Source organism: Clarias gariepinus, chromosome 6, assembly GCF_024256425.1.
Source record: "Clarias gariepinus isolate MV-2021 ecotype Netherlands chromosome 6, CGAR_prim_01v2, whole genome shotgun sequence".
NCBI lineage: Eukaryota > Metazoa > Chordata > Actinopteri > Siluriformes > Clariidae > Clarias > Clarias gariepinus.
Genome location: NC_071105.1, coordinates 30,946,865 through 31,018,953, shown reverse-complemented (window position 1 = coordinate 31,018,953; position 72,089 = coordinate 30,946,865). Strand labels below are relative to the sequence as shown.

The 72,089-nt window shown below is 38.0% G+C and overlaps 3 protein-coding genes across 5 annotated transcripts; all 3 read left to right on the top strand.

The window, feature by feature from the left end:
* Positions 1–17,411: 17,411 nt before the first annotated feature.
* Positions 17,412–20,856, top strand: pou3f3b (POU class 3 homeobox 3b). 3 transcript variants are annotated; one of them, XM_053497775.1, is made up of 3 exons: positions 17,412–19,492; positions 19,812–19,909; positions 20,356–20,856. In XM_053497775.1, exons 1-3 carry the CDS (start codon positions 18,185–18,187, stop codon positions 20,423–20,425), a joined length of 1,476 nt encoding a protein of 491 aa, XP_053353750.1. In that variant the 5' UTR covers positions 17,412–18,184; the 3' UTR covers positions 20,426–20,856. The 3 variants fall into 3 exon arrangements, with proteins under 3 accessions (XP_053353750.1, XP_053353749.1, XP_053353748.1); XM_053497774.1 differs by having other exon boundaries at positions 17,412–19,483; positions 19,812–20,856; XM_053497773.1 differs by having other exon boundaries at positions 19,812–20,856.
* A 16,419-nt stretch (positions 20,857–37,275) lies between these two features.
* Positions 37,276–60,418, top strand: mrps9 (mitochondrial ribosomal protein S9). Its single transcript, XM_053497742.1, has 11 exons — positions 37,276–37,394; positions 39,174–39,356; positions 46,096–46,158; positions 46,289–46,319; positions 46,412–46,491; positions 51,139–51,224; positions 53,893–53,968; positions 55,484–55,652; positions 56,942–57,050; positions 59,207–59,376; positions 60,130–60,418. Exons 1-11 carry the CDS (start codon positions 37,296–37,298, stop codon positions 60,219–60,221), a joined length of 1,158 nt encoding a protein of 385 aa, XP_053353717.1. The 5' UTR covers positions 37,276–37,295; the 3' UTR covers positions 60,222–60,418.
* Positions 60,419–66,253: 5,835 nt separating this feature from the next.
* LOC128526906 (high-affinity lysophosphatidic acid receptor-like) lies at positions 66,254–70,461 on the top strand. The gene is made up of 3 exons (XM_053499119.1): positions 66,254–66,621; positions 67,134–67,256; positions 68,116–70,461. The coding sequence occupies exon 3, from the start codon at positions 68,197–68,199 to the stop codon at positions 69,310–69,312; it is 1,116 nt and encodes a 371-aa protein (XP_053355094.1). The 5' UTR covers positions 66,254–66,621; positions 67,134–67,256; positions 68,116–68,196; the 3' UTR covers positions 69,313–70,461.
* The last annotated feature ends 1,628 nt before the right edge of the window (positions 70,462–72,089 follow it).

Sequence of the window (72,089 nt, the reverse complement as noted above, 5' to 3'; positions counted from 1 at the left end):
GCTTATCGTTATACTGAGATACCCTGACATTACTGAGGTGAGCTTATCAAGTGTTAGGCTTCATGTTACAGCACTGTACAGAAATTAACAAGCTAAACATTCAATAACTGTATCTATAATTTTTCTCCATTTTGTCCTGACTTTTGCCCAGCAACAGTGTCCTGCTCCACTCCAGCACACACGGCCAGGCGAGCAGTTCACTAACGAAAGTTTGGGAAAAAACCCTGAAGTGTTTAACAGTTAAGAAGTAGCTGCGCCTCAGTACTTGGTAAGTAAAAAACTGTCAGAGTCACCAATGCTCATCTATGATTGTTATATCGGTTGACGTATGAAACCGAATTGAGTAAATACCTGCTTAATTTACAACATCACTCCCAACATGTAGTTACTCCTGAGAATGACTAAGAAAAAACCCTTGAAAATATCAAAGCCTTTTAAATATGAAACAGCACAAAGCTTTAACCCAACATTAAAAAAAATCTTTTAATATTCTTTATTGCCTTATTCATATCTTTTATTTTTTATCATAACTAGATATTGTTTGAAATTCATTTATCTTCTATCTACCAAATATATTTTTATCTACATATATTATAATATATAATATTTATCCCAAACTGTTATCTTGTCTTTACATGATTCTCTTGTTCTTCTCAGAGCTCTGCTGTGGAGGATTGGGTAAGAGGGGTGACAGCTGGCCTTTTGGAGCTACTGCAGGAGGATGATGTTGGAGGTGACTGTAGTCCTGGGTGACAGCAGCTTTGAGAGTGATGTTTGGTCAGGTCTCTGCTCTAAGCATCGAATTGCAAAAGGACTGGACACCTATGAAACCATCCAAACCATTATTATTGGACTTGGAAAGACATTCTCTCCTCAGATTCACATGTTGAGAAACAAACTCTTGTTGCCATGGACTCATTTTTGTGTCTGACACATTGGTAAAAAAAAAAATAACAATAATAAAATCTGTAAAAGTCAAATCTTTGCTATTTTTTAAAAATGGTTATGATAATGTAATATAAAAGAATCAGTAAGAGACTGATAAGCATCTGGTGTTATCCAGATATTTTTTTGACTTTTAAACAAAAAAGAACCTGTATTCTCCTGTTTTATGCAGATCACTGTTTTAACTTGCTGTGTGTTTTAATTGCTGGGATAACGCTATGTCAATTTGTTTTTTTTTTAGTGATGAGCTATAATGGGAGACAACTTACCTTTTTGGGTGGATAAAAAGTTGGTCAACCATAAACAAACATAATTAATTGAGCCCATAATCAATACTAGTTGTGCTATCTTAAATATTTGAATTACAAGTTGAGTCAACTTAAGATTTTGAACTGGGTACACGTTGCTGAGGAATTAACAGAGTTGAGGAATGGAAATGTTAAAACTTGCATTTGCTTTATTTGTAATGTCAAACACTAATATTCCATGTTTCCTATCATTACCAAAAGTGGCAAGATCTTCTGACTAGGTAATAAAGGGAGAGTTAGATCCTTTATACTTAATCTGGAAATGGACCCAGGCCAAAGCTTTGGTGTTATAAAACCATCTTCCTTCATTACATAATGTCTTTTTGCCCCTCCTTCCTGTCCTTCTTCCCAGAAGCAGATTGGAGATGTGGCGTTCCTCAGCAGTAAATAACTTGTTGACTGTCCTGACCTCTCTTTGTGCTGTTCTGGGTGAGTGCACCTACGGTGAACATGTGCTAGGGAGAGGAAAGGAGCAGCAGGAGAAAGGGGGGGAGTGGGGTGTAGGGGTGAGATGGCGAAGAGAGGAGGAAGGGAGGTGTGGTGGGCCCTGTCTCTTCTTCACCTCCCCTCCCTGCTTCTCTCTGTCCACCGCAATGGCCCCCTTCCCCTCTGCTCCGTCTTGCAGCTCCAGATTGGCCGTGACAGGCGTGCCGTTTCAAGTGTGCCTTTGAGCCAAATTGAAGCGAGCAACAGCACCTGTGCCAGTGGGGGAGGGCATTCAGGGTGGAACAGGCGGACGGCCGGAGAGAGAAACCCACAACTTGCAGCCTTCAAAGACACTTCCTGCTCACACAATCTGCCTCTGCTCATGCTTCTCCTGGCTGCACAGGCCACAACTTTCTTCAGAGTTTCTTCTAGTGTTTCAGTCACGAGAATCCAGAGACCATTACACAGCTTCAATTCCACATACATGGCATACTACAGACATGTGTTACTAATCTAAAGTCTTTTGTAAATCAATTCCTCCGTAAAGGCTTAAAAGAAATGCAAAGAAAAGATCCAGCTTTTCGGTCTGTCACATTTGAGACTGGAGCCTGCATTAATCACTGTTTTTACCACAGTGTTGTTGAATCCTCGCATCTCATCAGTCATATAGCATTGATTAACATTAATTCCTGCAGTAAGGTTAAATGCAGTCCTTCTAATATGGAATCCTTATCCTTATAATATATATATACAGTATATATCATCAGCAGAAAGAAACACAGAGGCTGGTGAGGAAACATCTGTTTAGAGCTGCTAATAATGTAAATGATAACAGGCCCTAAATTGTTTCTTGGGCACCCCACAACATTAAAATGTGATATTAAAATGATAGAAACTACAATTCATAAAGTCAATATTGCATCTGTTGACCAAACTTTGTGGTATATGAGAACGAAACCATGACCAGGTGTGTTGTTATAAGAAATTAATCAACTTTTTGATAAAATATTGAAAAAAAAAATTTTGTTGTTGCTACAGCAGCATGACTTTTGTGTTTTATTCTATACATGCTCACTCTTGTGGCGTGTTTCAATTGTTAGGAGAGTTTTTAAATGTTTAATGGACTGAACAGGTAAAATCAGGCAGGAAGTTTCTAGTGTGAGTCTCACACTGTGATGAGAAGAGTGAGGGCAGTGCAGGGTCAACACACTCACCGCTCTGTCGAGTTCATTTCCACACAATCCAATGAAGGGTGCTTCCTTCCCAGAGAGAATGAGAGAGAGAGAGAGAGAGAGAGAGAGAGAGACTCGACCAGTGAAATGCTTCATTCACTCCCTGAGCAGAGCAACACAGTCTTTATCCCTCTCACTTACATACTACACACACACATTAAACTAGAATCTCTCTCTCTCTCTCTCTCTCTCTCTCTCTCTATCTATCTATCTCTATCTCTCTCTCTCTATCATACTCACACGCACCCACCAGCAATGTGGAATATCTAATTCTGGACCTTCTAATTGCTCAAAAAGAAAAACCAGGCGCTCTGCAGTGTGTACTAGTGTGTATTAGTGTACTAAACTAATTTAGCAGGCTTAAAGTAGCAAATATTCTCTATCACCTTTTCTATGTAATTATGGCGGCAAGAAAACTAAAACACACTACCACTGAAAAGTCAGATTCTTTTCTTAAGAATTGTATTATTATTATTATTATTATTATTATTATTATTATTATTATTATCATCATCATTATTATTATTATTATTATTATTATTATTATTATTACTTTTATTATTCAATTTGCTATAAATGTAAGGTTAAATTGCTTTTCTTTGCATCACTTTTGATATGAGATTCTTCACTCTTATTCAATCTCCAAATATTACTACTATCATCTCCTGGAACCAACAAAGTTTATGGCTTCATAATGTAGAAAGATTAACACTAATAGTAAGGAGCATTTATCATTTAATATGCTGTTTTGTCAATTAAAAATATATCATGTATCATGTAAGCCTGTGCTCATTGTAGCCGTAATATAACAGATCCACCTAAAGAGTCAAAGTGTTGTAAAGTGTGATGCTTTTTAGTTCATCATGGTTGTAAAGAATGTCTGGTTGTGATACAGTATCTCTGTCTTCCTCACAGTTCTGTATAAATATTTTGTGTGTGTGTGGAAAAAAAGAATTTAACCATCCCACCTGGTACCAACAACCATGCCAAAAGGCACCCAGATCATTATTTGCCTTATTTTATTATGAACTTTATTTAAAGCTGCATTGAGCTGTATTGCACTGCTTTACATGATTATATTTGATGATGTTTGCATGAATGAGCAGGTAGACATGTGTGCCTATATCTTAAGTACCTTTTTCATCTCCCTTTGCAATACATTACTATTAATATCTACTCTTCTACAGTATATAATGAAACATTGCACAGGATTTGGTTACTATATGTGTGTGTTTAGCATTACCGTTTCTTAGTACAAACTTCAACAAGATCCATTTTTGTTCACATTTGTATTTTTTTTTATTGTATCAGGTTGTAAGAATTAACATAAAAGGGGACCTTTTATGCAAAATAATGCAACATTTAGACTTTGGAAAGTGTCTTTTCTGTGTGTACCAAAATAATCCTCTTTTTTGTTATTTTCCATTTTTGTATACACCAGGGCTTAAATAAGCCAATTCGAATTTCCTTCTCATGTGAGCACATATACGATACCCTCCTCCTCTTTGTTTCCCATTTCTGTTGTTCTCTGAAGAGGTGTGGCTCTGCCATAGCTTATTTACATAGACACTGAAACAGTGTGATCAGAAGAAGAGTGAAAGGCAGGGTGAAGTATGAAAAATTTTGAGGGGTATTTCAGATGGAAAATTGCAGACATACTTTGGGGAAGCTCTGAAAAACATCAGAACTTGTTTGTTTTTTTTAAGGAGTAAAACATGGGACTTTTAAATAAAACATTTGAGTACATTGTGACAATGTTTAATAAAAAGAAATTTAAACATTGTCAAAAAAATTTTTATGAAATTTTTATTTTATTATAAAAAATGTAAAATGAGAATAAATGTAAATACAGTCAATTTTGCATCTTAGAATTGGTAGTAGTAAAAGCATAATAATGATCACTGAAGGTATCAATGGAAATTTAGCAGAAAAAAAAAATCCTTTAGTGGCAGATGATCGGGTAGACACGTGTTAGCCAATAAACCAGGCTTCAGAGGTCAATGAGCGAGCCTGGTGACTCGATGGCCATTCATTAACGAGTGGTCAGACGGTTTATGCCATTGCTGGCAGTGTAAGCAGAGAAGTTACTTTTCTACTGATCACTGCTAATGAACAGGTAATCAATGACCACTGACCAAGCTGCTGTGCATGTTTATTTAGACATACACAAAAACATACACATATGGAATATGTGATGGACACAAAGCACTTATCTAAAAACACAGAGATATGTACATATACTTTATGTTTAATCCAATAATTTATTTCCCCAGAACAGTTCCTGTCACATATACCTATATTGTATTTTATACCACCATACATATACGTGTATTTTATATAACTGCAATTTGGCAGCAATAACATTGTTTAGTAATTAAAGAAAATGATGTTCTTTTATTACTTTATAGGGACATTTACTATTGTAGAATATCCATAAAACAAGTTAGGTTTCTTTTACATCATTTACATTACAGCACCTATTCTCTACAATCCCTATTCCCACTACATTCTCTCTCTCTCACTATTCCTAAGTTGTTAAAAAAAATATATATAATAATAATAATAACTTATGTTATAGAGAATCCAGAAAGTGCAAAATCCACCATTCTGACTTTTCCTTAGAAGTGAATCTAAAAACTCTTTCTATAAATGTAATACACGGTTCCTTCCTCATGTCTTCACCAGTAAAATTATTGGTAAAGAGGGACAAAGTTTAGTCACACAGTTTTTCTGTCACTTCACAAGACACCTTTCTAAAAAGCTTAAAATCTCCATAACATCCAAATGTAGAATAAAAGAGAAAAGAAATCAGTGATGAATTTACAGGTGAAGATACACAAGATCACTTTTACATGATTAACTTCATCATTCAGGTCTCTGTGAATTAGCACTTACTATAGAAACATTAAACATTTTACAACTAGCGCATTAATATTTAATAATAATTTTAATTTACAGCTCGAACTAAACTTAGCAACACTAGTTTAGGACATTTCGGTACAAGAAAAAGTATTATTGATCTCTTAGAGATCCAGAGATCGCAACATTTGATTTCTCATGCTCTCATTGATGGTGGCTTAGTATCTCTTTCCTATCAATCACAGCAACACTAACCAATCATCAGCATGTAAAATGGGGTGGATAGCATTTTCCTCCTGTTGTGTTACACTTCCTGCAGCGTGGTGTATTGTGCATCCATTAGAATACATCTGGTCGTTTGGCTTCATGTACATCGGGGGAAGCACATGCACATGATAGCCTTCTCTCTACCTAGTTGGTGTAAAAGGTGAGAGATGCCAAATGTGTGGGAATTTTTGTGTGTGGTTTGCTAACTGATTCATTTAGATCTTAGCATTAGGGTGTAACATCATGTCATGGTGTTTAACGTTGTTGCAAAATGGACTTCTAATCCCTTTTTATACTCAGATCCAGGTCTCCGGCTTGTCATGGTCAGATCGGTTAGAATTTTAGACTTGGGAAGTAGAAGGTTTTGTATCACTTTTGTACATAGTGAAAAGAACATTAATGTAACTGGACCTAGACTTTTTGATACAATTTACTTTTAATCACTCACCAGCCTAGTTCTGGTTTCTTTATCTTTATATGTGTTGCAGCTCAATCTTTAGTCACAAGAAGAACTTTTATTGCTACAACTTTCTCTCTCTGCCTTTTTTTCTTCCTCTCCTTTTTGCCCTCTCTCTCTCTCTCTCTCTCTGCTGTCTCATGCTTATGTGCACAGGAAGACTCATTGTACTGTACTGGGCTGGCAGATAAAAGCAGATTCATTCTCCGCGGCTGGCGACACTAGAAGTTCGTCCGCTGTGGTGAAAGGCTCGTTGTCTTGGCCTCTGTTCAGAGAGCGAGACCACTCTGAATCCGAGGGCTCTGGAAAGCTTCCAGAGCTCGCAGGACGGAGCGAGAGAGTGGCTCCGAGTGACACAGTAAACAGCAGGCGGAGAGAGGAGATGGCTTGAGCTCACAGAACCTTTATTGTTCACGCACCAGCACCGTGTACACAGATTACAAAGTCCACAAAGGGAACTGTTTAAAAAAATGTCAGGAAAGAAATGTTGGAAGGCATTGCACAAGACCTGACAGATAGACCAGGTGGGAGTTTGACTTGGAAGGTGTTACCTGCAGTTGCTATATGCTATTGACTGTATTGTCAAGGTTAAAATTAATATTTCTGTTAATATACTGTACATATGCAATTATTTCTCAGTTTATATATCGGTCCTGTATAATATCTAAAAATCTTTTTTATTTTTTGATATTGCTGCATTAGAACCAATAAAAATAACAGTCATGTACAATCTTGTAGTGTTATTGCAGTCACTGACCATGTTTACTCTGAGTAATTCAGTTATTGTCAAAAGGAATGAAAATGGAATGACATAAATAAAATAAAACCTGGCCTATACAACAGGAAATGAACGCTTTGTGCTTAATCTAATGTAATCATGTAAAAGTTTGTGATCTGAAAACACTATATGAAGAAGTGTTGAGTACTAGACCTTGCATTTGGCTGAATTTGAACAAGCCCTTCATCATCTTTTGTTAAATGTAAATCATTTTCCTGCAAAATTGTTCCTTTTTCTACAACCGCTGTAGATGATAATTAATATTTATCTATCAATGTTTTGCTGATCTTCTCCGCTTTATCAAGGCTGTTCAATTTTGAAAAGGGAAAAAAAAACTAATCCTGTATTTACTTTTCCAGACGTTTTTCTGTCTCCTGATAATCTTTTTATGTGTGTGTTGCATTGTTGCCCAAGTCTTCGGCACGATTAGTGCGGCTCAGTCTTGGCGAGCACTCTGAGTTGTCAGAGCCTTTGATCTGAGCCGTCTCCGTAATCACTTCAAAAAGTGTAGATGGCACCATGAGGGCTTTGCAAATGTGCCTCCGTACTTTCTGCACTCTTTAAGCGCTTGATGCCATGTGTTTAAGGCCTGACGTCCATGATGAAAGAGAGCCCCAGAGCGGCGCTCTTGACACCGGCCCGACTATAATAACCAACAACGGCTGCTTTTGGGAGCTAATTTTAATATCCTACCTGGTCATCTAGTGTGCATATTCCCTCTTTCTCTGTCCATCTTCATAAAGAGACAAATGTGAAATCCTTCCTTTCGCCTTCCATGCGCTCTATACAAGCGTGGAGAAACAAACGCCCTTGCTTTCTTTTTTAACAATAGCATTTGCATATTTTTTATAGTCTCTCAAAGAAAAATAGCCAGCAGGAGAAGGGCTGCGGTGCTAGTGTGAGCTGAAAACGGAAGTGTGTGTGTGAGAGACACAGAAAGAGCGAGAGAGAGAGAGAGAGAGAGAGAGAGAAAGAATTAAATTATATGTGTGTGTGCGTGTGTGTGTGTGTGTGTGTGTATGTATTTTTAGCATGGCCATGGCATTGGTCCCTTGACTGTAGTGTAACGCTAGGCCCTAGTAGAGGCCCCCATGCTCTGAAGGAAAGCAAGAGATGAGGAGAGTCGAGGACAAGTGGAGGGAGGGAGGCAAGGAGGCCAGTCCAATTCTGCAAAAGAAAAGTGACAGGAGCTCTATTAGAAGCTGCTCGAAGGGCACATGTACTGTACATATTGTTACGTATCAAAAGCATTAACATTTTCGTCTTTCATTTATGAGGTTACATTTAGTAGTTGTCAACCATAAACACTTTGAGCAGGTCTCTAGGACATGAATTATGCATTGCTGTAAACCTATGAATCGATTTTTCATCATATCACAGAGAAAAAGAAATAACTATATATGAAGATTTAAATAAGAGAGTGAAGTCAGAGTTGCTTTTGACGCATTCTTGTTATTGAGCCATAATCTATGCAGATTCCCTTAGGGCTGTGAAGAAGGATGTATTAATAAGACTTAAAATGTGCCTTTTTCTCCTTAGAATTCTTGTTCTGTTTGGGCGAAAAAGATTTTTTGTTGTTGTTTATTTTTTTCTTTTGTGTCCAGTTTAATTCTCTGTTTTTGTGTCCATTTATCCTCAGTGAAGAGCTCTTCCCTTATCACAGAATGTTTACTTGGACCATGATGTAAATTTTGTAAATGTGGATACTTAGCTCACTCTTACAGAAATCTACTTATCTATTGTCCATGTATATCGCTTTTTAACACGGACATTGTAATAAAGCAGCTTTTTTACGCAAATACGGCTATTTACATTTTGATCGCTAATGAGGTGACAGTGGAAAAGGAAATACTCCCTGAGAAGTCATGAGAAAGAAAACTTTAAGAACCAAGTAAAAATAAATGCATGTTAATAGGTTGGTCGTTTTTGAGCATCATGTAAGTAAGTCCTGGGAAGGAAGGAAGACAGTGTTTATAGTTATGGTAACAGTTTTTAGGTGCAAACCTAAAGCATCCATAACAGATTATTCAGAGATTATCCAAAGCAAGAGGATTGGAAATTAATAGATATATCTTATTAGAAAAGGAAGAAAGACTCATAAGCCAGTCTATATATTTATTTAAAAAAAGACAGGCAATGAAAGTTGATTAGTAAGCTATTCAAATATTAAAAAGATCTGATGTAGTTTTAGACAGCATCCATCCAATGGCCATTTCAAATATAAAAAGCATATGTGTATGTAAATGTGGTTGCAATTTACACTGTCACTATTTTACACACACACACACACACACACACACATAGCAGTAATATTGCAAAGGTATTACCATGTGAACTGCAAATTGGACTCATTGACCTTTCCACCTTATACATGAGACACATATGTTTGTCTTGCTTTGGCTATTATTCAGCCTCACCACATTATTCAACGTGCCCTGTATGCACATTTTAAATAAAAGTAAGCGCAGATGATAAAAATATAGTGTCCCATAAATGAGTTGGTCCTGTGTGCCCTGACCAGGCGTTGAGTAATATGCTGTGGGCTGCTTGGCACAGAAGTTAACATGCTACTCAATGTTGCTTTTGTTGCCCTGCAGGTATGTGTGCGCATAAAAAGAGAAGGAAGGAAAGAGGGATATGGCACCAGTGCGTCTGAGCTATGGGAGAACATATGAGGCAAGCACGCGGCACAGAAGATGTATGCAAACCCATTTCTAAACAAATGGACTCGGGCGTAGCTTGAACACGGAGAGGGTTATTAGCATCAAAAGTACGTAACGTGCGCATGAATCAAGGCCTCCCAACCACCAAGCATGGTCGCACATACAAGAGCAGGAGGACGCTATCCACATACTGACACACTCACTACACTCAGTGATTCACAGAGAGCATATTTCCCACTACTCCTTTTTTTTTTCTTTGTGAGTCACCAGGCTACACTGCGCCAAACAAAATAGAGCACCAAGAAAAACCCTGCTTTCCTTTCCTTCGTGGAGAAGACGCACAAGTCCCACGATGCATTTCACTTCATTTGCAGGTTATGATGAACCATCACTTCGTATCAGCACGCAGCTCCTTCTAAAAGACTAGCTTGGCAGTGTAGCTGCCAGCGACGCAACTCCAGCAGTGTTAGCACACAGTGGATGTAGCTAACTCCAGCAGTGAGCCCATCATTTATCCCTGATTGGCCTGGGAGAGCGAGTGCTGAATTTGTGTGCTGGAGCCATAAAGAGGCCGACATTTCCTCTTTGATTTTCCTCATGAATCTCCCACACTGCATGCCAGCTACACTGATATAATACAGGAGCAAAAAAAATTATAGCCTTTATTTTATTTGCATTACCTGTAATAGGCTATGTGTTGCTAGCTGTATTTATTGCAGCTTTATTATAGAGTCATTATGCTGACAGGTCTACACTCGCTTCATTCTTCCCCCTCTCTTGCAAATAACAAAAAATAAAATTCTTTAAAGCATTAATTCTGACAAGGAAGGTGAGTTAGCTAAATATTGCCATATTTGAACTGCATGACCACAGTGGGACAGTTTCCTGGATGAACATTAAGCCTATTTTGGGTTTTAGCAGGCAGTTGCATTGGAAATGTTCTCCATTCAAAATCCTTTTTGGCTCATACTGAGCTTTTCAGACAGTCTCATAGCTTGTTTTAAATGCTGATATGTTGAACGCCACTGTCCACAATAAGTAATGCAACTGCATGACTAGCCTGTATTCCAAACTTGATTCTGGTCACGAAATTAGTCTGTATTAATTTTCGCTCAGCCAGTCACTTGTTGGTCTAGCCATGTCACGTTGTCCTAGCCTAGCCAAGTCAATGTGCTTCTTATTAGTAAACTTTCCAGTTGCAGACATTATGTACTCTTAAAACATTTTAATCAAACATAGTTTCAATTTAACATTATTTATATTTATTTGGATGAAACCTATTCCATTCAATAGACCTGACAACCAGACTCATAACAAGAAACTCAGTAATGATGTAATAACAAATATCACTTAAGGACAATGTCAAACTGTTTGCATATGTGAGCAAGTGAATAAAATGTGATCATTAAGGTGCATCCCATCCTATAATGGCCTGGTCTAAACAATGAACATGAGACCGGAAGCAGGAAGTGATCAGATATGAACTAAAAGGAATCGAGTGAAAACAAATTAATCATGTCTGAGGGACAGATACACCTGCACAGGATGTCATGTGTAAATTTCACGTGTTCTTTTTAATGTAATGCTGATGTCATTTCCACAACTGTAAAAGCATTAAGAAAAAATATTTAGAAAAAATATAATAATCAAATAACCACAGGCCACCCGGCATGATAGTGACCCCACTTTGAAATGAACTCCTCTTAAACACTACAGAATGCTAGTATCTGCTACAACTATGACTGTTGTCCCTTCAGCAATAGCACAAATACACACTTTATTTTCTGTACTGAAACAGAAATTGCAGGAGATCCATCCTTCCTTCTGAAATGAGAAGTGAAAAAGGCAAAGAGGTCATTCCGAGAGCTCTGTTTCTCTGTTATCCAATTTGATTGGGATTTGGGGTGATTTGTGCCATCACGTCTCTGGGGAAATAAAATGCTTTGATTAATGTAATCCTGAGCAGGGAGCTACCACAAACCGCTCTCCTGGGGGATCGGCGCTGTTTGACAAACAAAAACACAGGAGCCACAAGCGTGGGCTACACACAGTTAGCTGGCTACATTAGAGAGGAAACATCACAGCTCACCTTTTGAACTCAGGAGTATAGATGGACCAAGTGAAATGAGACTCCTGATGCTTAAATAAATAGAAGTATTGATGAATGCTGATCTTAAATCTAGTAATATGTCTACAGTACATGATGACACAATTAACCAAAAAAAGGCCAGTCCTGGAGAGTCGGAACAGTGTGACTTGGTCTGTACTGACATAGAGGAGCTGATCAAGGCCTGTTTCACTATTTTACCGCACACTGTGAAACATCCTTCCTCATTTCAGCTTTGCTCCTGACTTATCTCTTATCTCCCACTCAAGCACAACAAGTACACCCATCCGTACACTGGCAGTGAGGCATTGCATCAGCAAGTGAAATATTTCTAAACAAATTTGCTATACACTCCTACACCTGTGATCCACAGAGGCCTGTGTTTTTTTTTCCTTATGATTTTCTCTTTCCGTCTTACTAGATGTCTTCTGACACTTAAAATGTATAATAAAATCATCAATTTGACATATTTCATATTCATGTTGTTGGTAAGATTTTACCACTGAACAATTTTTATTTTTTGGGCAGTTTAATGCAGCAGCAAAACTGTTGCCAGGCTGAACGTAAGTAGATCTAAATTTGTACCTAAGCGATAAAGCGATACCCAATTAGGCCACTAACCTCTTGAAAATATACACACTTCTTTGCTTGTGACTTGCTCACAATGAATAATTCATATAACAATCAAGCAACGCAAGAAGCACTGCTTATTAGTTCTTATTAGCAGAACATTGTCACATTATATGTTTATTTCAAATAAGAAAATATGTGGTGGCCTGGTGATCTGGATATTCCATATAGAATATAAATGACATTTTTTGTACTTTGCCTGTTGCTTAAAAAGTCAGCTTTTCCCCAGTCTATTAATATATCTTTGATATCTAAACTTTGCTTTTAGTTTTTTCCAGTAAATCCTGCCATCCTAGGCAAGCAAAATTGTCTCTCTCTTGCTTTGAATTTTAAGATATTGCTTGAAACTGTAGTGTAAAAGTCAAATCTAGTTTCACGAAAAGTTGTTTTAGAAAAAAAATAATTTTGCATTTATTCTGTTCTTCTAGAAAATTATGAAATTTTTAAAGATATTAGTTTAACAAATTAAGCTGATTGAGGAAAGGGTTAATGACTAATTGGCAGTCATAAGCTCCCATCACCTGTTAGTTCAAGTGGAAATAACTACTGTAGCCAAACTTGGATGCCAAACAAGAAATTGCGTTTTGTATAATGAAAAGTTTTGTTGTTGTTGTTGTTGTTTGTTTGTTTGTTTGTTTTTATTTTACATTCAAATAATGAAAAAATTAATTTAAATATAGTAAACATTATTATTATTATTATTATTATTATTTTATTTTCCATAGTAATTTATATAACAATAAAGCAAAGTTGCTTTACTGGAATGAGTGTGTTGCTTTATTCTTCACATAATATTAAATATACGTTATCAGTATTCTCTAATACTTGTAGATATTCTACTTAATATTAATTCTGTATATAACTAAATAATTACTGAATTAGAAATGCAACAAATGTTAACAATAATATATTCTTGTTTATAATGCATTAAATTATCCAAATGGCAAAAATAAAAAAGATTCTGATGCATATAAATGTTGTCAAGGCATCGAATATTACTTTCAAACACTATTAATGCACAAGCACAGCTCGAGAACATCTTTTATTTGATTACTTTAAATCTTAATTCCCGCTGGGCTTTCGTACTTAAAAGGTGGATTTAAAGAAGATCGACAGAATGCAAATAGTATTTGATTTTCTTCTGTTCGGGAACATATTTACCTATTTGTTCATTGTGTGATTTTGGGTTACAGATGTGACCTTCGTTTTTTATAAATAAAAAAAAGAAAATACTTTTATTTGAAACGTGGGACTATTTTAAATTTGAAGTTATTTCCAGTTTGAATATCTCACTGCATATTCTGCATAAACAGAATTTCATACAGATGTGAAACATCTAAAACATATTTTATATATTTCTTACTTTGTGGTTAGTTCCCTACTTCAGCTGTGTACTTTCCCAGAATTGGATGGATCCTTGGCACAAACTATTTTTATCCTGATTTTCTTTAAGCGAATTGTCGTAAATTTGGGTAGTTGTTTGATTATAACATCATAAAATGCGAAGTATAAATCATTTATTAGTCTGACAACCGAGATTAACTATTTAAAATAAAGAAAAATTTAAATACTTAATTTTGTTATTGAATTTTAAGTTTCAAAATTGACATTCAATTTTGCGTATTTTGGTTACAAATGAAGAAATAATCATAATAAGGAGAATATCTCGTAGTCTATGTCTGCGCTCCATTTGCAGGTTATTTTTCCAAAGCATACTTGAATTAATTTTAAACTGACTGAATACGTTTAACAGTAATTTATGAATCATAATGTATAGCTTCTTGTTCGATGTTCATTCTGAGTTTTAAAATTCATTAATTCAAGCTTTTTTTCTTTTCTTTTTTTTTTGCTCGCATTTTAAAAGAAACAAAAATACTATCAATTTATTATAAGGCTCCACTCACCACTCACCAATCATGCGCGCTCTCGCAAGTAAGCGCGCCACCTGCTGGTACGTGCACGCGCCCCTGCACGTTACTGAGTGTCAATTTCGGATTTTAGTCTTCAGAATCCAAAACTAGCTTTCCAGTACCTCGGTTCAGATCAGTGCAAAAAAACGACGCGTTGGACTAAAACGAATGTGAGGGGTCAGTTTGATCATCTTGGCTTCGCCAAAGGTCTTTCATCTCGACTCCAGTGCACAAACATATAGCTTAATGCGGCCAGTGTTCCCTCTTTTCTTCCACTCACCATGGCAACCCAAGCGCGCAGTTCAGCAATGCAACCAACGGGCTTTATTTGGGGGAGAGATGGGACGCAGTTAACCCGACAGGAAAGAGAGTAAGAGCATGTGCGCTATATGCACTCTGCAAAATAGTTTATATATATATATATATATATATATATATATATATATATATATATAATGTCGAGTCCTTCTCCTTTTGTCGTTCTTCTCTGTCTGTTACTTCTTAAAGAGTAATGTTCTCAAATTTCGTTCAAACTTTATATGAGGAGCTGAGGGGTCGATTCATTCGGACGGGTTTGTTATGCCACATGCACTCTCGTCCACAGCAGAAACTCCACCGTGTGTCCTGTTTGGATTTGATTGATTCCCCTCTCTGTACTACTGACTGGACATTCACTACAAAACCGTGCAGCTTAACCACAAAGCCCTATTAATTCTGGCTATATATATATATATATCTTTTTTTGATTGCTGAGGTCCCAATTTCATAAGCACAAAACATTTCAAAAGACAGAATGTGCATCACTTACCGGGAGCATCCAATCCAGATTCTTCTCAACCAAAAAAAAGTCTCAAATGATTTTTTTTCACGTCTCGGGTAGTGACCGTGTGTAGTCTCCCTCCGATCTTGTCCTTCCTAAGATTTTCTCTCTGCCTCGACTGAGCTGAGCGCTCTCCTCGGCACCGCTATTATTTTCACTAAAATATATGAAAATTTATGCAAATGAAAATCAGCACTAACTGTTCGTCTCTTGTTATACTTGGGGATTTTCCCCCACTCTTGCTTGCACCAAGAACAAATGACGTCCTCAGCGGGGAACGTGGGGACCTTGTCCCGTAAACAAACAAATAACAAACACCATGCATTTGAGATTACGTTTAAACTTCAAAACTTGGTCGATTGCGTGCACGCTTCCACTCTCCTTCTCTTCTCTTTTTTTTTCTCGCGTTTCTTCACAGCCACGCGAGACGCCCTTTTTTAAAAGCGCGCGCTAAAAACGCAACGCACATATTTTAGCCCCAAAAGCCTGCTGTGTATTAATGACTAGACGGCCCCATGGCAGCGGCCCTGCTCTGGCGTTCAGTGTAAACAAATCCTCGAGGTTCTCTCGTTTTATTTTAGTCTGATTCAAATTAAACCTACTGGGACGCACATGGAATTTGCTGCTCTCTCTCTCTCTCTCTCTCTCTCTTGTGCATTTCAGGAAATCTGTACGATCTATTTAATACACTCTCTCTGAATTAAACCTGATGTATCCTTGCCATCGAAATAGCCTTTAGTGCACAATTACAATTAGTTTGTGAATCGTTATCTATCCTTACTCGGGAATGTTTCTTTTTTTTCTACAGCACATTAACGAGAGAAAATCATCTAGCGCTCATCAGCTTTGTTTGGCCTCCTTTTGCCAAGCAGGCGTGCCAGCTCCAATTCATTATCTGACGTTCATTTATGCCCCTGCTTGCATCCTGTAGGGGACCGGTGTTGAAACAGGCAGTTTGAGAATGAATTGATGGCATGTGCTGCGTGTATGTCGTTCCTCGATACCGTTACTCGAATTACGAGACATATCTTTTTGTGAATCCTCAAAGGACTGCTTAGTTTTGCCCTCAGTTTGGTTGCCACTTTTGCTCGTGCCTTGCTCCAGCGGGGATGCCCGCGCGCTGCGTTTCCGCTTGGAAGCCTCTCGCGTCGTCTCGAGTTAACTCTTAAGAAGCCACATGCAAGTGCCTCTGAGTGCTTTCGTACGGGAAAGTTGACGTTTCTGGCGTTTTGCATACGGTTACAAGATTAGCAAGTGACAAAAATAAAGGTATCACACTGTATCTTCCTTTGTACGTTTTTTGACTTTTTTTCACATTCATAATATTGGGTTATATATACATAAGATGGTATAAACCACTACTGGCAATACATTTTGATACCTTTGTTTAAGAACTTTTATAATTTTCATGTTTACCTCCCTTCTAAATTAACAGGAGACATAAGTTGACTTAATTTCTGTTTAATAAATTGCCATGTTGCTATGTTGCTTAATGTCCTCTCCATGTTAATAGTTCATCCAGGAACACGTGCTCATAACTCTTATTAGAATTGCAATTATGACTGCTATATGCTATATGAAATAGGCTACCAATATTCGCCTGTACCACAAGCTTATATTGATTCCTTGGGGATCAATAATAGACATCTATCTGTCTTATATTCTATGATCCAAAGTTACAGCCAAAAGCGGGTCTATCTATTTTAATGCGTATTGTTATTTTTCTTATTTTATAGCACGCACTTTATGCATCTTGATTTATTTACTTGAATTCAAAAACAGCCAATTGCAATCACCGGAAGGGGGGTTTACGCCTGAAGCGGGCTTTTCCAGACTTGTCAATCACGTAGCGGTCGTCCAATTGGGAAGGAGCATGCGCTCGACTTCCTCGTATTTTGGAGGGGGGGAGAAAGACGCGGAGGACGCGCGCGGCGCAGGGTAAACAGTCGCGTGTCCTCAAGCGCTGAGGGAGGGACAGAGTGGAGCTAACTGCCAGAGAGAGAGAGAGAGAGAGAGAGCGAAGAGAGAGAGAGAGAGAGCAAGCGAATGAGGAAGAAGCCTTGCGACGTCGCCTCACACTGTAATAGTGGATTGTACTTCAGCTGGAGCGGCTTGGCAGGTTTAAACACATCAAAACAGAACAAAGAGACGAGAGACGCTACAGCACTATAAAAGAATCTGCAAAAGAAAAGAGAAAAGGGGGACCGGAGAAAGAGAAATCTCAACCGCCAGATGACAAAAGAAGCGAAGAAAAACCACGGGTAATATTTTTCCATTTGGTGACGGTGCATTCGTTTGGACGGTTTTGAGGACAAAATATCACCGTGTTCCACCAGCAGAAGTTTACTCACGGGGCAAAGTTTTTTCGTTTTTTATTCTTTTTTATTTTTTGTATTTGTTTTTTTTTCTATATCTATTTTTAAAGAAATTACAAAAACAGCATAAGCGACAACATAAAGGAGACTACGACTTCTTTTGGACACTGGCTTAGAAAATAGGAATTATCATTTCTATTCATCTATAATGTCTGAATTGTACGAATTTTCTAATTGCACAGTATAGCTTAAGGATTTTTACATCCTATACTTGTGCACTGTATTTTTTTCCTTGGCATTTGTTGCTTCGCACTTCGATGGTGTTCTCCCGAAAACCCAACTCAGACTTTTAAAGTTTGAATAATTCATGAGATACAGTTTGCTTGCATCGAGAAAAGCGCGCGAGAGAAAGTTTCTGCAAAAAAGGGAGGGGGGCTTAATCAACTGCTGTTCATAAGATTGGCGGAATGGCCACGGCGGCTTCCAATCCTTATCTGCCCAGCAGTAGTATATTATCGTCGGGTTCGATAGTGCACTCAGACTCGGGAGGCGCGGGCATGCAGCCGGGCGGCGGCGTGGCGACCTCGGTGTCCTCCGGCGGCTTCCGAGGCGAGTCAGCGGTGAAAATGGTGCAGAGTGACTTCATGCAGGGGGCCATGGCTGCGGCGAGCAACGGTGGCCACATGCTGAGCCATGCACACCAATGGGTGACGTCCCTGCCTCACGCAGCCGCCGCCGCAGCCGCAGCCGCGGTAGCAGCCGCCGAGGCCGCCTCGCCTTGGTCCACGAGTCCGGTGGGCATGGCGGCCAGTCCGCAGCAACAACAGTCTCAGCAACAACAGCAGCAGGATGTGAAAAGCAGCACGGCGCGTGAGGATTTGCACACTTCCAGCACGCTGCATCACCGGCATTTAGGTCCGCACCAGGCGCACGCGACTCCCTGGGGCGGCGCCGCAGCTGCTGCACACATCTCCGCCATTACCGCGAGCCAGCAGCAACAACAACAGCAGCAACAGCAGCAGTCGCTCATCTACTCGCAACCCGGTGGTTTCACGGTGAACGGCATGCTGAGTGGCGGTCAAAGTCTCGTGCACCCTGGACTGGTGCGAGGCGGCACACCAGAACTGGAGCACGGCGCGCACCCGCACTCTCACCCTCACCATCATCACCATCAGCATCACCATCACCATCACCACCAGCAACATCAGCATCAGCACCACCAGCAACAAAGTCACCACGGTCCCAACAGCCACGAGGCACACTCAGATGAGGACACGCCGACCTCGGACGACCTGGAGCACTTCGCCAAGCAGTTCAAGCAGCGGCGCATCAAGCTTGGCTTCACTCAGGCCGACGTGGGCCTCGCGCTCGGTACGCTCTACGGCAACGTGTTTTCCCAAACCACGATCTGCCGCTTCGAGGCGCTGCAGCTCAGTTTCAAGAACATGTGCAAGCTCAAGCCGCTGCTGAACAAGTGGCTGGAGGAGGCCGACTCGAGCACGGGTAGTCCGACCAGTATCGACAAGATCGCGGCGCAGGGCCGGAAACGCAAGAAGCGCACAAGCATCGAGGTGAGCGTCAAGGGCGCGCTGGAGAGCCACTTCCTTAAGTGCCCTAAGCCGTCAGCGCAGGAGATCAGCACCCTGGCCGACACGCTGCAGCTAGAGAAGGAGGTGGTGCGCGTCTGGTTTTGCAACCGCAGGCAGAAGGAGAAGCGCATGACGCCGCCCGGAGTGCCCCCGACGCCGGACGATGTGTATTCGCAGGTCGGCAACGTGAGTGCAGACACACCGCCCCCCTCCATGGACTGCAAACGAATGTTCAGTGAGACGTAGAGCAAGCATAAACAAGACTTAAAAAGCATATTTTATATATACACCTAATCTGACAGACTATCATGAAGATAGAAAACACATTTTGATACTGTGATTGTGAGGTAAATAGAAATGAGACTGCAGATTTGTTATATATTTTTCATCAGAGAGAGAAAACCAATTCCCCCCTCTTGTTTCCCCAATATCGCCCCGCTTTAACGTTCTTCCAGGCCCGTAAATGTCTTTAACCTAAAAGGTTGTCTGCTTTTTTTTCTTTCAGGGACATTTTTTAGTAGATTACTTAAAAGATGCAAGTTTAAACGGGCCGAGCGAGGCGGGCGACCAGAAGGTGACAACAACCACCCATTCTTTCCATCAGGTAATTCTGGCGCATTGACATCAAGTTGGAAAATTTCGAAATCATATGAAAATGAAATGACACCCCCTCCCTCCCTACCCACTATCCCTAAACACTCTTGTTTATGAGATGGAACCGAAAGCAGGTGATTGCATGTATTGAGATGGGACGTTTAACCCTCAAAAAATGGGGATGAAATTCGACAGCGAAGACGAGAACAGCATCCACGACGCTTCCGACTTATTTTCGCAGAGAAGACTGCACGGTATAATATATTTTCTTTTTGTCTTTCCTTCTTCACAAAAGACACGGAATGGGATTTTCCCCCTTGCCTTCCAGTCCTTACAAACACAACAGACAAAAAAACTTAAAGACTGCTCACATTTTCAGATCTCTAAGATCATATTTTGTGAACGTTTTTATGTAAAGGACTTAACGTCACACGGATTTTTTTTTTTTTTTGAACAAAAATTAAAAACAAAAGCAAAGAGAGACGTTCGAAAAGACTTTACGGTTCCTCGGCTGCACTTATCTGAAATCCTCTGCGGGAGCTGTGGATGTTCTCCATGCTGCCATTTCCAAGCAGTATTCTTTGGTAGGTTTTAATAAACGAGACTATGTAAAGCCGGCAATATATAGATTCCTTAGATCAGATGTTGATCGGAATTATTTACTTTATATTTTTCATTCAAATGTTTTGTTTTAATATTTTATTCGGGATACATTATGAACTATTCCAAACAGTAATTTATTTCTCCCCGTTTCAGAACTGTGTAAAAATGTTCTCTTCCCTTTTTTGTTTATTTGTTTCGTTAATTTTTTGTATTGTTTTTCTGTTTGTTTGTTTGTTTGTTTTTTGAACGAGCACAAATCAAGAAAAGCAGACTTTGGCAGTAGACAACAAAGGGTATTTTGATGTGATGATTTGATTGTAATTTAATTTTAGTAGTGATTCCGTAAGAGATGATTGAGAACAATAAATTTGTTAGAATGAACAAAACATATGATTGTGTGTTTTGCCTAAGATCGCAGATCTTTAAACAAAAACGAGAATTCAAGAGGAAACTATTTTTCGGGGCTCGGAGACATCGAAGACATAAACATATCAGTTAGTCTAATTATGTGGCAGTTCGAATGATTTTTATAAATAATGCAAATATATTCTTCAACGCTATTTCACCTGGACGTCAAGACGACATTTTGAGCGCTATGTTCTTGTTTAAATTCTCATCAGTATTTCGCGTTATAATGCAGCGGAATCTCTTGGGTTTTTTTTTCTTTCCATGAGATGTGCTCTTTTCTTTGCGCCACGCTGTGTAGCAACAGTAATGGTTATTCACTGGGCCTCGATCCCACGGGGCAGAAGTTGAAGGCTTGTCCAAGGTGGAGTGTTTATAGCTGCTTAGCTTTTAGTTGCTCTTTTTTGTTGTGGATCCGAGTTATAATTTCTGGTTTCTTATGACAGCTGTCAAAACCAAGATGCATGCATGCATGAGATCGCTTACATGCAAAAACACACGTTTACAGTTTTATAAACACTAGCAAACTCATGTAGCAATCGTGCACTGTCCATCAATAGACAACGAACATGATGCTGATTTAAGCGCAAAACACGTGTTACTTTCTACAAAATCGTAGAATTTTTCATTCTCTATTTGATCTAGTCTTTATTCTTCGTCGCGTGAATGTACTAACAAAATACATATGCACAGTTCTAAAATCTGGAACCGTTGAGAAATCACTCTCTTTCCATCTTTCTCCCTCTGATTTCATATGTGTGCACATGCATCCCTGCCCACCACCAAAATATTTACATTCGCTAATCGAAAGCTCACATGCAGTAAAAGCACACGTCTCTGAGTTTTTACAATTTTCCTGTCAGGTCGTTTTTTGGGACATTTATGGATAATGTAACACGCATAATTAGTTTTTGATGCCAAGTTTACAACTGTATCAAAAATACAATAAAATGGCTAAATCTAGCATGACATAACAAGGAAAACAGTAAAAGCTTTTATGATTGGTGCAGGTTCACAACTTGTTTTGGTGTATGATTTTGAGGCCTGTTGTGTAGAGTTTTAAGTTTTACATCAAGCATGTTGTTGACTCTACAGTGGCGAAAATGTGCTAGGCAAAATAGGCTTAGTTTGCGGGAGACAAGCACAAAACTGTGTGTTGAGTGCTGTTTATTATTATTATTATTATTATTATTATTATTATTGATATTGTTATAGCCTACTTAAGATCAAATTAGTTTGTTACTGCTCTATTTTTAATAACACGTTCATTTCAGGACAGACCTTTTCTAAAACAAAAACAAAAAAGTGGAGAGAGAGAAAAGGGCGAAAGTGCTTATCATTCAACTTTTCTTTCCCGAGCTGACTATTCAGCAAAACGCACAATCCCCAACTCTCAAAAAATTTAAATTTCGCGGATGAATTCACATACACTAGTTGCTAAGCAACTGAATTCAATCAATGTTATAGAAGTAGCCTATGCATCTCCACTCTTTGTGCCCAGTAATAGGGATCTGACATTCAAACTGGTTTAGTATACGAATGAGAAAAGAGGACATTTTATAATTAAAATCCCACCCAAAAAAGGCACTTTTGTTGTTTGCACTTGTCACAAACGTGACTGTGTCAGCTTGAGTCGCTTGTACATAAAACTGTGTACTGAACTGAATTAGAAGATTATGGTGCGATGTGGCCCAGGGTCATTTTGTTTGCTTTTATCCTTTTCTTCAACCTTAAAATCTGCGTCTTAAATGATTATAAAAAATAATATTAATAATTTAAATAATAATAATAAACTATACTATGATTATTATAATTGGATATGTAGACATTTCCTATTGCTTATAAGTTCTATTTGTGGAGTCCAGGGTGCTTAAACTATTGCTCATAGTTATAGGATTTAAGTGACACGTTGGCAAAATTATTAAAATTATTTTACAAATTACAAAACGATCTCTGATACAAGTGGGTATCTCATTAAAACTTACGGGTACCAGTGCTGGGAACCGTGGACTGTGATAAACAAGGCTGTGATAAACAACCTTTAAAAGGTTTTTTTTTTTTTTTTAAGTTGTTTTTTGTAAAGGGTTCTCGTCGCTTCTTAAAAAGATTTTACTACTTATTGATAGGGAACCACCCTGGAATACGTTGTAGTGTTTTACAGAAAAAAAAAAAAACTTTAAGGGGTTCCCTAGAAGAACCACCTGAGAACTCTTCAGGGGTTCTAATGTTTGTTTGTTTGTTTTCAACCAAAGAGTGTAGTTGCACCATTATGATTCAATCGAAGTAAAATAAAATAAATCAAAGAATATATTTTATTGAACATAGACAGTCCTTAAATCAAAGTTCGACTCCAGTAAACATCTATGGGTGAATTATGTTATTTTACTTCACTTAAAAGCCTTCTCAACGATTGTTTTCGAATTTATTTACAAATATAATATGTTATGTCAAAGTTTTTCAGTACTACAGTACAGTAGCCCAGTGTGCAAGGATGTTTAGCAAATCTAATTAAATTCTATAATCTATCTACAATTTACAGTAATATATTTATTTACAGTAGAAATGTTTGTATTAATCGTGTAGCCTAATCTTTAAAAGTTTCCCAATGGTGTCTGCAGTCAATGATGTCTAAAAATAGACAGAACCCCAATAAAACTACAAACAACAACAAAAACAAGACACCATAGGACTACAGACAGAGTAAAGCATAACCCGATGGTACGACAGCTTATAACAAGAGATACTTTACAATACCGGAAATGTTGGAATTGGCTTTTTATTCGACATAATGGAGTGTTAAAATATCAGAAACTATGTATGTTTTATCTTTTTACTTTGAAGTTATGTAGGCCTACAACTGAAAACCTCATCAGTGCCTTTAAAGCGTCTGGTACTTTGGGGAAGCGAAACTTTTGGCAGTCTAACCACCAGTGTGGTTTTATTTGCTTTTTTTTTTTGGAGGGGGGGGGGGGTCTTCACATCAGGGAGAAATGACGACGTTGTGTAAAAATGTGAAAAATAAAGGTAACAGCAGTAAAAGAATCCAGCAGCATAACCGGCTATTATTATTATTATTATTATTATTATTATTATTATTATATTATATAATAATAATAATAACAATAATAATAATAATAATAATCTTGTTCTTTCACAGGTTAGGAACCCTGATTAATATTTTACATCTAAAAAAATAATAATGTTGTAGCACACCAGTAAAGACACATTTGCACAAACTAAAGAAATTACTAGACAATATTAAAACAAGTTAAGCCATGTTTAAAAGCCTGCGCGCGACCACAGATCTGCATTCTTTATTATGCTTTTAAACATTTTTGTTTCTCAGTGCAGCCACACATTATGGGCCTCATCTAAGACTCCTGTGTAGTTACTTATAATCAGGCCTGCGAGCTCTCCTCGGGATTCCAGCCTGTTTAGATTGAGTACTCTGGATCCTCAGCCGTCACTCAGCACTCTCACGGTGTCTAATGAGCTGTCGCGCGCGCCTTGACTCCATTCAAAAACGAAAGATGCATATAGACCCGGTGTAACGATATAGCTATATTCTTTATCGTCGTTAACACTGCCTAATACAGAAAGGAAAAAAATCTTTCCTTCTGCCACGGGACAGGCATGGAGAGAGGGTGAAATTGCACGCTTCGGATCATATACCCCCTTCGGAGGGGGCATCTACTCCCGGGGCCTGGCTGCCGCTTGCCCTCCGCCGCTCTCGCGCTCATCAAATATTAAAATATGCAGCGGGGTGACGCGACGCTCCGGCTTTCCTTTCTATAGAATAGGACAGGTGAGAGAAACGGGCCAATGAACTGGAGCTGGGGATCATTTCATTCGGAAAAAAAAAAACACTTTTGGAATATTATAGCTACCAAGAGAAAATACACAAATATTTGTAAAAGGCTCTTAGAGCAACGCGCCCTGTTATATACAGTATTAAGTATTAATGGAAATAATAATAATAATAATAATAATAATGTTTCTCTTTCTGAAATGAAGTCTACAAGACCAATGTGACCAGTGTAGTTAAGATGAATTAAAAACCTGAACTTTACGCGTTCCTCACCAAAACATGCGAAACGTGGCGAATAAGCGAAAAAGCAGAGACTAGGCTTTTTGATCAGGACTTTTTGGTGTTGCGCTTGTTTTTATTGGTGACCCAACCAAACACAGTGGGTTGTGCGTTTAAGGGTTTTTTTGTATGTTTGTTTATTTGTTTGTTTTTTCTTTGAAAGATTGTTACAGACGAAGGACAGTGTGTTTGCAAGTTTACATTCTATATGTTATTGCACTGATATATACTAATAGTCACTTTTGCTGACTAGGAATGACTGGTAACATAATTACTGCTATTATTAGTAGTAGTTGTAGTTGAAGTAGTAGTAGTATAACCAGAATTTAATAATAATAATAATAATAATAATAATAATAATAATGCTTTTTTATTTATTTTTTTCTCATGCATAGCTTTAAACATTTTCTTTTAAAAAAGCTATACTTTTTTAAAAAAATCTTATTTTTATCACGCTGATCAGCTATGCCATGCGTTTGCAATTATTTTTTTAACGTTATTAAAAAATATTAAAATCACAACGATCGAAACATTTCGGAATTCCATGAAAATGAATGTATTCAATAAAACAAAAGCCTACCGTGTAGATTTCTCCTATTAACTTTCACATTAACACTAGTAAACGAGGAAAAGTTTAGAAGACCAGGTTACATGTATTAGTTTATACCAAAAAAATATGAAACAGTAAAAACAAATGCTTATCATTTTTTTTTTAATAATTAATTAATTTAAAAAAATCCTGTTATATATTAAGTCATAAAACTGTAAACGGACACGGTTGATTAAGACCATATCTACTTATCCTTATACGTAGATATGTAAATAGCCTACAGTATTCGATTTTTTTTCTTGTAAGTCTTTAAAGCATTCTGCTCCATATATGAATGCTATACTGTATATGTATATGAGTTTTATGATCTGCCACACCACCGTTTGTGCGTTTTTTACAGGCCAACAGCGCCACCTGCTGTACATGAAAATATAAACTTCTGAAGTCAACAGAACAATGCACGTGCATTCACTTTTCTCAGTCAAGTCTTGATCGGTGCATGTTTTGTCATAAACTGGTGGACAAAAGTATTGAGGTAAATTTGTAATAATGAAAAAACAAGATAATGCGAAAACTTTGTTGTTTTATGCAATTAAATTGATATACAGCAATATCAATATTTCTTCAAAACTTGCAGCATCAGGCTGGGCAAAGTGTCTAAACCATGTCTGCAGTACCCTGATTTCACTTCTTCAATCCATGCTTGCTTGATTGCTTCCTGAACATTACGTACAGAAGACATTTCTGTAGCTGATGCTGCCTTCTTCATCACTGTCCATCAATTTTCTTCTTGGGTTTAGGTCTGGAGATGACCCAGGGCATGGCTCCAGAAGCTGAAAAAAAATTGTAACACGGCCAGTTAATTATTAGTTACTCAGATAATTAGTACAACTTTTCAACCAGATAGGCAAGAACTAACTAGTGACATCACCTGTTTTTAAACAGGGAGAAATACAATACATGGCATATGTTGTCTCAATACTTTTGACCACCAGTGTAGATGTTTTTTTTTTTTTAATTATAATTATTTACAATTGTTCAAACAATTATTAGGTTAGTTGCATCATATTTAATATTGGGTGCAAGTAAGCTTCACCTAAAGTGCTGACGTTGGATTTCAACATTGTCCAGTTATAATTAATCATATCATGCTTTGGTGTTGATGAGTTTAAGAACATATTGTGTTAGGTCCCACTTACAAGACTTTATTTTAAAATGCAAATAAATGTATAAATTGAATAGATGCTCATAACACCTTTTCATTTCAAGGGACAATATACCGACAACCAGTAAAGTGGCTCAAATGAAATGATTTAAAATAGGCTCAAACATCACAAACATGATCATGATCATTAGAAATATGAATTAAATTGTAGTTTTATTACATTCTGAAGATAAAGAGAAACATATGGATACAACATAGACTGTATTATGGGCTACAATAATATACAACGTATTCACTGTTACCACTGCTAATGTATATCAGTATATAGCTAATTACCTTACACACTGATTCACTGTATTTGCTCAGTGTTCCAGTCATAATTTATCTGATAATTACTAAATTTATTGATTTTTATATAAAATGTTTATCTTTACAAAATGCATGCAGAAGACTATGAACTGATATTTCTTTTGTTTAAATAGCCTTATAACTTATGCAGATGCTAAGCAAGTTATGAATAGAAAAAAGTATCAGCAGAAATGAAGTATCAGCTTTTTTTTTCAACGTTCTTATGCACCATTGTAACTTAAACGGGAATACGTCATGGGCCAATTCATATCAGTGCACATGTATTGTTGGACAGCATGTGCTTAATGTCAATAAATGATGCTTAGCAGGACTTTGTTCAAAACCAAAGAGTGTTATAAGCTGCTGTAAAAAGTCACCCACTAACACCGTGGAATTTATTTTGTTAGCATTTGAAAACAAAGTCATTTCATGACCGTTGCTCCCTTGTCTAAACCACCAGCTCACGTATGATCCATCTCTCAGACCGAGGCCTACCGAAGCGCCATTAATCAATCAAATCTACAGCTTCCACATGGCCTGTCCCCTCCCAAATGTTAAACAGCCTCGTTTAGAAATAAGAGGAATTCATTTAGCAGGAGTGGGAAGGGATGACTGGAGAATCGATGGCTGTGTGGCCTCTTCCTCCAGAGTCCACTGACATCTTCAGGCATATGAAGACATTTGGTCATCGCTGCCTCTGATGGATTTGTCAATACTGCTAAGTGCAAGGGAGGGACCTGTCCTAAAACATACACGAGCGTAGAAAAACACCCAGAAGTTTCTAATTAACCAAGCTGGGATTTGGGGTAGTGAGACGAGCTGAGCTCTGTTTAGCTCCACGGGTTGCATTGTTAACCATTTTCAGGTCGCAGGGTTTAATAGATTACTAATGATTGGGCACAGGTATTTCAGTTTAGGCATTAATGCCTGAAACCACAGTATGCGGGCATGTTTCCAGCTTAGCTTTTAAACTCACTGTTTATAATTTGGAGAGCTGTGAACTAAGGATAGCAGGAGAGAGTCAGTAGGTTCATCCGGGTCATCAGTTAAGAGCTGGTGTGTTTAAACACACATCACTTTCAGGACTGACCACCCTCAATGACTGACATCCTTCCCAAGTGCATGTGGGCGCAGGAAACACCGCTGTTTAAACTGCATTCATAGTGGTGTATTAATTTGTTTTCAGTCCTGCTTATATTTACAGGAGCTTGCAGAGGGGGAAAAGTTTTCCACACTTTGAATGCTCACTTAGATATCCCTTAACTAAACATTAACCAAACGTCATTCTGACTTAATTACTGGTAAGGCTTTTTGCACATTATATAGTTTGTATACTGGACTCTGTTGTTTTGCATATTGCACAATGGTTTTAGCCACAATATTTTAGATTCCAATACCTGACTTAACTAAACCTGCTGACCTTTTCTAGCCAAACAAAAATATTTGAGAAAAAAAAAAACTTTGCAAGAAACCTCCTTCACACTACATAAGTAACCACATTGTGCGCTCATTCCCAAGTCATTACAGGCTTTATTCCCTGAAATAATAGTAATTAATTGGTGTAATACACAAAGGACATAATTATCTTTTTTTTTTTTTCAGCACGGGCACATTTAATTACCGTAATTGTTCCCCAAGCCTTGTTCAAAAAGGGGTGTAGCCTAGACAATCATAATGCATTATATGCTAATCCCATATTTGATTTTTAATCAAGGGGCTATGGGTATCAAAGAGGGGGGAAAAACAGCAACAAGTACCAAGCTGAGCATGTTTCAACCAATTGTTTTAAAGTGTACACTTTGTAACCAAGGGAGAACAAATGCCCGAGATCTTTGAATAAACCTGCGTTTCTACCAGCTGCAGGTCTGTGTTATCTGGGCAAGCAATAGATGTGTTAATAACTGCCAGATTTAGCTCTTTCCTTTCACAGGCCAAGAGCAAAACTACTGATTAACGGGAGTTCCTGTGAAGTGTGGCTGCTTGCTGCATGGCTCCTTGAACGCAAGATGGAAATTAATAAGTAAACAGAGAAAGAAAGAAAGAAAGAAAGAAAGAGAGAAAGCGAGAGAGAGAGCGAGAGAGTAGAACAAGAGTTCTGATCAGGAGCCCGTCGAGCCCCCAATGTCAGCTGATTAGCCCGGGCCGACTGGACCTGGTAATTGCAAAGCTTTGACCCCCTCCAGGCAAATATTAGATTTTAGTGGTTTAACCTTTCATGGTGGGCTTAAATTGCTGCCACAGATGTTGAGCGGTAGCTGGAGAGCTCCTGTCCTCTCATCAGAGAAAAGATGGTCTTCCGACTCCGCTCTTATTAGCCTCCCCTAATTCAGAGGTCGCTTTTTAGGGCTGATTGGTGGTTTCTTCACTGATATCATCATCACCACCATCATCAGCATCATCATCATTATTGAGATCATCAGTGGCTGCTTTGTTGTTCAAAGTGTTTATAATTAGGCGGGGGGCTTCTTTTGCACATCTGCCCTGCCAAACCATGTACGTGTTTTTTTTTTTCCCTTGGATGATTTTCTTTTCTCCGCAAAGCAACATCAGGAGCCAATTATGTCCAAGGAGCAAAACATGAGAACGTTAAATATGTAAGTAGTTCTGAGGGTAGGAGGCAGTGGAAGGACTCAGGGGAAACCCCAGTGGCCATTAGAGGCGAACGCACAGCGGGATGAGGCGGTATAGGAAGTTTTTCTTCGGTCGCTCTCGGGTCTTTCGAGAGTCTAGGGTTACTTTCGTCCTGTCTGGGATCCTGGATCTCTTCCTCTCAAGCGTCTAGCAGCTGCATCCCACGGCCTCTTGCAACACGTTGCACAGTAATGGCTTCCTTCCTCTTGCCGCCCCTCCTCCTCAGACACTCACCTGGGGAAAAAAAAGGTTAGACACATGACTGGAGAGGAGGAAAAAAAGACATTGCTCTTTTTATCCATGGGAAATAGGGAAGGAACCCTCAGCTCGTCTCAGGATGGAAACCCAATACAGCAGCTCCTCTGGTGAAGAGGGTGTATGGGGAGAGGGGGGAGTTCAGACTGAAAAGTGGTTCCATCTGAGGAGGAGAAAGTGAGAGAGAGAGAAAAAGAGAGAGATTGTTTCATGATTCTGTGGATATGTTCAGTCTGAAATGAACTGTAATGGACAGTGATTTTTTTTCTTCATGAAACAGAAGGAAATACATGACATCAAGAGCAAGAAAGAAAAACTCCACATGTAGTGATGTAGTGGAGCTCACTCTGATTGGTTATTATTGAAGATCCCATAAGGGCATGATATCTGCTTGGCATGAGCTGAGAACCCATCTGATCTAAATCATATCATTCTTCCTTTATCACCAGTGTATGTGGAGTAACACTCAGATAGCTCCCTCCTCCTCCTCCTCCTCCTCCTCCAGCCAAAATCCCTAATATCTGTGGATGGCCGTGGCCACGTCCCAATCTACCTGCTGATCGTTTTTGGTTTCACACACTGCCACAATCGCTTTGTAATTAGCCTGATATTGATGAGGCCTGAGTCCAGCAGGTAATCGCCTGGCGGTTCAGCTTCTCTCCACTTCTCAGCCAAACGTCTCTATTTATTACAGCGCTTCTGTTATCAATTAAAAAGCCCACTCTCTTCGAGCCGCTTTTGGATTCTAAAAGCTGGGTTAAGTGTTCGCCAAGGGTGCGGACAGTTGCGTAAGCATTATGATTACAATGATTAGGCTGTACATCAACAATATTTTGCACTAAAATTATTATGCTGATACTAAAAAATGAGCTGTCTGTTATCTGCAATAGGAAACAGATTTACATGGACATGAGTTTGGAATTTGACATCTGTGTCAAAATTGAGTTATTCATGTTTTCTTATTCTGTGCCCATGTATTAACATAATGTAAGGGGTGCAAAACCTTAAAGCAAAGTATCTCAAAACCACCCAGAATGCAGATAGAACCTAATATTTCCTGGGGTACAAAATGATAGGCTAAAAAAATATATATATAAGTTAGTAATGGAATGGTGAAATATTAAGAGTACCTAAAGGTATATAATTTTTTTTTTTATTTCAAAATTGCCTCATTTAAATCTAAAAAAAAAAAAAAAGACAGGGCAAGATGCTTTAAATAAACACAATGCAATGACAGTACAAGTATTTGTTTAAGCTAGTTATTTAAGTTGATTTGCTTAGCATTTAGTATTTGATAAAAAAAAAAGAATATAATATATTTTTACTGTAGCAAATCTGGAGATGTGGTGCATTTCCAAAAAATAATATCTGATTGGTCTAAAATACCATTAAAGAAATACCTATTTCAGTTTTCCTTATCACCTTACACCACTATACTGGTATAGCATCACACAGCTAATCCAAGCATTTTCTCTCTGTATTGTCCTTTTGTGTCTACAGATACATATCATTTGTTTGTCCTTGCATTTTTTTTTCTCCCTTCCGGCTTTGGTTGATGTGTGTGTATAAGCGAGTGTATTATTCAGGCGGTGTCTCCTGGGCCGCGCAGGTCTTGCGTGAATTACCGTGCTCAGGGTCTCAGGACGGCTCCACGCTGAGGCAAGGACACCATGTGGCCCTCGCTCATGTCCCGCGGCTGCTTTTTTCCAATCACAGCGTTCTCTCTGCATCGCTCCCTGCAGATAAGAAGCCAATCATGGCTGGCTTAGGCACATGTGCTGGTTCACACAGGGCAGAGTCATCGGAGGACGGTGGGGGGAGCAGGTTGGCTGAATGGCCCTGGGGCAGGAACAGTTCACTGGCACCCATGACAAAGGCACACACATATGCGTACAAAGCCAAAAGCACACCACATCTGTGCAGTCTTCTTCTTCTTCTTTTTCTTTTCTCTCTCCCTTCCAGCAGTTCTGTGCATACGAGTGTGTCTGAGTGTCGATCAATAAGTTCCCCTTGACTTCTGATGAATTCGAGTTGATTCATAATAGGTTACGTAAGGAATAAAACATGACAGGGCGTGCTGTTGTAAGAAAATAATCTATAAGGGGCTGGTGTGAATTTTCTATTCTTGTATTTAGGTTAAATGATGTGAAACAGGTCCTGTTATCCCTTATATTATAACAACTATAAACATCTAATATATTCATTACCCAGCATAACTTTGCCACGTTCCTGAGAAACCATCTGAGTTCATCTGTCCTGCAGACTGTAGTACTGGAGAAGCTTTACCTCTGACACTGGCGACTCATATGGACAATTATGTTTAAATCCATTATAGTCTAGGAGGTCAGCTTCATTCAAGTATCTTTGTATGTTTTTCATATAGTAACATATTACTATATAAGCACAGTAATTAGTATTATAATAATAAAACCATACAGTTAAACTGCTTTCAGAGCTTGCAGTTTTAAAAATGTTTTAATTAAACTCTGTCTGACCAATCAGAACCAAGTATTTACGATCACTATGGCATATGGTAGATACTGACACGTCTGGCTCATGCTGTTTACAGCACACAGGTCACTGAATCAAATGCATAACTTCAAGAAATCTGTGTGTGTTTACAAAGAAGCAGCAATTATGCAAAATATGCAATAAATAAACACTTATAAATAAACACTTCTTGGACAGCGTGTACAGTAATACTAATTCAACCCATTCTTGATATCCAACTTAATTTTCCTGACTCACAGCTGTTTATAAATGTATTTACTGTTTAAAGACTTAAGATTAATGGTAGCGTCATCAATTAATCCACTGCTATGCCTTTATCCTGATGCACCCGAATCAGGTTCACTTTAGTTCACTTGAGTTCTTGGCTAAAGCTCAATATTTTTTTGTTATTGAGATGGTTTTTAGGAGTGAATTGTGCATGAATGGTGGAAAATGCTAGCGGAAAAGCAGCTCTGAGCATGCTGCCCTGCGATTGTGATTGTGTTGGCCATAACTCAGTAGAGCTAAGTAGTATAACAGCTTTAAGGCGAGACGGTGAGATGCGCTTATCCTGGCACGAGCCAGTAAGGATATTAGGAAATCGCTGTAAAGCACTGTGAAAATTGTGATTACAATAAGCTCTGAACCACGACTACTAAAGGCTCAGCAGATCTCTCTCACTCTGACTTTTGTTCGCTCATTTCTTTTTTAATATTCAAATGCTCCACAAACGGCAACACTAACCGCAATTCATTCCACGGATTCTGGCATTCCGCTCATGTTCTCCAAACAGACACGCTTCCTTTGCCTTTCAAGTATTAATGACTTGCTTACTGGACTGAGCCCACTTTTCCGAAATTCCTTGAGCGAAGGAGAATGCTGATTAATCCTCAGAGAAGACAAGCAAGCCATAGACTTCTGCAATACTCATTTTTAATCCTAAGAATCAAACTGGTGTGTAAGTGTGACGAAATAAAGCCAATTGAGCATAACTTATAGATTCAGTAACCTGGTACTACCTTTTTGTGTACATCACAAATACATAATTACAATTTATTTCATTAAGTGAACAGTTTGTACCTCCTTCTGTTCTGTAACAAATTGAAAAATAATCCATACAACAACAACAACAACAACAAATTCAATGTTAAATTAGTTTAAAACTCAACATAAACATGAAAGACTTCTGGAAAATGTTCACCTCTTATTTAACCGTAGTTTAGCTGTATATAGTTTTATAGTGTACCCAGGAAACCACAAGGTACCTTACGAGCGGACAAAATACAAACAGCGAGCCTGCTAGTGCTGTGTTAACACAGTTAGGTCTTAGCTAATGTATGATTTATGCCTAGCTCCCTAACTCCCTACAGTGAATTAGAGACCAGAGGTCAGGTCTATTTTTCTTAAGCAAACCACAGCGTGCTTGTAGCTAAAGTCTGAGCACAAACACAGTTTATCATGGCACTGACGAGCGTCACACGTGGTCTGGTACAAGCCAGAGGCTAGCGGCCCATCAGTTTGATGAATACTCCTCAGCATAAGCTTCAGCTCCATCACGGTGGTACGTGTGATGAGAGAGCATTGATCTGTAACACAGCCCGTGCCTGTGGAGCACAGCCTTGTGATTGTTAATGCTAAATAATGGCTAAGTAAAGAAGAACAAAAATGAAAAGTAATAATTTTCGGTACAAACACAGAACTGCTTTCAAAATTTACTTTGCATACAATATGCTTACTACAATCGGTAGTTTTGAGTTACATACTTAGGTTTATTATTTAAAGATTTGAGGTTTAAAATTAGTTTTTTTGATTGTTTTTCTGATTATTCATAATACCAGAACACTATTTCTCTATACATCATAGTGTTTTACTAGTGCTTGGACACCCTCAAAGTGGAAAGTTTTCTCAGTATGCCAGAGCAATGAGCAGGATTTCTGCTTCACATCTGAAATGCTGGCCTCCCAGGAACTCCCATGGCACAAATGTGGAAATCACTTAAAGCTACCTCAGAACTGTACAGGGGATATTCAGACAAGTTCTTCAGACTTTTGTGTGGAAATGTAATGTTACAGCTTTTTACTTTTTCATCACCAAGCACTGATGCTGGAGATGCTTCTAAAAAAAAGTTAAATAACCATCTCATTACAAAACATTTCACCATATACACATTTTTTTTAAATGTCATTTTGTTGAACACATTTTAAATCCAATTTATTAAACTATTATTATCATTTAAATGTATGAAGCAAATACTGTATAGGTTTAGGTGAATAAGCTGCTGTTGAAAAACATCATGTTTTTAATTGTTTTGCTTGATAACACTATTATTGCTGCTGAGTCGTTACATAACAAGGCTCTGGTGTAAGTAAGATCTAAAGCATGACTTGCCAACAATTATGCATTTATTACATTGTCTTTATACATTGATGATGCTACAGTTTGAATCGGTATATATACATTTAATATCATCAAAACAAGTTAGTTCTTGCAAGCAAATATATAAAATCATTCCTAACCATTTGATCCCTGAACATTATTTACCACACACTTTATTCATATTATTCATTTAAGATTTTCAGCACAATAGAACAGCATTACATTAACGGCATTCCACCATTTCTGTATTTGGCCCATCCACATGCATCTGGCACATTGGGCGACGGATACTCCCCACGCTGGAGATATATCCGTCATTCCTGTGGCGGTTACTTAAGGGGTCAGGTTGCCAGCTAGATGCCTGATTGTCATTCACACACTGCGGGCATTCACAAATTGCAGGCAGGAATTGACCTTCGACCCAGGAGGTGCAAAGCGACAATGCTAACCACTAAGCCACTGTGCTGCCATAAAAGTTCATGAATGTTTAAATAATGTTCACCTTTCATACATTTTAATAATGGTAATAATGATATAGTTTTTTTTTTGTTACAATAAAAAATGTGTGCAGCAAAGCCCACTGCCCAAAACAAAACAAAACAAAACAAAACAAAACAAAAAACAATAATACATATCTGTTTCATAATTTAAGCAGACTTGTTAGAAGCTTACTGTCCAGTCAGAATTTAAAAAATCAGCAGCACCTAAAACCAAAATGTAAATAATATATATTTTTTTTATTGAGGAATTGGTTGGACATAGTGAGTTCAGTCACACATAAATAGAGACGTAACTGTACTGTGTTGATTTGAGTTCTTTAAGCCTGAAAGTACACTGCATTTATCACTCCAGGGGGTAACAGACCTGCATATTATGCTTATTAAGGCATTAGTTTTTAGTCAGGATCTAAACAGCATCACAATCCATTGTTCTTACAGTTACTCGCATATGTGACTGGTCGCTTGAACTGAAAGTTTATTTAGCAAAATGCTAATAAATTAGGCATATAAATGCTATTTATGTGAATAGTTCATGTAAGATACTACTACTACTACTACTAATAATAATAATAATGTAATTTAAAAAAATCCATGGCTTACATAAATAGGCAAATTATTATTGTACATGCTTTTTATTAATTAACTGCATACAGAAAATGCACAGGCAAATTGATATATTAAAAGATAATGAAAGATATATTGTTCCCTTCTCAACCATATATTTAATCTATATATTTATAATCCATATATTTAAAAAAAAAAGTCTGTTAATAAAACTAGAATCAATCAAAAACGGTCTGCATGTCCACCCTGTCATGGAAGAACTGATCATGACAGGGGTGACATTTTTTTTTTTTTGCTAAAGTTAGATTTTAATGAAAACATGGTGGATGTTCAGTTAGCAAAGTGATTTAATGTTGAAGGTGACTGTTTATCAAATATGAGGCAGGGTACACCTACTGTAGGACGGGGTGCCAGGCCATTGTAGGGCTAACAAGCACACACTCTACTAGCAATTTGAAAATGGCAGTTAGCCCATCCTGCATGCCTTTGGAATGGAGTACCTAGAGGAAACTGAGGAAACTGACTGAACCCTGAACCTGGAGGAGCGAAGCATCATTGCTAACCACTACATCACTGTTTCAAAAAGGAATATTAAAAAACAAAAACAAAATCCAAAATGATTGTTTTATTAAAAAATTCACTGGGAACCACAAGAACTTTTGACATGACCTGCAAAGCATCATGTTGGACATGGCAAAGTCACATACACACAAGCAAAGAAAATTATATAAAATGAGAGAAACACACTTAAAGAAACTTATAGTTGCACTGATACATGTCTAAATGTTTGGTCATGTATAATAAAACCACAGAATGTCATTATTTTGCAATATGTCCATTATAACTGGGTAATCCTGATGATGACACCAAAGACACTTTATATTATTATTATTATTATTATTATTATTATTATTTATGCAGACCAATTTGTACTAATGGAGCCATAAATTCGTTTTATAGTTGAAGGGGTCCTGACAAGAAAAAGGCTAGGAAAAAAAATACAGGTTGTTATAGGAAACAAATAAACACAGCAATGTCCAACAGCAAACATATATATATATATATATATATATATATATATATATATATATATATATTAAAATATATATATATATATATTTAAAAAAAAATAATATATATATATATATATATATATATATATATATATATATATATTTTTTTTTTTTTTTTTTTTAATACAAAAATAGGGAAAAGGGAAAAATATTGGCAAAATAACATTTTATGTATACTGTACGCAATGTTACTACGAATTTAATATTTAGTTTTTAATATAAATTATTAACGAAATTAGTCATTTCAGGCTCGAGCTCATACTTTTACACGCGACTGGAAAATCCGGAAGTGATGTATTCTAGAATAAAGCGACTATTTCCGGTAAAAGCGTGCGCTTGTATTTCAACATGGCTGCGTCCAGTAGTAGAGCTGTGCGGAGCATTTTCTCAAAATGTGCCAACTGCCGTTGGAGCGCGTTTATTTCTCCATCAAACGTAAACCGGCAGGTAAAGGCCCTTCTTTTGTTTTATATCATTTTTAAGGCTAAGTCTGTTTTGGCTCATCGCTTGCTGTAGTGGTTAGCGGTAAAGCTTGCAGATGACAGGTCACATCTCAAACCGCATCCCCTTACCTTCTCTGTACTAGATAGTGTGCTAGAATAGAGCGAGCCTGCTCCTCGTTCTAGCGTCCTGTTTAGTGCAGTTATATACGGTTTTGGATGCAGCTCTTGTTGCCCTTGTGCTGTCTCTGGGTGAAATGATGAAGTTGATGTTTGATGTAAAAGACTTATAATCTTACCATGTAAAACATCTAACTAATGCATTTGAGTACTTATTTTGCGGTTATCTATTATATTAAATCTCTCTAGTGTGTAGATAGTTTTTAAGTAAGTGAAACTATCACACACTGCCTGGCCAAAAGGGCACCACCTAAGTGTAGCTAAGTTTCTCTAGTCATTTCTTAGATAATTACTGCAGTGATTAATATGGCTCAGAAGATAATAAGCCATTATTTAACCCTAGCTGATGCAGTGAGTAGATAATCATTTTATAAACAACCATGTCAGACATCATACCCTGTGGCTGTGGCAAAGATATTTCAGGAGTGTCAAAAACTGCATTATTAAAACATCTTGAATGAGTGTGATGGGAGATCACTTAAACTCAATTTAAAAAACAAACAAACAAACAAAAAAAACTACAACAGTAGAACTCACAGCTATGTTCATCACTGAAAGTAAGAGCTTTTCCAAATGCACAATGTGAAGAGAACTCAAGGGATTAGGACTAAACAGCTGTGTAACCTTATGAAAACTACTTACCGTTGAGGCTAATAAAAAAAAAAACACGCTTCAGTTTGTTAGGAAACCAAGGACATGGTTGTTTACCCCGTGATGGCCGCATCAGGGTCATGTATAATAAAACCGCAGATCGTCATTATTTTGTGATATGTTTATGATAACTGCGTAATTCTGATGATGATGCCAAAGACCCTTTATTATTATTATTATTATTATTATTTTATTTTTGAAATGTTATTATTAGTAGTAGTATAAGTAAAATAACAATAAATCAAATAATAATATAATTAGTAAAAAGTGATGCGGACAAATTGATCCCAATATGCCTAGTGCCTACAATACAAGACTGTGCAGGCAGTGTTATGATCTGGTGTTGCTTCAGTTGGGCAGGTCTAAGTTCAGCAACGTTATGTGCCCAAAAATGAGGTCAGCTGACTACCTGAATAAACTGAATGACCGGATTTTTATAGCAATAACATTTTTTTTCTTGATGAATCAGACATATTCCCGGACGACCCATTGAAAATATATGGCATGTCCTGGAGAAGATGTTTTGCAGTGCTCCAACTCTCCCATCATTAGAAAAAGATCTTGTAGAGACATTTATGTGACTCTGGACTAAAATAAATGTTGTGACATTGCACAAGCTTATCAAAATGACCCCACCGCCATAATGAAAGCAGAATGCCCTTCAATCATCTTCGGTCCAAATATTTTTTTTATTATAGTTTTCTTTTTGACCATATTTGAACGACACAAAATGAAAGGTTTACTAATAAACATGTGTCAGTATTATTTTGTGTATTTAAGTGTCTGGTAACACTGGCTTTATCGAGTTATGTGAATCATGGCCACATGTATTTATTCTGATGAGTATTAAACAGCTATTCTTAATTGTTAATTATTCCATGTGAATTATAGACAGTTTGTAAATACTGGACTGATATTTTACCGCAGTTGTTTAATCCTCTTTTTGTTTCTGTAGCTGATCAGCAGGCAGATCTGTGTGTCTTCAGCTGCATGGAGAAAGAACCTTGCAGCTGCCGGACCTGAAAAGTTTTCAGAAGAATACATTAAGAAACAAATAGAAGACTTCAATATTGGCAAACGGCACCTGGCCAACATGATGGGGGAAGACCCTGAGACGTTCACGCAGGAGGACATAGATGTAAGACGCACATTACTGACACATATTATATGACCAGTGGGTGTGTGTTTTGAGCTGATTCCGATCTAATTTGTATCATATGTAGACGTTACACTGGACCAAACTAATGTGTAGATGGACCACACCACACCACACCTGACTCTGTATCTGTAATCCATGCATTTTGATTTTAGTAGTATTGAACTAGTAAAGAATGCATCTCTTGTGACTCATTGAGTTGCTCTCAAATAAAGTACATGTTAGAAGCATAGATTGTAAGAAAAAAATTCGGACAAACCCTCATTGATGTCATAAGCAGTTTTTTTTTTTAAGTGCGTTTTTAAAGCTTAATTGTGGAAGATATAGTCACCGCCATCATGGCAGGAGCTGACTGAGCCTAAATCCCAGTTAATCTATAAATAAGAAAATGGGCAGAATGAACAGATCCTGGCTGTTGGATGGAACAAGCCTACTTAACTCAGTTACCCCAAGCTTTCTAGCTTAGCTTTAACTTGGAAAACATTTAATTCCCTTGTAATGTTGTACATTTTAGCTCAGGGTTTATGGGGATTGAATCACTTTTAAAAGCAAGGGGCAACCTCCTTTTGGCACCTCCAAAGTATTAGACTTGTTTTTTCAGAACCGGAGGTTCCCCCCTGGTTAGAATAAAGGTGTAGGTATATGAGAAAGGAAATCCGTCTTCCAGCATTTGTCTTCTGACATAGTTGTTTAAGAAATGAGAAGTTTCTCATCGCATCAGTAGAAGAATATTAATCACTAAAGTAATTATTCAATCTCAAAAGTATTTCTTATGTAAATCCAAGTGCCATCTGTTTATGGCCAATATGACAGTGAGGTATTAGTGAGTTGCCTTTACTAATAGAGGATTCAGGTAGCTGGGATGTTAGTGAAGCATTGTTTAATGTTTGTAGAATTTATTTTCTTTGTAACCAGTAAAGGAACTGAACAGATTTTTGTAAATGTTTGAGGTAGTGGTCAAATGTCCTTTTTTTTTTTTTTTTTTTTTTTTTTTTGTAGTTTGGGTGGGGGAAACTTGCCAATTGGTGCCATTTATTATAGCTGTGTTTATTATGGTGGAACATCTATAAAATAGATGTTCCACCATAATAGAAAAAAAAAAAAATAGAAACCCCCCAAAATGCAACATCTTCCATTCTCAAGACTTTTCCATGAGGGAAAATGTAAAGCATATGTGTCAAACTAAAGGCCCACTGGCCAAATACAACCCACTGCCACGTGTTCTTCAGCTTGCAGGAACCCGTAATAGTAATACAGAAATGGACTATATTACCTAATATTATCCATAGTCAGAAATCACAGCAGTGCCTTAGTGCAGTGAGCAGACTGACCACCACCTATCAGCTGCATTTAGAGATATAGTCAGAGATAAATCAACAAAATATTCGCTGTCGGGTGTTGGAAGTGGAGTTGCCAGGACCTCGTTTGCGGCAAAGGGAAAGAGGAAATACTTAGAGTTTCTGAGTAAAAATTCCAAGTTAAAGGGAGCATCTTCTTTAGTTTCTCCTTGTCAGTGGTTGGAAATTATGAGTTGCAGACTTTGTAGGGACATGACTTATTTAGTCCTGTGTACAATTTATCAACCAATCTTGCCTTATTAATAATATTGCCGTAAAAACTCCACTAAAAATGACACATCGTCTTAAAATAGATCCAGGCTTCTTTCAGTGCATTTCCTTATAATAAGGGCACATTTAGTTAAACTATTTCATATTGTTTAATTATTGGTAGATCTACAGTGCCATGAAAAAGTAGTCCTGTTTTTGTTTTGTTGTTTTTTCGTCTGCCTATTTGTCACGCTTAAATGGCATTTAGTAAAATACAGAATGCTGTTTTTAAATGATTTATTAAGAAAAAAAAATCTGTCCAAACCAGCCTGGCCCTATGTGGAAAAAGTAATTTCCCCCTAAACCTAATAACTGGTTGCATTCAAGCTTTTGCAGTGACAATGCATAAATGGCAATTAGTCTTTTACATTACTGTGGAGGAATTTTGGCCCACACTTCTTTTTTTTTTTTTTTGGAATTGTTTTAGTTTAGCCACATCGGAGGATTTAACCTGTATAAGTTCACGCCATAGCATCTCAGTTGGATTTAAGTCCAGACTTTGACAGAACCTTAAGTTGTTTTTTTTTAGCAATTCAGAAACAGACTTGCTGGCGTGTTTTGTATCATTGTCCTGCTGCATCATGTAAGTACACTTGAACTTGAGGTCATGAACTGATTCCTAGATATTCTTCTGCCGAATTTTCTAGTTGAGCACAGAATTCATGTTTCCATCAATTATTGCAAGTCATCCAGATTACTTTTTCACATACGATCAGGAAGGTTTGGACAGCTCTTTTCCCCTAAAAAGTTAATTGCCTTATGAAGTCATCATTTTGAAAACTGTATGTTGTTATTACTTGGGTTATTTTTACATCATATAAAAATTTGATTAATTACCTAAATAATTTAAGTGTGACAAAAAAAAATTAAGAAAAAAAAGTACTTTATCACAGCAGAGTAGGAATTTAGCTGTTACCATGTAAACAGTAGGATGAGCTCATAGTATAACCCTATGGTTTGCTCTCAACAGCTGATGCTACTGTTAAGGCTGCTCATACAGAATATTAATATTGTGGGTCAAGCCTGCAACAGGCAGGAAATTCATGAGCTGATTTTATGAGTCTGTGAGATAAATACATAAAGTGCTGATTATTTTGAAAACTCCATTCCTACAATGTCTAATTCTGTTTCTTTCTTTTAAATACCAGAACCCAGTGCATAAAACAGGTGACCTTTTTTTACATTCACAACTGTGAATAGTTAAATGCTGGAGCTGGTGGCCTTTGGAGTACATCTGCTGAAGGCAATGCCAACTCTCTCTGCATTAAATAAAGCTTTTTGGCTGTTTCTTTCCGTTTTTTTTTTATTTTTTATTTTTGGAAGGCTTCCCATTGTAGACCGTTTTTGTGTACTTTGTTAGACCTGTTCATTACAACAAACTTTTAAAATGTGTTTCTGTTCAGGCAAAGAATGAAGACGTTAGTGCTGTATTTTCAGCTTAAAAAATGATAGGGTAATATTGAAGAGTCTTGAAGACTTGGTTTAGTGCCATCATGTGTAAAGTGCTCTGTCCGTAAAAGGCTCAGTGATGAAAAGCTCTATTGCTCCAGTGAATAGCTGAGTTATTATTGTGTACATGTTTAAATAATATTCCTTATATTAGTACACTAAGCCTATGCTCAAAAACGGTGCTGAGGGGGTTTATGGAATTATATTTTCTAGTTAAAATTAAATTAGTATGTGTCTACAAATGTTTAAGAACTCTTGGCCTTGAGAATGTAGCTCAAAAGTAGTAACGCTGCTTTTGAAAATTCCATAACATTACATGGCAAGCTGCAATGACATCGGAAATTGGTCAATGCCATATAAATAAAGTTGAATTAAACTTTTAAAAGTGGTCTTTGTTGCAAAGCAGCTTTAAAGAATAAAAAAAGGAAATAAGTTTGAAAAATGGGAGGAAATGTGTATAAATTGTAATTATCGGTTTGTATCCAAAGAGAAAGTAAGTGTAAAAATTAAAAGCTTCACCACATCAACAAATGTATTCTCTTATTTGATAAACACAGACACCTTTTTAAAATCTGTGCAGTATAAGTCTGGGGCTCATGACTGAGTGGGATGTTATTATTAGAAGGATTATGTATTAGAACTAGCAGATTAATATAAAGCTGTGGTTTTTGTAACAGTTGAAACTACTATTAAATCCATAAAGTTAAGTTCTGATGTGTAAAAATTTTGGTAAACGTTTTTAGTCAGTGTTGCCTCCGAGTTTTTGCAATCAGACTTTTACCTAAGTGGTAGTTTTCGTGGTTGGCTGGAGTTTTGTTTGGGATCTGGGCCCAATTCTACTATAATACCTAAAGCTTTGCTTTTGGGATAAAGCCAAGCCAAAGCCTCTCCGGTGGTCACAGAAAGACGGCGATGTTCAAAGATACTTTAATGCTTTTCTCTCTCTCTCTCTCGTCCCTTCCCTGTACTGTAATTGATTCATCACACCAAATGTGCCCAATTTGCATTTATCCCCAATCCTCCACCATCGTTAATGAATTAAGTCCTCAGTGCCAGCGTGGCTAAGAGGCAGTGACACCCACCAAGCCTCTGCCAGACGAGCGGAGAATGGCTTGGACTGCCGGGCAGGGAGGCAGGACACTAAACGGGTTGCCAGCTCTGGCCGACTCTACGTTCCTATGAGTGCGGCAGAGGAGCGGGGACAGCTGTGCCAGCAGGAAGTAATTCACCTTCCTTTCACCTGCCTTCCCTTTACTGTCATGCACAGACACGGTCTCACGCCATGTCTCGCAACACGGTCTTTAAACCCATCAGGTGGCCTGGAAGGCTTCGAAATGTAATGCCAAGACTGGTGACAACTGTGATAAAAGCAGCACTGATGGTTATGGGTTCCAGCATGCAGAGCTGCACTGTTGAACTTTTCGTTTCGCTGGCACACTCGTGCCAGCTCGTTTACATCCATTAAGCGATAACTGAGCTGTGTGACTGCTTCTGCCGTGAAAGCAGATGTGGCAGTAAGCCAGTGCTAAGATTTTGAACTCCAGGCAGCATTTTGTTTTAGATTTTTTTTTCACATCATTACTTACAGCGACGTATCCTAACTGTATAACAAGTAGAGAGGGTTCTCAATTCTCAAGTTCACTTTAAATGGAAATTCATTAAATGCGTTTTATATCAAGTGCAGAATCAGTAGCTGGTTCCAGAAATGAGCTGTAATTAACATTTTAAAATGGCTTAAATTGGATAAAATTGGCATCGCAAACATGATTTGGGGTCTGCTAAGACATCACAGACGACAGTCGCTGATTTCTGGAGCCTCTGGACGTGTAAACACTTATAAATGCTGAGTGAAGGACAGTACAGTGCAGAGTTATGCAGCGCAAAACTAATATGTGTGCTCAAGACTTGATATGCGGACACACTTCTACTGCTGTTGCTCCAATTGCCTTCCGGATCTGCCTGATTCATACTGATACTTTGTTCCGCTTGGGGTTTTGGCGCTTATGACTAGCTGGAGATAGAACGGCTGCTGTAATTGTAAAGCCTCAGGTATATCCTATCAACACACATAGTGGGAGAATGAATTATTACTCCTCTACAATGTGATGTCACTTTTTTGAGTCTAGTTCCTTTTTGTGTTATTTCAGAGTTTTTTTTTTTTTTCTTGACAAGGTTCCCTGCTGCTTCCTTGGGGATCTAAATCTATTTTGGGATTTCTGTGAAACTGCTTTATAGCACTGTCTATATAACATTTAATTGATTACCCAGTTGGTGTTCCCTTTTAGAGCCTGTACTCTTTGGAACTTCAGTCAAAATCCCTGTGAAAATCCTAACCACAATCAGTTATTACTGCTTTCTGTATAACATCATCTCACTATTTCCCCAATATTTGTCTGTATGCCCTGAAAAAAAAAATATCAACCAATCAGCCATAACCTCAACACCATTGGCAGATCAACTAAACAAGACTAATGACCAACTATACTGCTGACAGGATGATGGCAATATAAGGCCCACCAATGCCCATGCGACCAAACGCCAGGCCATCCCACAGAAAAGCTAATGCAGCACAAACCTCTGAATAGTCAATGCTGGCCTTGATAGAAAAGTCGCTAGGGCACCACATCCCACCACGCTCATGGCCCAGCATGTAAAGGGCCCAAAGCCACTGACCCGGCCTCCAAACTCCCCAGATACCAGTCCTATTGAACTCCCATGGGATGCTCCCGGGAAGGGGTCGCCACAGCGACCCAGTCCGCACTACAACTTGGCACAGGTTTTAAGCCAGATGCCCTTCCTGACGCAACCCTCCCATTTTATCCGGACTTGGGACCGGCAGTGGCTGGGGTTTGGGCACTGGCTGGAAATCGAACTCGGGCCTTCCGCATGGCAGGCGAAACAAATTTAATGTTGGCTGTTTTGTGTATTGTATTGTGTACAATGGTACAGGAAGAATTTGTAGCGGAGACATGGCGTTGAAGTTCAGTGTGTTATCCATCGCCACAACATCACAAAGTTCGGCCACCTTGTATGAAGTTTAGGCAGCGTTGTTTTTTGCAGAGCGGCGTGATGAGGCTACACCTCCCTCGGGGAGTTGCGCCATATTGCATTTCAAGGTATTAACAGGTGTTGCCTTCATCTGTCACTGCACCCTGCATCCGTCCCCTTCTCCCATCCCCATTCTGTCTTCCCTCTTGTTTCTTTGCTCGCTCTCTTTCACCACTCACTTTCTCTCTCTCTCTCATTCTCCCATTCTGACAGTGTGATGCATGACTGCGTGTCCTTTTCCGCTGCATCTGCTGTCATCTCACTTCATCTTGCTCTATTTCACCTTTTTTTCCTCCGTCATTTGGTTTTCTTTCTTTTTTCCCAACTCGTTCACAAATTGTCGCTTTTTTGCTATCTCAAGGGTAATTATATTAGCACTGCCCTGTTGTTGGAAACTGATTGCACACTATATCGCAAGGTTCAGTTATATACAATTGCGTGATCCATGATAGGGTCTGCACAAAATTGTGCACACAAGTATAATTTTTCAGTCATCCAGAACTTTTCTGTTCAGTTAAACAAAACATGTATTACTAACATGTTCATGCATAAGGTAATTAATACTAATAATAATGTGTTATAATGATTTATTGCACTTTTTCCTTCCTACTCCATAGAGGTGCATAGCGTATCTCTTCCCCTCTGGTCTGTTTGAGAAGAGAGCTCGACCGATAATGAAGGTATGATTAGACTCTAACTAAAGCTAACCACTCCCCACCACCCCTTTAACAAGTCTCACAATTTCTTGGTGTTTGCAACAACACACATATGCCACACATGTGATTTCACATTTGTATATTTGTATTTCAGCACCCAGATCTGATATTCCCAAAGCAGGCAGGTATGTAAATGAGGCTTTGTTTGTTGGCTCTTGCGATAACTAAGAGTTATAACACAACACTTTAATTATGAATTGTGTAAAATTGTGTGCAGCGGTGCAGTGGGGCGAGGACGGCCGCCCTTTTCACTATCTTTTCTACACTGGGAAGCAAGCCTACTACTCCCTCATGCATGTAAGTGCAGTCACTTGGACTGTCTTCTTTGGTCTGTCCATCTCTCTGACTCTGTCTGTTTGTCTGTCAATTTAAAAACTTAGGAAAAAAAACTTTACAAACATAAGCAAAGAAGGCAATAGCTGTGGTTTTGGTGGAGCACAAATTATTATTTGGGAACCCTTGATACGGCAGGACATGAGATTTGAGACACTTTTGTGTAAAAAAATATACATTCTTTTGTAGTCACTCTTGCTTTTCACACTGATTTTATTCAGGTAAACTGTGACCCATGAATTCAAGATCCTTGTCTTTCTGAGCCAGTAAGCACCACAAAGGCAAGACTGGACAGAAAGGAAAGACTGACTTATTAATTGATGGTGATATCACCAGACCTTTCCCTCAATGTTTAAATAATTTTCTTTGTTTCTCCTTGCATACGCTATGGTTTTTTTAGTTAATTTTTAAAAAAAAATCTTGTTTGCTATTGTTTTTAGTCATCATTGTTGGCACTAAAGTATATAAGTCAAGTATATAAACTATAATTAGCATAGTGGAGACCACTACCCCTGTTTGCCAGTGCAAAGTTGCTCTACCTGAGGTCCATGTGAAGTGATATAAACGCGTCCCCCTGGGCCTGGCTGCTGCTAACTTAGTGACTTCAGATCGAGAGATGGGTTTAGACTCACCTACTGCTTCCAGTCATAACATGTCCCTCGGGTTCCCCGTAACTGTTTTTTACTGTGCAGCCATGTTTTTTTTTTTTTGTTTGTTTTTTGCCTGCTGGTATCCCTGATGAATCTTGAGATCCTCAAGCCAGTCAGACTCGAAAAGCTTCCTTCTTTATAACTGCTTCTCTCACCTCTGGTGTGAACAAGCAGGTTCTTGGGTTGCCACCATGATCAGCACCAACAAGCCTTATTCCACAGCTACATGCAATGTGCTGCTTTCACAACAAAGATCCTGAACAAGATCCATTCTAATTCCACATCACATCCTCTGGGACATAGAAAAATCTTGCCTTGGAGATCATCTTGCCCCAGGCATGTGCAAATGGCTCAGGCACATGGCTGGCCTGAACGAAAGAACAAGAGTGCAAATACAGTACAGGTGGGTTAAATGAGTTGGTCTGGCTTATTTTCCAAGATTGGGACGAGAAGTTCGGAAATCTGGTGCGGGCTCAAAGTGGATCCGCTGCTTCTCCTCATTGAGAGCAACCAGTTGAGGTGCTTTGGATACCTAATTAGGATGTCCGCTGGTTGACCTCCATCAGAGGCTGTAGGAGATTTTTTTTTTATTAAGATCTATTTTAAAGTTAACATCTCTGCACATGGCCACTGCAAAAGGAAAAATCCTAAATGTGAAAATTCCAGAAATCGGTCTACCTCTCTTTGATGAGTATGACTCAGTGTTTTATGTGTTTAATGTGTAGTAGGGATAGTGGATTGTTTAATAGTTTAACAAAGGTTGTGATCACAGTGGTAACTAAATTTGTAGAAATAGTAATGTCATTTGGCTGCCAACTGTTTTAGCCTCATCAGTTGCATGCAAAAATTGTCCAATAGATTTTATTTATCCAAGATCAAATGTTAGCACTTAAGAATATGAGAGCGTTCAGCTCATAAGTTTTGAACACCACAAAATAAGGGGAAAACAGCTTGTTGGATAAGGATAAAACCTACAGTGATTACTTTTGCAATGTAGTAACGTGTTGCCGCTCAAACATTATCAGTAACCTACAGTAGCTAACTACCTAAAGATTTACAAAATGTTGACAAACCCCATTTACATTGCGGTCACACATTTTAACTACATCCAGAAACCATGATCATCGCACTCAAAACATCAGCTAAATGTTTATTTTAAATAGCCACAGAGAGCACCGGCAGTGTCTGGTATAAAGGATTTGATTAACCCAACAGCTTGTTGGCCGTGACACTCCTGGGGTCTGGTGTAAAAGACACAAACCTGAATAAAGGCTAATGAAATGTTAAGAATAATAATAATGATAATAGCAATCTGAATTTTTTTGTTATTATTACATTTTCCATACAGGCATTGAACTACATAATAATAAATATATCTTTCGACTCTATTTACATATTAGGTGACCCCAAGGTTGAGAATCTGTGTTAATGTTTTTTTAAATAAGAACTGACTGGCTTTGCTGTCTTTTTTCATTTTTCTTTCTTTAAATCCTTCTGTTTTTTTACACGTCCCCTTACTTTCTCTGTTAAGTAAGCTGTTCTGTTATTGACATAAAAATGTTTAAATAGACTTTTTCCAACATTTAGGCAAAGAAAAGTAGATGAGGACCAGGATATATATACATTTTTTTAGTTTATTTATAATGATGTTTTTTGAGCTTAAATATGTGCATCAATGCCAGTCAGCATAACAGGGCTGTATACAGTAACAATATGATACAGATGAGATGTCACAATGCATTTTTTTTTTCTTTTTCCATTATAGATATTTGTTTTAAAATCTACAAACTGAACATATCAAGATGAAATTTCCACATGGATTTTCAAAACTGTCTAATGTTTGAACGTTCCTAAGCAAACCTGTGTATCATGTTGCATTTTAAGTATCGTAGAAATGTCTTTGTGAATCCTGATGTGATGGCTGTCATGTCAGCCCCTCCTAAAATAAAAAGTGTAGAGCAGAAGATTCAGAGGAGGAGAGATGGAGAAAGAGGAATGTGTTTAAAAGAGGAGCTGGGTTTGTTCACTGTAACGCTTTTTTTTTTTTTTTTCCTTTTTTTTTTCCTGTCTCGCCTCCCCAAATCGCATTTACAGCAGGGAGCAGTACACACTTCACTAGGCATGCCTGGGCTTTGTGCTGTTTCAGATGTGTGTATGTGTGTGTGTTGGAGGTACAGCTGTGTGTTGAGGATTTGGGAAATGAACCCCAGAGACATCACTGCAATCTACCCGCTTCTTTGTCACCTCAGTTAATTCCTTTTCAGAGTTACTTTTCTTTTTCTTGTGTTTCTCCTGTTCCCTTCTCCTTTCACCTCTAACGTTTATCTCTGGACTCGACCTTGGGCTAAGACATGACGCCATAGCAGTGCGTATCCGTGTGTGCGTGTTGATTAATGTGGCATTGTCCTCGACTTGCCCAAGCCCCCGTGCCGCTCCCCTTTTGCCCGGCAGTAGCCGAGACCCCTGCTGTTCATTTAAATAGGTATGTCAAATCAGAAAATAACGTACAGCTCCCCAGCCAGCAGAGTGCAATATTTTACTGGGACAAGAGGGAAAAAGAAAGAACGGAGACATACGTATACATCATAAGCACACAAAAACAAACACACCTTTATATATATATATATATATATATATATATATATATAAAGTATATATAAAGATTAGCCTATACATGTGCATGGAAATGTATTCAATATTTTTTCAAATGATTTTGGTACAACTGAAACATGCACAACAAATAATTTGGGAGGACAAAAATAAAAAATGCTCTTTATTATTTGGCATATTATTCCTTTCTATTTTATGTCTTCTTTTTAATTCACATGCTATTCTTAAAGTTATTATTATTATTATTTTATTATTATTATCATTATTTTTATTATATTGCTTTTTTGAATATAAGATGTTTTTATAATCCACCTCATAGACTTCTATTGATTCACTGAATTTAAAAAGCTTACAGCTCATATCAAATCTGAGGCTTTATCTCAGCCCTGACACTGGCAGCAAAGTGGCCTCGATTCTGTCCAACTTTTCTTTTTTTTTCTTTTGCTTGATTGAATTTATCCGACTCCTTTTTATGGCTGTCTTTTTACAAATGTGTAACGTGCATTCTACTCATCTCTCTCTCTCTCTCTCTCTCTTTCTCTCTCTCTCTCTCTGTCTGTCTATTTCTTTTCTATTACTCCGCTCTCCCTTTTTTTGCACTGAAAATTGGTTTTTGCTCGATGTTTGCTTTTTTGGCGAGCGCCGGTGGATTAGACGCACTCTATCAGGATGGAATTAAACAAACAGCTGCGGAATAATTGCGGGGGGAAATGAATTCTCGCGCGGCCGAGGGGAAAGGGCCGACGTGAGCTGCATGTGCGTGTGCGCGCGCATACACGCAAACACACACACACACGCACGCACACGCACCCTGCCCCGCTTCGCTTCATCGCCATGACGCCTGACGGGCACTCCAGGCTCGTGGGCGCGATGCCAATTTAGACAAGAATGCCCGAGGACGCCATCCGGCTCTGCATGGCAGCTCCTCCTGCCGGGAGGAGGGAAGGAGTGTGTGTGTGTGTTTGAGAGAGAAAGGGGTTACGGCCCAAGTGCTCCCCAATTCAATTTCCCCCCACACACAATTAAATCCAGCCAGGGCTGAAGAGACAGAGATGGGATCTGCCTTCATAATGGAGACCCCTGTATGTGTGTGTTTGTGTTAAAAGGGGGGATTTTAAAATTCATGTTTTTTTCCCTTTTAAGGAATTCCTGAATATTATTTTTTTTGTTTATTCCTTTTTGCTAAAGGGTCCATTTCTACTTGAACTATTTAAACGGGTGCATTTGGTTCCCCTGTCTCACTCGACCCTACAATGAACATGCCGTATTAGGCAGACATAAAAAAAAAAAACTGTGCAAATTTTTTTGTCCTTTTGTTTGTTCTTACGCTTTAAATCCTTATTGATTCCAGGACATGTTTGGGAAAGTGTTGGCGATAGAAAAATATCAAGACAAGTTAAGAAGTAAAGGACTTTTTAGTCAAGACACCAAACAGATGTAAGTACCTCACTCAAACGTTTCTCACCATTGACATGGACATAAACGTGAATTTGTTGCAAATAATATATCTAACCCTTAAACGGGCAAAGAAAAACGATAGGTAACTTGCATGTGCCAGTACCAGTACCTCCTAAAACAAACTATGTTTGTAGAAAACAAGTATTTTTGCATATAAATATGTGTGTATACTGTATACAGTATCAGTCAAAAGTTTGGACACAAGTTTTGATTTATTTGTCTACATTCTAGACCAATATTGGATTTTTTTTCTAAAACTATAAAATAATGCATATGTCATTAAGTAACGACAACAACAGCAGTCAGTTAGTTATTATTTTAAGACACAAAGGTCACCTGTTCTGGAATAGTTCTATCTAGAACAGTATAGCCAAGTGCATTTGTAAACCCGTTTCTCCATGATGAAACTGGCTCTCATTAAGACCTACCCAGGAAAGCAAGACCAAAACCTACCTCTGCTGCAGAGGAGAAGTTCATTTAGAGTCACCAGCCCAGAATTCACCAGTTAACAGCACTGCAACTTGGAGACATTATGAAGGCTTTACAGAGTACAAGTAGCAGACACATCTCAATATCTATCAATCATATATTTTAAATACCTTCAGTATTATTTTACAAGAAAGAAAGAAAAATCTGGAAAGATGGAATTATAAGGTGTCTCCCAAATACATACTTACACACATACATACACACACCACTTTTGGAAACATTATAACACTGGACTTGTGGTACTTTCACTGTCCTTGATTTGCCACATAAAAATAACAACGATGAACATGTTTGGAAATAATCATAAAGTTAATAATAATAATTATTTTGAATTTCTTAGTATTTTAATAAGTGCCCTATAAAGGCTTAACCTGACATCTTGTATATACACACAACTCTGTAGACCAATGGTTTGCAAAGATTTTTGCAAACACTTGTTTTTAGATATGTGATTTAAAAAATGTTACATTGTAGGACTTCTGTAACATTTAAACATCATGATGATGCATAAATAAGATAATGAAATCTAATGCTTTTCAGGAGGTTTAAAAGTAACATCTATTTTAGATATCATCATATTGGCATAGCAGCACGAAAGCATCCCTGTTGATCAGGGTTATAAGTCAGACTGTAACATGTCAAATGATTTCATGCACAGTTGACAGGCTCTGTTTCTCCTTCAGATGTTTTACTAAGTCGGGGGGGGGGGGACTCAGGCCTTCTATTGATATGCATTTTATATTCTAAATAACCCAGAAGACTACTGAGAAAAAAGGGTGCAGATGTTTTATTTTTACCATAAATAAATAATTTTTTAAATTAAAAAAATAAAAGAAAAAAAAATAAAAGAAAATTTTATTAACTTGTCAGGACAGTGAAAAAGACTCAAACAGCATGAACACACTTCATTTAAGTGTGGCTTGTTCGAACATGTCTCTCAAAAACATTTGAAGTATAAACACACTAAATCTGGATTAGAGTGATGCTTCTGATTTTAATGTTTACAATAAAAGAAGAGAAGATTGGGTTTATCCTTTATAACCCCATTTGTAAATTAATTGACTCAATGTGCCGTCCTTTAGTTTGGGAATGATGATGTACACCGTCTGGCCAAAAAAAAAAATAATTTTCATATCAGAGGAGTCAAATTATTCTTCTCCATCACACAAACAAAACATTTAATAACTGGAATTGGTTTAAAAACTGTCCAACATAATATTAACTCCTGTAAGGATATTACTGAACTATCAGAGTCCAGATCAACCCTATTCCAGAATGATGTGTCAGAAAAGCCCATGAGGTGACACACCCATCATGCATAGTGGTCACTGTACAAGCCGTATAGTGTTATGATCCGGATTTGCTCCAGTTGGTCAGGTCTAGGCTCAGCAACATTATGTGGCAATTAAATGAAGTCATTTGATGACCTGATTGACCAGGGTCACATCTGTGGTTTTTTTTTCCCCTGATGGCATTTCCCAAAGGCATATTCCAGGACTCTAACTGTCAAAGAGTAATTCTAGGAGCATATGGATTCATTTTCACACATGCTACAGGCAGTCATACAAAATATTATCGTGTGTGCCCTTTTTTTAAATTGGCCAGTCAGTGTGTTTTATTATCTTTTTATTTTTTATAACATTTGTTTTGGCTTTTGGCTTACAGGGATAACTTTACATATATAAGGAGGTGGTTTAAAAAATGCAAAACATCATTAGGCAGGTTTCCATTGGGATATGTAATTCATTACATGTTAAGTTAAATGTGGGCAGTCAAAGACAGAACCTTAAAGCCTAGAACAGGTAGATTCATGCTCTGTTTTCAGGTTTCTCACTGAGGGCTGGATGGCATGTTCTTTACTTATAAAGTTCATGTCACTTTTTCATTAAGAACAGTGACTTAAGTGACCGGAGTAGTTAGATTTAAAGAAAGCTATAAATTATAGATATAGTTTTATGGCTTAAAATGGACATGAAAGTAAAAGTGAAGAGTTCTTTAGACGACTAAAGCTGTCTAAATAAACTTGGCTAAATAAACTTCTATAATGGAGATTTGATAGTTAAATGGTGCACTCGTCATATAGAGACATGGGAATGGGTGGTATAGTTAGATCTGCTTAATATTTGAGATTTTACATTAAAAATATACATTTTCTCAGTTCTCTTAGTGGTAGCCGGTGGCTGCTGAAGGAGGAGCTGGAGCAGTTACTGGTAGAGAACATTTCTGATCATGAAGTAAGTACCAAACATTCCTCATATTGCACTTTTGCATCTTCTAAGCCAGTGGTTCTTAACCCTAGTCCTGGAGGATGCCATGTTTTGCACATTTCAATGTTTTCCCTGCCCTGTCCCACCCATTTCAACTCAGCGTATTGGTTACAGTGAGGTCAATAAGTATTTGATCACCCTGTGATTTTGCAAGTTCCCTTACTTAGAAATCATGGAGGGGTCTACAATTTTCAGCATAAGTGCATTTCCACTGTGAGAGAGAATCTAAAAAGAAAAATCCAGAAATCACATTGTATGATTTTTTTTAACAATTTGTTTGTGAATTACTGTATCAAATAAGTATTTGATCACTTGCTTATCAGCCAGATTTCTGATCCTCAAAGACCTGTTATTTTGCTTTTAAATAGTCCATATGCTTTTTACGGAGCCACTCCTTGGTTTTTCTGGCTGTGTTTTGGGTCATTGTCATGTTGGAAGACCCAGCCACGAACCATCTTCAATGCTCTGACTGAGGGAAGGACGTTTTTGCCCAATATGTCACAATTCATGGTTTTGTTCATCCTCTACTTAATACAGTGCAGTCGTCCTGTCCCCTGTGCCGAAAAACACCCCCAGAGCATGATGCTTCCAGCCCCATGCTTCACTGTAGGTATGGTATTATTGGGGTGCTACTGATCATTCTTCTTCCTCCAAACACGGCGAATGGAGTTCTACTTTGGTCTCATCTGACCACAGAACTTTCTCCAATGATTCCCCTGGATCATCCAGATGGTCCCTGACAAACATCAGACGGGGAACGCTGGATATGAGCTGACTTAAGCAGGGGAATCTTCTGTGTGATGCAACATTTTAATCCATGACGTCTTGGTGTATTACTGATATTAGCCTTGGAAACGATGGTCCCAGCTCTTTTCATGGCATTAACCAACACCTCCTGTGTAGTTCTGGGCTGATTCTGATGCTACCATTTTTAGCATCATTGATAATACATGTATCTACTTAGACTTTGGCTGATTGTGGGGTGCACAGGTGCTACTAATTTAGAATTATGAGCAGAGTGTAGCTGGGCTATTTAAAAGCAAAATAACAGGTCTTTGAGGGACAGAAATCTGGCTGATAAGCAAGTGATCAAATACTTTTTTAACACAGTAATTTACGAATAAATTGTTAAAAAATTATACAATGTGATTTCCGGATTTTTCTTTTTAGATTCTGTCTCTCACAGTGGAAATGCACCTATGCTAAAAATTGTAGACCCCTCCATGATTTCTAAGTAAGAGAACTTGCAAAATCACAGGGTGATCAAATACTTATTGACCTCACTGTAAACCAGATGTCCTGGAAGATGAGAAAATGCTAAAATGTGTAGCCTGGACCAGAACTGGGAAACACTGTTCTAAGCCCTTATTAAGCTGCCACACTTCCTAAAGATAACACAAGAGGGCACTGTTTGTAAATGTGAAGACAAGTCTGATTGAATGTTCTTCTCTTTGCCATGGTGTTGTTTGTGTGTGCGTGCAGTATGCTCGGTTCCTGCAGCTGATGGAGAGGCTCTTGTCCATGCCCTACTGCTCTATGGAGGAAGAATTTGTGCAGCGTTTCAGAAGAAAACTGGAGGTTCAGTCCAGCAAGCAGGAGATTCCTGTACTGCAGCACAATGAGGACGGGGTGGCCTTCAGTCAGGCAGAGGGTACACTGACACACAAACATACACATGCACAGGGCAATACGGTGCATCTAAATTTGAATAACATAGAAGTTTTCTTTTGTTCATAATTTTATTTAAAAGGTAAAATTCATATTCTAGATTCATTATCTGTAAAGTGAAATACTTCAAGCCTTTTTGTTTTCATTTTAATGTTTATGGCTCATGAAAAATCCAGCATTTCACAATATTAGAATATTTCCTAAGATCAACAAAAATTAGATCAATGCAGAATGGCATGGAGTGGTGCTGCTCAGGCATTATTGAAGACCAGGTTGCTTTGATAGCAGCCTTTAACTCATCTGTATTATTAAGTCTTATAGACCCTCTATGGATTTCAGATCAGGTGAGTTGGCTGGCCAATCAAGCACTATATCATAGACAGCAAACCAGTCAGTTGTAGTTTTGTCACTGTGCACAGGATGTCCCGCTGGAAAGGGAAATTAGCATCTTCATAAAGCTTCTCAGTTGACAAAAGCATGATGTGCTCTAAAATCTTGTGGTAGAAAAGATAGTGAATCAACACCAGCAGATCACATGGCAACCCATATCATCACCTACCGTGGAAACTTCACACTGGACTTCAAGCAAGTTGGATTGTGGATTTTGCCTCTCCACTCTTTATCCAGACTCTGGTACCTTGGTTTACTTTAATCTTAAAAGAGGAATTTGGGCCACTGTGCAATAGTCCAATTTTTAGCCCAGGTAGGAAACTTCTTAAATTGTCTCTGGTTCAGGATTGTGTTTTGATATCAGAAATGCAACAGTTGTAGACCATTTCCTGAAGACGTCTGTGCCTATGGGTCTTGATGCACTAACTACATCCTTACGCCACTCCTTGTTGAAACTCTACCCAGTTCTGAATCAGCTTTACTTGAAAATCTTCTGCGGACATCCGTGCTGCTTGTGCACCCTTTTTTACCACGCTGTTTCCCTTTAAGTCAAATTTTCATGAATACGCTTCTATAAAGCTCTCTTTGATGAGCTGTAAGCAATAATCATAAAAAATTTTAACAAGGCCTGAGATATTTAACTTTGTGTACTGAATCCAAAATGTATGCAAGTTTAAAAAAAAAAAAAATTCACTCTTCATGATATGTACTGTATATATATTTTAGATAAAACATAAATGAAACATTTTCATAATTACTGCAATCATTAAGGTTCTTCTCCCAAAAAAGTGCATGTGTAATATATTTATGCTCCAAAACTCAAATGAACTTGTCACAAGAGACGGTTTCTGACACTGTCTTACTGCCTTTTCATTGTCTCAGGAAGGAGGAAATCATCCAAGGCCAGTGTCGCACTAAAAGATCGGGGCTCTGGGTGCATCACAATCAATGGCACAGACTATGTGCAGTATTTCCCTATTCTGCAGAACAGGTGGGTGTCTGTGTGTGTGTGTCTGTGTGTCTCTTTGCAAAGATTGGTAATACAGGTTTAGGCACATTAGCTGGACAAAGATGTGCTGGCTTAATAGATAAGGGCTTTAAGTTACTAATCCGAAGGTCATAGCAATGAATACTGTTATAGCTTCCATTATGCAACATGTGCATATTACAGTTTGTACAGTATAGCAAGTGGAAGATGACGTAAATTAAACCAAGCCTGCCTTACACAAGGTACAATAGTATTTGATCACCCTGTGAATTTGCAAGGTTTCTTACTTAGATATCATGGAGGGGTCTACAATTTTCAGCATAGGTGCATTTCCACTGAGAGAGAGAATCTAAAAAGAAAAATCCGGAAATCACACTGTATGATTTTTGTAACAATTTATTTGTAAATAAGTATTTGATCACTTGCTTATCAGCCAGATTTCTGACCCTCAAAGACCAGTTATTTTGCTTTTAAATAGTCCATATGCTTCCTATGAAGCCACTCCGTGGTTTTCCTGACTATCTCTCACAGTGGAAATGCACCTGTGCTGAAAATTGTAGACCCCTACATGATTTCTTAGTAAGAGAACTTCCAAAATCACAGGGTGATCAAATACTTATTGACCTCACTGTATATGCAGTTATTGTAAAATAATTGTTCAGTATAGGCTCACACAATACCACTCTGTGGTTGATTATTTGTCCTATTAAAGAAGGCACTGTTGTGCTCCATCCGTATAAGTTTTTATTTAACATGTATTTTTATGCATAATCCTGTCATTATTATAAATTGTAATAAAAGGTTAAGGAGTTGTCCTGATAGTAAACCTTTAATATGGTACCTCAGGTCTGTTCTGACCTTTGCATTCTTTAGAATGCTAAAGCCAAAGCCTTTAAAAGAAAAAATTCACACACAGCAGTTTTCTCCTTACTATGCTATTGTATTTTTCTTTCTTTTTTTTTTTTTGTAAGTCTTGGAAGCTTAATTACACAGCTGAGTGAGTAGTCGGCCTGCTCTTATCACCCAGTCCTAACCCTATTGAAGAGAACGGGTGAGGGTTTCTTGGTTTTGACGACTCAGAAAGCACTCGGTGTATAAGTGCATGTGTTCATGGATCATATCAGTGGCACCGTATATTTTAATGCAAGAATGGCGACGAGGGTCTCAGCTGTAGTCCTGGCGATTTAGTCTTCAAGATTTTTTCCAGCCTCCACCAGAAAAACCTTCGATATAGAGCTGAGAACTGCTGATAAGTGTAGATTGAAAGCAAATGTTAGAAATACGTGCAGGAAACTGGTTCACTGATAACAAAAGCATCCATGACATTGGGCTCTGCATCCTCCATATCACCTATTGCAACTTTTAGTGTTGCAAGTCAAATCTGCCATTAAAGAAAGATAGGAACATTTTGTAAGATATCTTGACGTAGTACCAGGGTTACACACAGAACCTTAGAACCTAGAAGCTTTGGCAATGATTGCAAAGTGAAGTGTGTTCATGAAATTAATGCAAAACCATAAGGAGTGGGGACGTAACCAGATACAAATGAGATATGTGGATTGCACCAATAACATGTTTCAAATGCCGATATGCATAAGGGGTGCACAGTTTTTTGTTTGTTTGTTTGTTTGTTTGTTTGATTGTTTGTTTTTCAATACAGCTTGCCAGGGTGATTGGGATCTTTGGGAAGTTCAAATCCCCCATTATGCCTCCCTCAAAGCTAAACTGGGAATGCTTTCTGGGAGGCAGAAAATTCTCTTTCTTGTCAACCGCAGAGATATTAGACAGTTGTTGGGTTGTGTATGAAGAGAGAGAGCACTGTACTACAAGTGATCAATTTTTCAAATTGAAAAAAGTGACTAATTAAACTGAAAACTCTTAGACTATATTGGTTGTGCGTAAATTTCTACCACTGTGGTTCTCCCTGGGTTTCCCAGACATAGTGGTATCATTAATTTTAAAACAGATACCAGCACTAGGAATATAAGTGTTTAACCTCTAATCCTGCTTTCATTGTCTAGTGAGATCAAATAAGTCCCCCTTATAAGGAGCACCAAAACACAATGTTCTAACATTCTTCATGGTTCCTTTTTATTTTTTACAGTCTTTCTAGAGAGACAGTGTTGTATGACCTTCTACTCATCATTTGTCACTTTTAGAGAGCAGCTAATGTTCCCGCTACACTTTGTGGACATGCTGGGAAGGTTTGATGTGAAGGCCAGTGTGGAGGGTGGCGGTCACTCATCACAGGCCGGTGCACTCAGGCTGGCCATCTCACGAGCGCTGCTCGCATTTGTTTCAAAAGGAGATGTGGAGAACATGAGGCAAGGTGAGAGAGAAAGAAAGACACACTGCTTATTTCTCTTTAGGTACTGTTTTGTATTGGTACACTTTTCTGTCTACAATTTTCAGAATCCTGAAGATTTTAATATGACTTGCTGTTAGTACATGTCCTTATACATCAAGAAAAAGGTTTCATTACAAGGATAGAAGTCTGGCTTGTGTACTATTCTAGAGGGATTACAATATATTGTTTATTGCGAGTTTTCTACTAACTGTCGGTAACAAATATTTGAATGTTTAGCCCCTGTCCGATATATAATTATTTAATATTTCTATACTACCACTCAGAAAACCTTTAAAAATAAGTTAGTAGTTTCCAATTCAAGAGGTAGCTTGTGACAGCAACCAAGATGTATTATACGGAAAGGTAAATAGTGAATGCATGATTGCTGTACACAATCAAAAGTCCGGGTTTGACCCCACATGAATCCTACCAGTCAGGAATGGTTCTGCTCCAACTTGCCCCCTAGTGGTTACAGCATTTAACTCTATAGAAGTCACTTGCCCCCAAATAGGCCTAATGTTGAACACTTGCCTGAGACAACTGCTCCTTTTTAGTATCACCTTTTTTATTTTAATAAACTATTATAGATAAAGAGCCTAGAATACGATCTCTTTTGCAGTTACAGAATTTTTATCGTGATACACAGAGACATGGTTTATAGTCAAACTTTGTGCTGTATACATGGGCCAATAGAAAACTTCCTAACCTAATATCTATCAAATATGTTGCTTCTAGCTGGTCTGCTGACGTCCGACCCCAGAATCAAAGAGCGGCAGAAGCCAGGCCAGGCTGGAGCACGCAAAAAATTCACCTGGAAAAAGCGCTAACCGGGACCAGGCAGACACTCTGGATCCAACATCAACAGCTATCACATATTTAATCACAAACATTTTTATGTTCATGTTCCTAAACCCCCATGGAATTAAAACCCAGTGGATGGATCTCTTGCAGTCTGCATTGTTTGTATAAAGCAATCGTGTATATTGGATAAAATAAATAAATAAAAAAAACATCTACAGTACAATTTGCTGACATTTTTTTTGTATCATAAAAAAACACCAGCAAAAGTACAATAAAAACTCTTGAAATAATTAAAACATTTATTTGCACTTAAAACATGTTTGAAACCTGATTTTACTTAAATCCATGTTTATAGGAATTATGTGAATGAATAAATTATTTACACAGTAGCCAGCATCTATTGCAAGATTATTTTATGTAATTTCTGTTCTTGGTGTTAACAATATTAAAGGTAATTTGATTCTTAACTGATAAATGTAAAGATTCGTTCATTATGTTGTTTCCCAATAGTTTTGGAGTTGAGTTATAGAAGTTAAGTGAGGTAATGTTCAGCTTCCTTAAACGGACATCCAGAGCTCTTCAGTAAGGAACAAAGCGTTTAGTGACCTGCTGTTAGGAAATTATAGAAATAATAATATAACAATAATAGAAAATTAATCAATGAATGATCAGTACAATGCAGAACCGTATGAAGCAGAGCAACTCTGAAGTTGATTACTTCGCTTAACCACAAACTTTAAAATTTCAGTTTCAGTCAGAAGTGTACATCCACTCATCATGAACCTGAATGCCACTGTGATATCGGGGTCTTAATTATTTATTTGAACTGGTCTTTTTTTGCAGGAGGAATCTTTTAATAAAAGCAAATCCCAAGAATTCGAAAAGTGTAAAGTAGTAAAGTGGCTTTAAAGAAAGCATGCCAAACCTCCACAATAGGTGTCGTTCTTACATGACACAACAAAACAAAAAAAAATTCACACAAGCATGAGGTTTGTACTTTAAAGTACAAATTTAATACAATCCAGAACAGCTCGTGGAACCCTGAGATGAGGGATGCCAAGTTTCAGAAAAGTTCCCACCACATCTCAAACCCTGTACAAACCCAGCTGCATTTTTACAAACATTTCCGATCTTTTAGGCATACAACACCTGAGCCTGATGTCAACTGTAACCTAGTAGTTTTTAAATTTTGCATCTGTTTTTAAGTTAGCTTGTTTCCAGAGCAAAGTAAAAAAAAAAGAACAAGGAATAGAAAAAATATTTATCTATTATGGTGTATAACAGAAATATATCTGCTATTCAGTTGAATTGCTCACTAAACAAATAATGGTATTAAGTTACATGCCTACTGGAAGTAAAGACATATTAGAAGGGGTGCACTAATATATCTCTTGCAGAAGAAAATAATGTTCAATGAATTCAACAGAACTGGTGAGTAAAAGAGTTAGATTAACTGTACATGGCACAGCATTTAACACAAATCAGCAGTCCTTCCAGATCGCCTTAGTGCCAACAATAGAGTGCTTTACATTTGTTTCCTGTAGAGTAAAACCAATTTATTCATCCATACTGCTTATCCTGTGTAGAGGGGTTCTGACCCTAAACCAGTAAACCCTGGGAACAAAGCAAGGGAAGCCCTGGATGCTGTGCAAATCCATTGCAAAGCCACAGACACGCACACACACACACACGCACACACACAAGAGTGCACTATAGGCAATTCGGAAACACTAATTTGCATTTCTTTGGACTGTGGGGGAAACCAGAGAACACAGAGGAAAACGACAAAGAGAAAATGCAAATTCCAAGCAAACAGACTGGAGGCTAGACTAGAACCCCCAACCCTGGAGGTTCAATGCAATCATGCTAACCACTGTGCCACCATGCCCACTGGAAATAAAATGATCAATGCTTTTTCAGACTAATAGTGATGGGAATTCTATTTCTTTCACAGAGTCACATCATTTGACTTAGTAAGAGCTGACTCTTTTGGTTCCCAAACACTTTATCACTCTTTGTGTGTGCGTGTGTGTGTGTTTTAATAGGCTGGAAAAAGTTGGAATTATTACTACTCTGATTCTTTTTCGTTATGTGTGTTATTGTTATGTAAAACCTTATTTTACTCTCTAATCAGCTAAATAACGTTACCTTGCATTGCATTTTGACAAAACCAATAAGAAGCCATGCATTCATTTTCTTGTGCATGTTGTCTGTTCTTTTAATAATGTCATTCATTTCCATTCGTTCTGATCACCTCTAATACACGACTAGTAGAGATGGGGCAAAAATCGATTCAGTTATAAATAGTGATTCTTTTAATAATTTTTTGATCTATTTATAATAAAGATGAACTGTTTGATCTGCCAGTGACCAGAATTGGCTTGTTTTGAGTTTGATTGGTCATGACCAGGGATCACACTGAGTTTGATTGGTCATGACCAGTGTTACACTCTAAAAATGCTGGGTTGTTTCTGTAAACACATCGTTGCTCTATGTCGGGTCAAATGAGATGTAGTGGGTTATTAACAAATTAACACCTGGTTGGGTTGTTTTGACCCAACAACTGGTTTATTCTTTATTCTCTAGTTTCTCCAAACGGCAGCCTGCAAAATTTTTAAAATATTACTGTTATTGTGTAAGTGTAGTTTTAAGAATTGTTTAAGCGACAATGTATGTGTGTAAAACATCAGCTCAAAACATCAGTCGGTTATTTAAGATAGCGTCTATTTAAAAAAAATGATTTGGGAGATTTGAGCTCCAGGCAGGTATTACAGGGCCCTGTGCTCATGGAGCCGCCCAACACCGCCTCACCTCGGAAAGAACTTCTAAAAACTACCGCTGGCTGTGATGTCTTTGCAGTGGTTAAAACAGCGGATTTATTTTATTTTGTGTATTTCTAAAAGGCAATCTTTGATATAATACGGTTATGGTATAATATATCCTCTGCGTTCCATTAGCAAATATACCCCGGTGTCCTTAAACCATCGAGTGTGCACTTCCAAGTCAAGGCTGTTCTTTGCGTTCTTGGAATTGAGACACGGCATGTCGAACTTTCTGGATTCTTCACTTCTGAAGTGAGGGACACGCCACTTAAAGTGCCACTATTATGCTTTTTCAAATATTTTCTTTCATGTTGTGTGTGAACATAAACTATCTGCACTATCTGTGATGCTGACAGTGTATGATAAATGAAGTTTTTGTCTATTAAAAAAAAGAATCGACTCACATTCACCTAAACGAGTCGTTAGCAAATCTATTTTTACTCTGTTACGGATCCACGTCACTCCGTAACATATTTGCATAATGTCCGCCCACGTTCTACGTCACGAACAACTTGCCCGCCATCTTACAATTAACGTTACCACACTCGTGTTAACGTGACCGAGCATTCTTGCTGGGTTCGCTTAAACACACATCACACACACACGCACGCGCGTGCGCAATGTGTAAGTCTACGGGAAAATTAATGAGTAGTAATGGGGGCCAGCGCTGCCGTTATTTGTTTGGACGAGAGAAGGAGAGATTGTTGTAAAGATTTTTTAACCGGATTATCTTTGACTGGACATATTTCCCGGACTTCTCACCCTCCGTCATCGGCCTCTCTGACTTCATTACCCCGGTGAGACCGAACCATACTCCTCTAACACACATACAATAAGCACGGACTTTAGACATTTTCCACTTACTCGCACACATACACATACAGTTTATTATATATAGTTTGTAAATATTGTTTATATATTTGTTTGGTTGTGGTGCACCTTTTTCATTTACTTTATTTAGTTTTGTATAATACACTTGTTTGTGTTTGTCCTTTTTGCTCACCGGCCTTTTAACGCAACACCAACACAAAGATAAAAGACCTCTCGATTTTTGTAGCCACTAATATAAAATTAGCTGGTCGTTACACGGTAAAACCAACGCCATCTTTTCTATGTATTGACGGGTCTCCAGAGCCGTCGTTCAGTTATGGTAATGGGCGTTTCATTTTCCGACACACGCTGTAGCGGTAGACCAATCATAAATCACCGCACCATCTGACCAATCACAGCAGTGAGGGCTCACGGAAAGGAGGGGTTTAGACAGACTGAATCTTCAAACTGCTTCACACAAGTCGTTTACGAATCATCTAGAACTGGGGTAAAATTAAATCTATTTTTGGAGAAAACTAAAGTGTTTTTTGACCTTGCATACATGTAAACCTGTTTTAAAAGACTCATTAAGCAATATTAGCTACCTTTAAAATGGCATAATTCGGGCACTTTAAAGCTTTTCAGTATTTTGTGGTAAGTTAATATGAATTTTTACCTAAATTTTAAATGTTGTAGTTGTGGTAGGAGCAAGTTAATTTCCATGTTCATTCACTTTTCTACCGTTTTAGTCGCACACTGTTTTATATCCCCACTAATATGGGGGTGTGGGGAGTTCATATTTTTATATTCTGTGTTAATAGTCGTCTATACTGTATTTTATGAGAAAAGTGTGTTTGTAGCACACAAATAATAATTAAAAATGTTTTTACAAAATTTAATCTTAAATGTCATTTTAGGTAAATTACTAGTGATCTTCAATAAAGTTGTGTGTGGAAAGTCTGTTGGCATATTTTATAATATTTTAAAATTGTCAGAAGAAGCAATTGTTTAACGACAGTCTTAATATGTCTTCTGTTTCTGTCTGTTAAAAAAAACTGGTTGTGTTATTTTGGTGAACTTTCTGGATTTTTTACTTCTGACTGGATCATGCTCGGAGCACTCAGTATTTTATGGTAAGTTAATGTAAATTTACCTTATTATTTTATTAAGTTGTGGTGGTATTTGGTGGTAAAATTATGTATTTTTGTATGTTGACGAGAAAAAAACGTTTTGCAATAAATACATATGTTACTGTACGTCCTTAACAAAAAAAAGCTTGAAGTAAATGTTAGTTACATTGCAACACTAATGATGGTCATGGTAATGATGTGGGCATTATAAGATTTGCATTGAAAACTTCTACTGTATATAAAAAGTGTTTAAACATTGTATTAAATGCAAAAAAAATGCAATTTAAATTAGATTTACAGGGGCCTCTTGTTTTTATTGTTTTACAGAGTGTTTATGTTACATTTATCTTATATTTAACAAATGGTCACCTTAGGATTGCATGGTTTTGTCTGACATTTTTGTCAAAATTGAGTTTTTCACATTTTCTTATTTTGTGATGATCTATTTAAATTATGTGAAGTTGTTTACATTTTGGGATTTTTGTGAAAATATATATTATTTTTAAAAACAAGTGGAATGTGTCAACCCAGCATGAGTGTTAATTTTACCCACTGGTTGGGTCAAATAACCTAACCCAGCACTTTAACATTTAACCCAGCGAGAGTGTACATTTCTAGAGTGTACATTATCAAAAAATAGTCTCCACTCTTATTCTAGTTTTAAAAACTGCTATCACTAATTAGTTGAAAATCGCGTATGATAGAAGCGTGAGATAGAAGCACCACATGCTCTCAGTCACACAACCTACGCGCTTCGTTTTAGGCATTTTGCGCATTCTGGACTATTTATACATTTTCATCATGTGTGGTAATACTGACTAATATGCTAAATAATAATTGTGATGTATAACAGAGATATGTGCTATTCAGATGAATGCCACTCACTTGTATTTGAAGTAATTTTGTATTGTTTAAATGCTGGGTTACGTTTTTAAGTGAGAAAATTAATATTATAAGGAAATTAATACATTTAAGTTATAATTAGACTTTTTTAAGGTTAAAACAAAATCGGGTGAATATGCAATATCGAATCAAGATATTTATAAAATCGCGATAGATTAAAAATCAGCACCAAGGTATCGTGATAACATCGTGTCGGGAGGTGACTGGTAATTCCCATCCCTAATGACTACAGTATGAATCACAGTGTAAGGGTAACAGAATTCCCTTTCCTGGGGGGAAAAACGACTCGTATATACGATTCGGTTCTGAGTCTGTTCAAAGACTCGACACATCCGTGTTTTGGGCACAGCGAGTGTTTCACTGCTGAATCAGGCATGCTAGAGGTAAGAAGAGATTTAAAAACATAAAACATAAATTAGTAAGAACGCAGAAAAGTATAGGGGGTATCTTGGTGGTGTAAGAACTAGTTTTTGCCGGTCAGAATGTAGGTAACGGACCCGGCGCGTGCGCGCATCCCCTTTTCCTCGCGCTGCAGCCTGAAAGCACGCGCGTGCCTGTTGAGGAATAACAGGAGGAAGAAATGTCTCGCGCGTCTCTACGGTTTTCACGTGTACGTTATGTTAAAACGGCACGGTGGAAACAACGCGCTGTCTGACGCCGAGCCTGCACCAGCCGCCTGTCGCTTTGTTAGAACGTGAGGGAAACCAAATGCAAGCCGAAGACTCTCATTTCCAGATCACGTCACGCGCGAGCCGACACAGGTGAGTGTTAATACTAAAAATGTACACGTTTACGTCTAACACATAATACTCTGGTATAAAATGTGTAAAAGTAGCACACCGGGACCGTGTGTGTAATCATTTTGACACACTGTTTACACTGCAGTAGTGCGGTTTTGTTCCAGGTTCTAGCCATCGCTTGTTTTCAAATCTCGCGAGACTTAGAAACACCACAAACGGTCATAATACAGCTTAAAACGTCTACTTTATTGATATGTCTCATTCAGATTACTTATATTTGTACAAATGACTTTGTCTAATTCAGTATTTTTTTCTGAGACTGAGGTGTACTACTTGTCCCAGCCTCCAGCTATTCAGCACTATTTTTGGAGATTTTCTCTCTCTCACCCTGAGAGCTCTTGTTGCCATGGAGCTGCTCTCCAGTTGCCTTGGCAGCCAGAGACAGGAATTCAACACCTTCATTCCTTCATGGCACAAAACCTTCTTATTTATTTTTGTCTCTGTTCCTGCTCCTCTCCCCTTTGTGATTTCAGAGCTCAAACTCTTCTTCTGAAGAGGACTCTGTGTTCTCCGATCATCCCCCATGATGCGGGTGTGGATCAGCGTTATCACAGAAAGCCCACATTGAATCGGTTATGGAACAAGCCACCGTCATGGTATGATCGTACAACATACATAATAGAAATATGTCCATTGTATGTGTGTGGAGGCGGCATGGGGGCCCAGTGGTTAGCATTGTCACCTTGCACCTCCAGGGTCAGGGTTCAATTTCAACTGGATGCAGTTTACCATCATTCACTTTATTCAGTGCATGTTCACCCTGTTCTTGGTGGATTTCTTTCGGATACTCCAGTTTTCTCCCATAGTTCAAAGACATGCACGTTATATAGATAAGTTATATAGATAAAGAGGAGAGTGTATGTGTGTGTCAGCCTACACAAAACATGGAGAGCACTTTTTTTTTTTTTTTGCTTTTGGTAGCCGTAAACAAACGTCTGGCAGATTTTTAGTCATCTTGGCAGGTAAGTTTGTTGCAACTCGTTTTGATGTGTGTTTGGGGTCGTTGTCCAGTTGAAACACTGAATTCTGTCCAAGATTTAAACATCTAGTTTTGATGATTTAAGGTTACGTTGAAAAATTCTAAAAAAGTACTTCTTTGTAATTTGTGCAATATGTACGAGTTCCACTGGCAGCAAAACAGTTCCAGAGCACGATGCCATCACCACTATGCTTAACAGCTAGTACAGTGTTCTTGGGGTTAAATGCATTTTGCTGCATCAACTGGTTGGGCTGTTCCAGACCAAACTCAAAAATTGAATAAGAATTCTTTCTTTGTCAGTTGTAATTGATTGTACTTTAGCATTGGTAGAGTGGGATAATTTTACTTGCTACAACACTAATTTATGTCATAATGCCTTTACATTTTTAAACTCCAAGCAATGTTTGGTGTTTGTGTGTGCATGATAATCAGTAGTACCTTCTCCCTAAATTTCAAACTCTACTCTTCTCATCTAGATGCAAAAGGATGGTAGGCAAAGAGAAGAAAGCCGACTGGATTAAAGTTGTGCCTGATTTCCAACTCTTATCTTCACCATCATGATGGTCTGCAACAGCAGTTCAGGATGTGGTCTACCAGAGCATCACACACTCAAATATGTAACAAATGTCACTGGGCTTCAGGAAACCACAAACTCCACTTTACCCATTAGTCTGAAGGTCGTCCTGTCTGTTATAATGGTAGTCATCATCGCCATCGGTTTTCTTGGGAACGCCATCGTCTGCCTCATAGTTTATCAAAAGCCGGCGATGCGTTCTGCTATCAATCTCTTACTAGCCACGCTGGCATTTAGCGACATCATGCTCTCGCTTTTCTGCATGCCTGTGACTGCTGTTACGGTGGTGTCCGATGAATGGCGGTTCGGACCGGACTTTTGCCGCATCACCCTCGTGCTTTATTGGCTCTTCGTTCTGGAAGGAGTGTCCATCCTGCTGATCATCAGCGTGGACCGCTTTCTTATCATTGTGCAGCGGCAAGACAAGTTAACACCGAGTCGTGCTCGCCTGCTCATCGCCGCCTCCTGGCTGCTGTGCTTTTGCTTGGCTTTGCCTGCTGCTGGCAGCGTGCCAACTCTTAAAGCACCACGCTGCATTTTGGGATACATAGAGTCCCCTAACCGGGGCTACACACTGCTGCTGGTCAACGCGGTCTTTTTCGTGCCTGTGAGCGTCATGCTCGTCTCCTATTTGCGCATCCTAAACACAGTGCGTCGAAACGCCTTGCGTGTCCACAACCACACTTTTCCCAGTCCTGAACATGGAGGAAAAGTAAGTTTGCCGGTTCTACGGCGTCCCCCACAACTCAGCGTGGACGTGAGCTTCAAGACCCGGGCCTTCACCACAATTCTTATCCTTTTTGTTGGCTTTGCTGTGTGCTGGCTGCCCCACACGGCACTCGGCCTCTTGGCTGCTTTCAATCAGAAGTTCTACACGAGTAACGAGTTTTATGCAGCAAGTGTTGGAGCACTGTGGCTCAGCTACATGAAGGCAGTGTTTAACCCTGTGGTGTACTGCTGGAGGATCCGCAAGTTCCGTGAGGCCTGTGATGAATTTGTGCCCAGGAGCTTTAGGCTGCCCAGGCTGAGGGCACGCGGTGGGCCCAGGGTTCGTCCCTGCAGCATCTATGTCTGCGCTGAGAGCCAGTCAGCCATGTGATGCTTTGATAAACATGATGGTACATAAGACTTTTATATCTTCAGTAACCTCTTTATTCTGGACAATGTAAACAGAGGATCTGGATCCTATTACTGGAACACTGTGTGAAAAATGGTAATTCATCATGGATGGGACATATTGCACCCATAATGACACTCTCATCATAAAATACCTAGGGGCGATTTATCTTAGCCTGTCCCCTACAATGTGTTGTTAAGACAGTAAAGAAAATCACACACAGGAAAAACACCATCCAAACAGAAGCTGAACTCAGGATTGAACTGGGCAACCTGGAGCAGTGAAGTGTTACACACAATCAGATTTTATAAGCCAGATGTTACACAATAAGCTGTTCGTTTGTTTGTTTTAAAAACTAAGCTGCTAAAAAAATTACTGACCAGGTAAGACTTATTCAAAAGCATCACAGTACAAACACATCCTGCTTTTCCTTCTTTTTAAACATTTAAAAAACTGATAAACTTTTAAATCTGGACTTTATTATTTTTTTTTTTCAATTTTGAATATTTATACCAAACTTACAGATGGACAAAAACATCATACTGAGATACTTGAAGATGCAACTACGAGATTTCATTTTTAGAATTTAATACACAGTAAATAAATAGTTTTATGATGAGCACATTCAAAACAATGGAGCCACTTTATAAAATTCTAAGGGGGCTAAGTGCAAAATGACAACTGTACAAAAATTTATGTATACTATCAATATTTTGAAAGTATGTTACAAGTCTAGAGGTTTACATAATCCCTTTTTAAGGGTGATATATTTTCTCATTTTACAGAATTATACTATTAAGTGTATATAGGAAAAATGTCTTTCCAAAAAAAGTCACCATTTCATAAGGGTCAAATTACTGGGTTATGAACCCTTAACACCTTATAGGACCTGGTGGGATCGAGCTGAACCACTAAACCTTGTGGAGTAAATGTGATTAGAAAAAAACATAGATGTTCAGTTCAGTTTTATTTGTACAGTGGAACCTCGGATGACGAGTAACGCGGTTTATGAGTGTTTCGCTAGACAAGCAAAGATTTTTAATAAATTTTGACTTGAAAAACAAGCATTGTCTTAGTTTACGAGCACCGAGTATCATGTATCATGCATGCGCTTCTTTTTTTGACACCTAGCGTCACGTCATCACAACTGAGCCAACGGTTTTTCTTTCTCTTGCGGTGTGGAATTGCCGACCTATCGTCTCCCCTGCTGGGTCTTAGTGCTTGCAGAGTTTTTGAGTGTGCATGTGTGTGTAAGGCTTTCTCGGCTCTACAGCCCTAATTCTCTCGGCTTCAAACACAAACTCTTCTCTGTCACGACTGTTTTCAAAGGTGAGGAGCTAGCTAATTTGTTTATTTTTGTTGTTGCTTTACAGCAGTGAGTCCAGTATGTGAGTGTGACTAGCGATGTTCCTTGCTAACTTTTAAACGGTTTTAAAAACAATCTCTCTGTTAATGTGTGTGTGTGTGTGCGCACATTACACACACACACACACACACACACACACACACACACGCACACACACAGCGCCTGCATGCACAAACGGAAACACTTATCTGTCTGGATTTATTTTTACGTTTTTTTTAAGGGTAAAGTGCAGGTTAATTTGTTTTATTTTTACTTTATATTTTGTGTTAATTATTTTTATGTATTTATTTTTTTGGGCTGTAGAACGAATAATTTGAGTTTCCAATATTTCCTATGGGAAAATAAAATTTGGTTTACAAGTGTTTTGGAATACGAACCCACTTCCAGAACAAATTATGCTCGTAATCCGAGGTTCAACGGTATAGCGCTTTTAACAATGGTATATATATATATATATATATATACACAAAAGTGCAAAAGTCTTAGGCACTGTATTATCTTTAGCACATATATTACAGTATGTCTGTATCATAACATACAAAACCATACACTATTTACAAACATACTATAAATAAATAAAATCACAAAAGAATATTTGCATGCCTTTAAAGAAAGCGGCATATTGCATTCTAGACCAGTTTTTAGATGGGAAAAACCCTAATGTAGGCTCCTGGGCTTTGCTTGAAAATATAAAAGAGCAAGTGTGAAAGTTACCAGACTCTCAGAAGATTCTCCAGTACGCTCTGTAAAACCACCCAGATGTTAAAACTGCACAAATCTGTATCTAACACTACAGATTTTTTTTTTCAAGCAAAGGGTTTTCACTTAAACTACTGACTGGGTTTATTTTTTATAATTTACTAATTTTAAGGTATGTTTGGAAATAGTAAGGTGGTTTTATATACAATAATACAGACATTTCTGATAATATTGTTTACATAATAATACAGACATGATAAATATAAACTTTGTACTAAAGATCATATAGTGACTTTTGCACAGTCATGTTAAAAGTTAGTGCCCCCTCTAATTCTATGTTTTTTTTGGGGGGTAAAAACATAATGAAAAATAAGGCCAAAAAAATAAACTTGCCCAGTTTTCCCTTGTGCTGCCTGTGCAGGTCTGGCCCCACAAGACCTCTAACGCACATAAGCCTCAGTGTAATAAGTGGCTCTGCATAGCTTTATTGATGATTTTTATTAACCTCTTGACCTCAGTCTTTTTCCTGGGTGCACTCACTGCCTACGTCAAGTCTGGCACAGCCTTAAGGATATTTCTTCCTTTTGTTTTTGATTGCCATTTTCTTTAACAATACACCAAATTGGTTTGTCCATTTGTTTGGAAATCAATATTATAAAGACAAATTATAGATTTTTATTTTTATTAATATACT

Excerpts from the sequence above, each read along its gene's own strand:
- pou3f3b (XM_053497775.1), top strand. The coding sequence starts at position 18,185 with ATGGCCACGGCGGCTTCCAATCCTTATCTGCCCAGCAGTAGTATATTA. Across the intron at positions 19,493-19,811 it reads TGTATTCGCAGGTCGGCAAC|GGACATTTTTTAGTAGATTA; the intron begins GTGAGTGCAGAC and ends TTTTTCTTTCAG. Across the intron at positions 19,910-20,355 it reads ACCACCCATTCTTTCCATCA|AAAAATTAAAAACAAAAGCA; the intron begins GGTAATTCTGGC and ends TTTTTTTTGAAC.
- mrps9 (XM_053497742.1), top strand. The coding sequence starts at position 37,296 with ATGGCTGCGTCCAGTAGTAGAGCTGTGCGGAGCATTTTCTCAAAATGT. Across the intron at positions 39,357-46,095 it reads TCACGCAGGAGGACATAGAT|AGGTGCATAGCGTATCTCTT; the intron begins GTAAGACGCACA and ends CCTACTCCATAG. Across the intron at positions 55,653-56,941 it reads GGCCTTCAGTCAGGCAGAGG|GAAGGAGGAAATCATCCAAG; the intron begins GTACACTGACAC and ends TCATTGTCTCAG.
- LOC128526906 (XM_053499119.1), top strand. The coding sequence starts at position 68,197 with ATGATGGTCTGCAACAGCAGTTCAGGATGTGGTCTACCAGAGCATCAC.